The sequence below is a fragment of the Peromyscus maniculatus genome, chromosome 4 (assembly GCF_049852395.1).
Source record: "Peromyscus maniculatus bairdii isolate BWxNUB_F1_BW_parent chromosome 4, HU_Pman_BW_mat_3.1, whole genome shotgun sequence".
In the NCBI taxonomy this organism is placed as follows: domain Eukaryota; kingdom Metazoa; phylum Chordata; class Mammalia; order Rodentia; family Cricetidae; genus Peromyscus; species Peromyscus maniculatus.
Window position 1 is genome coordinate 133,580,995 of NC_134855.1, and position 58,003 is coordinate 133,638,997.

Genomic DNA, 58,003 nt, shown 5'->3' on the forward strand with positions numbered 1-58,003 from the left:
TCATATAGTTGTTCCATTGTCAGACTGCCTAAAATTTCAAACAAAACCCAATTTTCTTCCAATGTACACAGGAAACCCATTTTTTTTAAATGTGGAAAAAATTTGTCTTTTAAATAGTTTCCTTTATGACTTACCAAATCTGCGCAGAACAGTAGAAATCCGAGCGAATTTCAAAAGAGCCACCTAGTGTCCTAGGTGTGAATCCAGAGAGAAAGAGAGAGAGACAGAAACAGAGAGACAGAGAGAAAGCAAAAGCGAAAGTGAAAGTGAAAGCGAAAGCATAGCTGGCTAAAGCTTAAATCCAGCCACTTGTTCCCTCTTGAGCCGAGTTAAGGCTTGGCTTTACAGGCAGGGGCCCTGTTTAGCAGGGCAGGCCTGAGTTGTTTGTAGCACTGGCTTTAAGCAAGCAGCTCACAGTCTGGCCTGAGCCCAAGCAGACCTGGGCCAGGGCTAGGGAGTCGGCTTCTCCGGCTAGGGATCCGGCTGCTCGGGCTAGGGAGCCAGTCCCAAGCAGTTTTTAATGGATTCTTGTCACGTTGGGCGCCAGATGTAGATGTAACCAATCGTCTTTTTAAAATAAGAAACACAGAGCCAATGTAAAAGAGAAAGCCGAGAGGTCAGAGCTCAGAGATAAAATCTTACCTCCTGCAGTGCTCCTAGCTTCCCCGAGAGAGAGCTACTTCCTGTTTGTCTGTGTTTAAATACTCTTTCTGTTCTGCCTTCTTATTGGTTGTAAACCCAACCACATGACTGCCTCATCACTGCCTGTAAGTACCGCCCTCCAGGTCTTAAAGGCGTATGTCTCCAATACTGGCTGTATCCCTGAACACACAGAAATCTACCTAGCTCTTCTAACCACCACGCTCTTGCTATGGCTCTAATAGCTCTGACCCCAGGGCAACTTTATTTATTAACATAAAATTAAAATCACATTTCAGTACAAATAAAATATCACCATAAACTTCCAAATGGAAATGTCTAGAAGCCCAACATTCTCTTGGGATCAGACTGGTGCTGCCAGGAGCAATTGTGTCTCAGGTCAACAAAATTCTAAGATATCAAAGCATTTAAATGCCATATTCTCTAGGTCTATGAGGTGTTTCAAGATTAACTATCCATCTGACACATGTTTCTGTAAATCTGGAAAACCTAACTATTATAACTATAGAAATGACAGCATGGGTGACATTAATCTGTAAATCTTCTCTATTTAAATAACCTAAGGACTAAGGCTTCACATTAACAAGGTAAACAGTCTGTAAGCAGATGTACTGAATAAGGACAATGACCTCAAAATTGTGATAATACACAAAATATCTTCAACAAAGGTAGAAATGTATAATGCAAGATGACAACAATATCTTTAACATGTATCGATATACAAAATATCCTAAACAGAGGTAGAACATACATACAGTATGACAAATATAATTTTACATTTCTATCAACACACAAAATATTTCAAACAGGAGTAGAAATATATGTACAATACAACAAACATAGTTTTTGTATTTGTATTAATATACAAATTATCTTAAATATGAATATAAGAATAGTTTACATTTGTATCAAATATACAAGAATCCATATCAGTGCAAATTATCCAAGGCTGATAGTTTCCTAAATCAGTTCGCTAGTTGATACAATAATATACCTTAATATACTATACCTATCCATTCCCCTTTTTCTTTTCTAAAGAAGAATACTGAGTCTAAACTTTAGTGTTCCACCCCCAACCCTATAACCATCCATCCATAACCCTGAGAAAAATGAAACCTGTGGGAGAGGGGGCGTCATTTTCTTAGAATTGCTTCCTGCTGTTTGGGGGCAATGGTTTCCCTGTGGGGTCCTGTAAGAAAGCCTAGATAGTTAGGTCTCAATAGGGCTAGCTGTAGAGTCTGCAGCCAGTCTTAGAGTAATGGGTAAGGTTGTCTGAGATTCTAGCCAGAAGTGTAATATGATGGGCCATCTCATCATGGAACTGGCCTGGGGAGTTTTCAGTCCAAAGCTGATCATAAAAAGCAACTGAAAACAAATGCTGACAAGGCTGTGGAGAATGAGGAACCCTCACCCACTGTTGGTGGAAATGCAAAGTGCCGTGGCCACTGCAGAAATCAGTATGGAGAACCTCAAAACACTTCTTAAAAATATCTACCACATGACCCAGTGCAGCACGAATCTTAAAGGTTCTTATCAATAAAAACAAACTCAGGGCCTGGTACTGGGGTGAACACTGGAAGATCAGAGAAGCAGAACAAGCCACAGTCACCTCACCTTGCCAAACCCTCAGGTGGTCCTGTTTCCTCAGACTGGATGCCTCTCAGCTGAACTGTGCTGCTCAAAAGTCTAAAAACTTAACCAGGCTATAGTTCCTCGTCCTCATGCCTTAAATAACTTTCTGCCTCCTGCCATTACTTCCTAGGATTAAAGGCGTGAGTCACCAGGCTTGGCTGTTTCCAGTGTGGCCTTGAACTCACAGAGATCCAGGTGGATCTCTGCCTCTGGAATGCTAGGATTAAAGGCGTGTGCTACCATTGTCTAACCTCTATGCTTAATATTGTGGCTGTTCTGTTCTCTGACCCCAGATAAGTTTATTAGGGTGCACAATGTTTTGGGGAACACAATATCACCACAACCCAGCTATACCACTCCTTGTCACATGCCCAAAGGACTCAACAACCTACTCCATAGACACTTCCTCAGCATTTTCCTTGCCATTCTATTCATAACAGCCAGGAAATGGAAACAACCTAAATGTCCTTCTACAGATGAATGGATAATGAAAATTCAGTACCTATACACAATGGAATATTATTCATCTATAAAGAAAATGAAAATATGAAATTAGCAGATAAATGGGTGAACCTAGAGAAGTTTGTATTGAATGAGGTAAAAGGAGACCCAGGAAGACAAATGCTGTGTGTTCTCTTTCGTCTGTGGTTCCTAGCTCCATCCTCAGATGCAAGTACAGAGCATGGAGTAACCACAAAGACCAGGCAATTATAAAGAGACCATGGGCTGCAATGGTGGGCATCTGGGGGTGGGATAGCAGAGTAAGGTGGTATGAAGTGGGAAACAGTAACAGGAAGGGGGCTTCAACTAGAGAGGAGAGCAGGAAGAGGAAGAATGGGAGACAAGGTTGTTTGATAAAACCTGAAGGGATCACATAGCTTTATAGTTACCTAAAATTATACACAATACATATAAATATACACATAGATCTTACAAATATTTACTACATAAAATATGTACGAAGTTATAAAATATACACATATATCTTAAAGTTAAACTACTTGGGCTGGAGAGCACTCCTCACAAGAACCATAAAGTAATTCTCAGCAATCTTGAGTTGCCTGTACTTCTTGGTCTATGGGTGGGGCACCGTGTTACCATGTCTATGGGTGGTGTGCCTGTTCAGGTCTTCCTTAGACAGCCATATTGCTGAGGTATCATGAGTGAAGCTTCTCTGTCATTTCCAGGGGACATACTCTCACAGAATATTTCCTGGCCCTCTGGTATTTAAAATCTTTCTGGCCTCTGTTCCACAAAGTTCCCTGAGCATTAGCTGCAGGAGTTGTGTTGTAGATGGATTCACTGGGGCTGAGCACTCTGCAATCAGTGCGTTTTGACCAGTTGTGGTCTTCCATAATGATCTCTGTCTTTTGCATAGGACAGTTTCTGCCTGCAGAACACAAGCTAAACTGGAAGAATTTAAAATGCAGGCTAGCATATGTTTCCCAGACCTGCTCGCCTTTCATCAGTTGTCGGGGGACTCTGAGAGGATGTACACGTGGTGGGAAGTTACTAATGAATCCCTATCGGTCTCCTGGTGGCTACAAAGGTTTCAATAGTCATAGAGGACCCTCTTCAGCTTCCAATGGGAATTACAGCCAACTGCAGCTGCAAGCTAGAGAATATCCTGGAACACCTTATACTCAAAGGGATAATTCCCAGCAATGTTAGGGACATCTAGTGGTCTTCAGGCAAATTCAAGAGCAGGGTGGAAGACTCCTCTCAGGTGAGCAGCCCAGAGAGAGACAGCGAGACTTTTAACAGTGGAGATTCTGGGCAAGGAGAATCCCGGAGCATGACCCCTGTGGATGTGCCAGCAACGAGCCCCGCAGCTGCCATCCTTCCAGTACACGTCTACCCTCTGCCTCAGCAAATGAGAGTTGAACATCCAATCTGGCTCCTGGAACTTTAGACCAACCTATTGTGTTTGATCTTCTCCTGAACAACTTGGGAGAATCGTTTGATCTTCAGCTTGGTAGATTCAATTGCCCAGTGAATGGCATGTATGTATTCATTTTCCACTTGCTAAAACTGGCTGTGAATGTACCACTGTATTCAGCCTCATGAAGAATGAGGTCTTAGTGTCAGCCTATGTCAATGATGGTGCTCCAGACCATGAGATGGCTAGCAACCATGCCATTCTCCAGCTCCTCCAAGGAGACCAGATGTGGTTGCACTTACACAGGGGAGCAATTTATGGAAGCAGCTTGAAATACTCTACATTTTTCAGGCTATCTTCTTTATTGAAATTCAGCTCAGAATAAAATAATAAAGTCCTTACTAGTGGATCTAAGGAAAAGTAGTCCTTACCCGGATGGGGAAAATATTTTGTTCCTATAGGAAGAAGAAGGTACTTACTTTTTTTTCTCTTTATGTAAAAACTTTGAAGTGGAATGACAATTAGCACTAATCTGACACTTTATAAATTGTGATATAGCCTTTCTAGTCACACAGTGAATGTGTATTGTTTGCACTTAACCCTCAACTGTGTTAAGGGTCAGCTTCCTGAACTGACTGCCTCAACTTCAGACAAGTTACAATGCCTTGTTGTGCCTAAATAAAAAACTCAGACTGTAAAAAAAATGCAGGCTAGCACCCACTCTTTATAGTGAGGAATCTTGAGGGTTTATGGGCTGATGAGTGTAAGATCTAAGCACTCGGCAGTTCTTGGCCCCGCATGTACCTTTGACATCTTGAACAGCAGATGAGGAGAACAGAAGCTTTTCTTCAAAATCAGTTTCCCTGTTAGTGCATTTAGGAAAGGGAAAAAGATCCCAGCTGTCCCTCCTTCAACTCTGAAATTCCATTAGAAGGAGGAAGAAGGTGTCACAATTACAAGAACATTTAAAAACTATGCTGACTGACTACAGATTAGACAAAAGAAAAGGTAGTGGACGTTAACAGGGCTGTGTTGATGCCCAGCAAGGGAAGGCTGCTTCTTACTGGGAAAGCTGGCTAGTGTACCTTTTCTTTCGTTTTGTTTTAATTTTTTTTTAATCTTCTCTGTCAATTATTTTGTTTCTTAAAAGAACTAGATCTGAATTACATGTTAGGGGCTACATGGAGACAAGTCTTTCTGAACTGCCAGAATACTCAGAGTTACTCTCTAGCAGGAGAAGGCTTTCTACTAAAGAACAGAGACACACATTGTCCCACCCTTTCAAAGTTCATTCAAATGGGCCTGCCAATTCCTTGAACAAGAACATACTACTATGTTCAGGACAGCTACTATGTTCTGGAGACTTTAGGAACTAGGACAAAGTTTACTTCAACTTTGTGTAGGTCAGCACAGTGGTCTCTCTCTGCCCATTGTCCACTCTCACCCCTCAAGAATATCTTCCTCCACAATGGTCCCCTCAGCCATTGCTCTCTCTCTCACCCTTGAGAGAGCCTCATCCTATTCTGTAATGAATTCTGTTTATCTTGACATTATGTTCTGCATGCCTCATTATTTGACAGAGATGGTACACCAGGAAGCCAAGGTGAGACCAGTCAGGACCCTAGGAGCACACTCTCCACAATAAGTAGGGCAAGAACACAAAAGACAAAAAAGGAAACAGAATGAGTGCTTAACTACCTCAAGAAGCCAGTGAGATCTGTCAAGAGGCTTCACTCAAAGACAAAAGAACGGGTATTCCTTCAGAAGAATGGGAGGCTTCTTCCAGGAGAGGCTATTGATAAGGCCACAGATGAAAAACCAATTAAATGTCGGGTTCTAACAAGTGATCTTCTCAAACCACCATGGGACAAAGTCAGGAAAAAGTCAAAGGCAAAGAGCACTCACCTCTGATCCCAGCACTCAGGAGGCAGAGGCAAGGGGAGCTCTGTGAGTTTGGGGCCAGCCTGATCTACACACTAAGTTTCAGGCCATCTATGAGCTACATACTGAGACCCTGCCTGGGGAAAAAAAAATGAAAGTAAAATAGTTCCATAGTCATTGAAACTACATAATACAGTCTAAAAAAGTTAATGACCTATTATGAGAGAGTTCACAGAGTACTGGACATGGGTTAGAAGCCTGACCCACTACAGAATATCCACAGTGCATTGGAAGGAAGCTGGGTACCAGACCTACCACAGACAATTCAGAGTGTGCTGAGTAAAGGCTTGGGTGCCTAAGCCAACATTAGAGACCCCCCACCACCACCAGAGAGTGCTCAGCAGAGTCAGGCCTAGTGCCTATGGGTCCAAACTTCCTGCCTCTAATGTACAAATAGTACCCAACAAAATGTGTGCATAGTTAAAAACCAAAACATTCCCAACACCCAGCAGGCTGTGCCCATGGAGCCCCATGGGTCTCATAGTGCAGATCCACTTCTTAGGAGTCTACTTGAAAACTGTCGCCCAGGTTAACCCACATGCTGCACTCTAGGACAGACCCTTTACCTGATAAGCTACCTGAACATCAATATCAGTTCAGGTCTAGTATAGGGCACAGCAAGAATGCTACTCCAATGGCAGACTTGGTAACTAAGGGAATGACAAATCACTACCCACAGGGAAGGCTTTTGAACGAAGGGAACCAACCACACACTGATTTCAAGGAAGACCCAGTGCTCAAGAGACTACACAAGCTGCCCACAGGGCAGGCCCTATTCCTAGAGGGCAGCTCCAACACAAGAGCCAGGGCAGACCCAGTGCTTAAGGGACCACCCACATAATTCCCACAAGGTCAACCCAGTATCCTTTGAGCTCACAGCCTTCCATTCTCCAATATTGGATTGGTACCCAGGAAGCCAACTGCATGATTGCCTCAGGGCAAGAACAGCATACCAAAGCCTACTTGAGTACCGATACCCTTGCAGCACTGGAACCAAATGAAACCCACAATGCCCCTAGGGTAAGCTTAATGTCATCTACATACTTCACTCAGTACAGGCCCAGTACCTAGGAAGCTGTCTCCATGATGACCTCAGGGAAGAAGCAATATCTTTTAGCCTAGTCACATTGACCCCTGACGGGCTCAATATCCACAGGAATGCCTACAGGCTGAATTCACTGTAGACTCAGTGCTCAGTAATCCAATTGTAGGCTGTTCCTAGGACCAGTAAGTACTCAGGGGACCGATTGCATGCTGACATCAGAGAAGACCCAGTACCCATGTGTCCACACTCAGGCTTCTCAGAGTGAAGGGCCAGTATCCAGTTAATCTTCCACATGATGCCCCTAGGTATCCAATATACAGAAGGCTGCCCGAAACTATTTTCAAGGCAATTCCAGTACCCACAGTGCCACTCTCATGCTTCCAACAGAAGAAAATCTCACTGGAGCTGCCCATATGCTGCCCTCCGGTGCAGGCCCAATACCCAGAGGTTCTTCCCGGAAGTCAGCATGTGGCCATCTCCTTTTGGCACACTTGCCCAGTGCCCCACAGAAGCCAGGAGGGCACCACATGCTGATCTTGGTGCAGGAGCTGCCTCGTGGCAGGCAGTAGGGGGAAGGGGCTTATGGTGGAAACTACAGGATGCTCACTTACAGCACAGTGAGGCTGATGTTGAAAGAAAGATTCAAACTGGCCAGATAAGAGGAGAGACAGAGCTACGAAGCAGTAATGGTACGCCGGCTGCCCCTCCCAAATCCCCAAGGAACGTACCTGAGGCACAGCTGTCCTTTCGGGGCTTTTAAATTGCTGATCGTAACAGACGATGTGAAGACAGCTTCTATAAAATCCTCCACCCATTTGAAGACAGAGACCCCCGTTAGTGCCATAGATATTAATTAAAACGACTGCCACTACTTTTTGGTGGACACCAGTAACAAAGAGTGCTTACTCTAAGGTTGGCTCAAGGGACATGAGTAGAGCATGTGCGCCCTCTGCTGGCTGGGCCCATGATAGCATGGAGAACTAAACTATCATAACAATTATCACATTCAGCCTTGGTCTAGTTTCTGCTATGCAGCACACACACACACACACACACACACACACACACACACACACACACACACACACACACACGAAGAAAGTTCAAAAAAAGAGCCTTTTCCTATCTCAGAAACCCTTCCCACTCTCTGGAGTTTCTCACTTTTCTGTAATTCTCCTTGAATAAATACTGCTTCCAATTTGCTTACTCCCACGATGTACCTATCTTTAATCTTGACTGGCACAAGATATGAACTTGAAGGCCCTGTCCAAGGACTGCACTTAAGGGTCCTTGGGTCAAGCACAACTGGACTAAGAAAAGTCTCATCACACTCAAACCAGCTATCAACCTCAGAGATGGATCTGTATGTATACCAAGGGCCATTTGCAACCCTTGGAGGTCCAGGACTCAGAAGACCACCTGCATGTTGACCTAAGTGCAGCGATTTACCCAGAAAGGGCCACTCTTGGAGCCTTCAGAGCTGTCCCAGTACCTAGAAGACCGCCCATCCAATAAACCCAAGCAGGACAAGCCCAGTATCCAAAGTGCCATGTCTATATTGCCATCAGAGTAGGCTTAGCACTAAGGGCACACACCATTCTGACCTCATTTAATCCAAGTATTCAAGGGATAGCTGAACACTGCCCTCCATGAATTCGTACTATTTAGAATGCAGCTGTAATATGGTCCCTGGGACAATGCCCGTACTGAAGGAGATAGCCTCTTACTGCCTAAAGGATAGACTCGGTTCTAATAGGACAGACAGTGTACTGAAAACAAGGCAGGTCCAGGACCCATAGGGAAACCCACACATTGACTCAGTGTAGACCTGGAATCCAGGGGTTGACTTCCAACTTATCTCAAGGGAGACTGACTAAACCCTGCACTTTAATTTGGTTCCAGCATCCAGAAGATAACCCCACAGTTGGCCCAGGGTGAGACCATAACATGGAGGACCACTTGCACACTACCCCTAATTCAGGTCTAGTACCCAGGGAGCACCCTTCTATTGACCCAGATCCAGTCAGGTGACCACATGCAGACCACAAAGCAGGGTTTATGCAATACCATGCGGATGCCCAAACACTGACTTCAGTGTAGACCCAGTACCCAGATGGCCCTCATCATGCTGTCCCTACTGTAGGTCTGGTATACAGGCTCTTGCTTCCACAACAATCCTAGGGCATTCTCAGTATCCAGGGGCAGCTTGAATGCTGACCCCTACCCTAAGGCTCATCAATGAGGCAGCCTGATGTTGTGGAATGGCGTGAGAGAGGCCTTGGCAGGTTTGAGCTGAGGAGACACATCATGTGGGTGTCAGCCAAGGGGGCACTGTGGAAAGTTACTCACACCATGCAGGCACAGCATCCATGTGGAAAGTTTTATTGGGAGGAAGGGAGAAGGGAAAGGAAGGGAGGGAGGGAGGAGTGTACATCTCATGGGAATAGAGGGGAATAGAAAAGAGGGGGAGAAGGAGTTTTCTCTTAAAGGGGATGACACAGTCAGGATGCTAGGCAGGTCCCCAAGGCGCAGGTCTGAATGCCAACATTCCCTAATGTTCCTCCCTTTTTGATTATTATAAAAAGGTGAGTTGTGGATAGCAAGTGGAGGGGGGCGGGGATGAGGGTGCCAGATTCTCAAGACTGCTTCCTGCTGATCTGGGGGCAAAGTGGGGAGGGGGAAGTGGGGAGTTTGGTCATGCACAGAGGGAGGTGTGGGTGAAGAAGCATTCGGTTAGCTGTCATCCTGGAGACCTCTTGAGAGAGCTGAGAAGGCAGGTTGCTAGGGAAAAAATAGATTGTTATCATTGGCCTCGTGAACAGGGCTAGCCATGGGGAGAGTGATAACTTCCAGAAAGAATGGAACAGAGAGGTGCCCTGGCTGTAGAGAAGAGGCAAGGATAAATGAGTGAGACACAACAGCAGATGTTCCCTTTATTGGGATATCTTGGAAAACCAGGTTCTGGTTGCTGGATAGGTTCCGCCTGAGACTGGAGAGATGGTACCAGCAGTGAATTGAGGGATGGTGTGTTCTTTAGGAGTATATGAGCCATCATATCTGCTGTTTCTCTGGAGGCGAGAAATAACTTTATCCATCATAGAAAAGTGTCAACAAATTAGGAGATAACAGAGTTTTTATGAGTGAGTATATGGGTGAAGTTAACCTGCCAGTGTTTGCCCAGTTGGTGTCTTCAGTTGGTGAAGCAGCTGTTAGTGTATCTGGAGGGTCTTTGGGGGTTTGGCCTTGGCAGTCTGAGTCTGGCAGGAGGGGTAGATCTGTGCAGGGACCTGTAAGTGTCTGTAAAACAACTGGAACAGATTTATATCTTGGTGTCACAGCAAAAGGGCTCTGACTTTGGGTTAAAAGGCATGAACATTTTCAGAAGACAACCAGAGGAAATTCAAAACTCTGAACCTCTGGAGTTACATCTGAAGCCTGTTAATCCCGGACTATGAAGCCTGTGGATGATGCATATCTGTCTGTACTTTTAACAGAAAACTAACTAATGAGTTACCAGGGTGCTTGTAGCCTTGGGGCTCGGGAGAACTGTAAAACTGGCAAGTCTATTAATATCTGGTAATCAAACACCATGAGATCTGAGAAGGATAAGAAAATAAGCAGAAGTGAGACAGTTTTCCAGCTACCTAGGCAGCAATCCCAAGTCTCTCCATCATTGTTAGGGGACACAAGCTCCAGAGGCAGAGTTGCCTTTAGCTAGCTGCCAAGGCCAGAAGATCTGACAGATTTTTTTTTTCTGTGGAGTAGAAATTTGGGGGAGTCATCCTACCTATCTTGGCAGGGAGGACAATTGAGCCTTGTTGCTCCTCTTACTCACAGTCTGGACAGGATCTCAGCAGCAGTGTAAGGCAGCTTTTCACTGCATGGCCAGACTTGCCATAAGCCTCTAGGAGGAAATTCTTCTGTGGCCATCCATCTTCTTGGAGAAGATACAGGATGCTGCCAGGAGCTGACATGTCTCTCTATCATAAAAAAGCTTTTATATTAAATGCCATATTCTCAGATTTCTAAGAGTGTTTGAGGACTGGGGGACTAAATCTGTTAGGTATATCTAAATTAGAGAAATGTTTAGTCTTAACTTTGAGAGCATATATAAGTTAAATCTGGATATATAGTTTCCCAATTAGTTACAGCTTAATAAAGTTAGCAAGGATAAGGAGGCTAGACATACATTCTCATACTGTCATTTTTAAGGCCCTGTAGTTCTGATCTTTGAGTATAGCCAAATTATAATCCTGAATGATTTAATAGAAATAATAATTTCTAAGCTGGGCAGTGGTGGTGCACGCCTTTAATCCCAGCACTCAGGAAGCAGAGGCAGGAGGATCTCTGTGAGTTTGAGGCCAACCTGGGCAACAGAGTAAGTTCCAGGAAAGGCTCCAAAGCTGTACAGAGAAACCCTTTCTCAAAAAAACAAAGGAAAAAAGAAAGAAAGAAAGAAAGAAAGAAAGAAAGAAAGAAAGAAAGAAAGAAAGAAAGAAAGAAAGAAAGAGAGAGAGAGAGAGAGAGAGAGGGAGGGAGGGAGGGAGGGAGGGAGGGAGGGAGGGAGGGAGGGAGGAAGGAAGGAAGAAAGAAAGAAAAGAAGGAAGGAAGGAAGGAAGGAAGGAAGGAAGGAAGGAAGGAAGGAAGGAAGGAAGGAAGGAAGGGAGAAAGGGAGAGAGGAAGAGAGAGGAAGAGAGAGGAAGGAAGGAAGAAAGGAAGGAAAAAAGGAAGAAAAGAAGAAAGGAAATAATTGCTTAAGGCCCTATAATACCTCTTTTGTTTTGTATAAAGATGGTCAAGTGTATTATCTTATTGTAGAACCATTTTAGTCAATAAATCTATTAATTGACAACTCTGGGCCCAGTTTCCTAGTATGTAGCCATTTTTGTCCCCTATGCCAGTGAGTTTTTCTTTTACTTAGCCTGTTTCAAGGGCAAGGATGATGTACTCTCTTCTATAGTTGCTTCAAGCTGAAACGGGGCATAGATCATCAGTACCCAACAAAGCTGAGAGGCTAGTCAAAGGTAAGAAGGGAATTTAGGCAATGGGGCATTTATCAGAAGCATCTGATTATCTGACCCAGCTGTGGAGACAGGGAAAAATCATGTTGGCTGGGTTGGTTCACATCAGCCTCTAGCAAGTCCAGAGCTTGCGGTTGTTGGGAGCAGATTGCAGTCAGCAATTGGTGCTTGGATATGTCTGCCAGCTAAGTGGAAATCTGTTGAGACAAGTTCAAACTAAGAACAGAAGTTAAAATTTATTAACTTATTTGGAGCTTTTAGGCCCACAGGCTTAGTAATTGGACAGGTGGGGAAAACTCAAACTGTACTGCTGTACTTATCTGGAGTTCTTTTGACCTCTGTGAAATGGATCAAAGTTTCATGATTTCTTTTGATCCTCTGCAGCTTTTATGAATTTTTTATTTTATAAAAAGACATAAAAGTTTAGATATATTAGTATTATCAATCAATATCGAAATCTAAATCATAGAAAAGCAGGTAATGGGTATCTAGGCTCATACCTTTGAGTCCTAGCAAAATTATAGATTTAGGTTAAAAGGTATGTACAATTTTTGTTTAGAGAGAGCCAGGTATAGATTGGACAGAGATGCCTTTGGCCTGATGAGAACTTTAAGTTTATATTTAGATGACCAAAGAAAATCTAAAATCCTGAGCTTGTGACCCAAATAGTACCAGAATTAATTACTAAATTATTATTAAATTTTGAACTTTTGCAATCTTAAAATAACAATATCATAAAAGGGGAAAGAAACAATATCAGCATTCTATTCATGTTAAAATCTGAACTTTTGAAATCTTAATATAACAATATCATAGAAGGGGAAAGTAATCTAAAGCATTTAAATCATTTATTTATATCTTTGTGACTGGTATTTATATCTTAAATCATTTTTTGGGACCCTCAAAGCATGCATGGACTTTTATATTTTAGAACATTTTTTTATCAAGAGACTCAAGTGCCAGGTGCCCCACCCATGCTTAAGCCATGGACAGGAAGTGACTTTCTGCTGCCCTTAGTAAAGATGGTGATGAGGCCATATGACCTACTGTCTTTGACCTTAGTCAAGATGGTGCCTGATCACATGGTCATATGTTTTTTGTGGGTTTTTTTTTTTCATAAAACAAACACAACAGACATGGAACACATAATCTCAAGTGTTCAAAATGAGTCAGAAACACAGTCACATGGCCACCTCAGTCACACATTTCCATTCCCACATACAAAAGAAGCTTTTAACAAAATGAACCAGAGTGAGAGGGTGTGGGCCATGTGAGGGGGAGGTGATAGGGGCAGAACAGGAGAATGGGACATTTTAAGGAAAAGCATGAGGTGCCAGCAGGCACAGAAACAGAGAGCAGGCGATACAGGGGTATTCAGTGGGTTAGAGCTGGGAAAGGAGTGGACAGATGAACAAAATAGAAAAGGGGGAAGGGTAGACGTTCCCAAGGCTGTGGGAGACTGATGGATAAAGGGGTGGGGAACCAAGTCTGAATGTGGTGGTAGGCAAATTTTCCATAAATGAAGCAGAGAAATACAAGATCCAATGGTTTTTTGATCTCCAGCATCCCAGTGATTAAATGAGGATTGATTGAAATGGTGCGAATTGTTCAAAGTCCATCAAACAGAGAGTAGGGGCTGGGGCTAAGCCCGAGAGACATGTGGTTGGCGGGGAACCAGGGCTTATGACCATGGCCAAAAGGCGAGAAGCTATGGTCAAGACACAAATCCTCACTGGTGGAAAATGGCCAGAATGGAGGTGCTTACCAATAGCATGAAGGGTCTCAGTGATCCTCCAGTTGGAAAAGTGATGGTGTTGGGAGGTACAGGGTCCCAGCATTTCTGACTGCCAGTGGGTAGGAGAAAGCACCATGGAGGCCTGCTGAGTCTCACAGCACCAATGTTGTAGAACGGCATGCAAGAGGCCTTGGTGGGTTTGCGCCAAGGAGACACGCCATGTGGGTAGCAGCCAAGGGGGCACAGTGGAAAGTTACTCACATCATAAAGGCATGGCACCCACATGGAAAGTTTTATTGAGGGAAAGGGAGAAGGGAAGGGAGGGAGAAGAGTGAGTGAGAGGAGGTACACACCTCATGGGAATTGAGAGAGAGGAGTAGGAGAGGCATCTCTTAAAGAAGATGGCATGGTCAAGACGCTGGGCAGGTCTCCCAGGGGCTGGTCTGAATGCCAACATCCCCTAACACCTGCCATATGTCCTCAGTTTAAATGAAATACCTAGGGTCTGCTGGAATGATGACCCTAGGGCAGACCCAGTACCAGGGGAGCCAACTGCATACTACTCCTTGTCCATGCCCTATACCCAAGGGAGTGTCTCCATGCTGACACTGTTGGCAGTATTAGTACCCTGTGTCCAAACACTTGCTGATCTCAAAGCAGGTCAATATTGGAAGTACCTCCCACACCCCAGGGCAGGCCCAATTCCTAAGGCCAGACTACACATAGTAGATAGGGTAGGCCAAGAGCTTAAAAGGCCATCTTCACAATGCCCTTGGGGCTGCCCCAGTTCCTAAGAATGCACAGAAAGTGTACTTTGCACACCTCTGAACCTCTGTTGACCTGGAGCGGCAAATCATTCATTCGTCAGTGACAGGTCCTGAGGAAGGGGACCAGAGGATGAGAAATTTTTTTAAAAAAATGGAAAGCTGGTATCAGAAGATCTTGAACAAGCTATATCTTGTGCTAAGCAAGTTTATTAAGAAGTATAGCATCTTATACACAATTTGTAAGGGGGGAAGTGAGACAGATTCAGCAGAAAGTGATATACAATGGAAGAAAGTCAGCAGGAAGCTAATCAAGCACACAACAGTCTTGGGATTGATAACCATAACCCCTTAGGGGAGAAAGGGTCGAGTTGCCTGAGGATATTAGTGATCTGGCCGAGTATTTTCTTGGTTTTAGAAAAGGAACTACAATCTGTTTCCATACATCAGGACCTCAGGGAAAGCTCTGCATTGGCTTGGCTCCCAACATCTCATTAAAAGTATGTTATCAGGAGAGGTACTCAAATTGGTGTCTACCCTAATTGTCATCATAGAACCTATATCCAGTAACTGATTGAAGCAGATGCAGAGACCCACAGTCAAGCACTTGGCCAAGATCCTGGAGTTCAGTTGAAGAGAGGGAAGAAGAATTATAGGGGCAAGAGAGGTCAGGATCATAATGGGAAAAGCCACAGACACAGCTGACTCAAGCTAGTGAGAGCTCATGGACTCTGGACTGACAGCTGGGGAGCCTGCATGGGACCACACTAGGCCCTCTGAATGTGGGTGAAAGTTGTGTAGCTTGATGTGCTTGGGGGTCACCTGGCAATGAACCAGGACTTATCCCAGGTACTCAAACTGGATTTTACAGCCCATTCTGTATGCTGAGATGCCTTACTCAGCCTTAATGCAGGGAGGAGGGGCTAGGTCCAGCCCCAACTTGGTATGCCAGCCAGTGTTGACTCCCCAATGGAGGCCTTATCCCTTTTGAGGAGGGGATGAGGGAAGGTGGGTGGGAAGATGGAAGAAGGGGAGGGAAGGGGAAGAGGAGTTGATATGTAAAAGGAAAGAAAAAATTTTTAAATGAAAAACATATTTAAAAAAAAAAGTTCAGAGACATAAAGAACCCAGGAAAAGACCCTGTGACCTGGGACTCCCAAAGATCACAACTGATCACACCACGGACACAATAACACAAAAGGCCCAACTCAGTCTCTACTTGCAAGAGACCAAATGTAGACCAGCACATGAGAAGACAGAAGTGTAAGCCTGTCCACCAGTATGTGCACTGTGTGTGATCAAAGACACAGCTGTCAAAGGTGGAAATCAAATGCCTGTGTCAACAGGGCACCTTTGGCTCAACATGTCCCACTGTCACCTCTTCACACAAAGGCCATTAAGAGTTGGCACCTACCTTACTTATCACAGGCAACTGTGATCTCATGTCAGCCCTGGAGAGCCCTGAAAGCTCTCCCTTCAAAGGCACGTCGGCAGGTAAAACCACTTAGTGTCTGAGACAAGCTGGCCTTTCTCATCCCTTTGTCCCCAGTTGGGAAACCTACCCTGCATGACATACTCCATGCATCCTGGATTAGCAGAATTCAATGGCTGCCCCACCTCCTAAGAACCAGGAGGGCCAGGGGCCACACAGACTGCCTCCTGATGTGCCCACTCCCCACCTCTGCCATAAGTTGTTTGGCTCCAAAACAACAACTGGGGACATTAAATCAAGAGGTCTAATCACTGAGAGGTGACAAGATGAGAAAAGACGCAGAAAGGAGTCAGGCTTCCCTCCAGACAAAAACAGGGTTCAATTTCCCTCAAGTGAAAAAAAAAAATAAGACCCAGAACACTTAGGTTCTGTCTTCTACTAAGCATCATGGGTAACACTCTAAGTTCTCCCCTGTAAGAAAAGGTCAGCTGCCAACTGTTCTTTGCATCTGACATTTCACCAAGACCAACAACACTAGGGCCTTTGGAGGGGGAGCAGCAGCTGAGATTCAGAGCAAGGACCAGTGTGGCTGGGGAAAGCCCTGCAATGGATGGGCATGCAGAGGCTGTTCAAAGGGCCAAGCAGGATGATAGGAAGACCGCTCTATGCCCAGACTGTGGGGAGCCGGAACAGGCATGAGTGACCTCCAGTCAAATAACCCCATCCTTCTTTGGACCTGTGATCGCACCAGACCCTGTGACATCATGGACAGGGGATTAACCCCATCCTTCCATCCTTCTTTGGACCTGTGATCACACCAGACCCTGTGACATCATGAACAGGGGATTAACCCCGTCCTTGTTGGACCTGTGATCGCACCAGACCCTGTGACATCATGGACAGGGGATTAACCCCATCCTTGTTGGACCTGTGATCGCACCAGACCCTGTGACATCATGGACAAGGGATTAACCCCATCCTTGTTAGACCTGTGATCGCACCAGACCCTGTGACATCATGGACAAGGGATTAACCCCATCCTTGTTGGACCTGTGATCGCACCAGACCCTGTGACATCATGGACAGGGGATTAACCCCATCCTTCCATCCTTCTTTGGACCTGTGATCGCACCAGACCCTGTGACATCATGGACAGGGGGAAAATGGCAGACCCTGCAGGGATGGAAGCCCCACAGCCTTCTTTGGAAGTGGAAGGGAAACCTCATGCCCAGGAAACAGGCATGGAAGCTTGAGAACCACAAGATGAGAGATGAGGCAGAAAGGAGTCAGGCTTCCCTCCAGACAGGGACTTATTAAGTACAACCAGACCATGAGAGACCACTGACACCATTCATGCCTCATTCTGTTACTGAACTCAGGGTCACACCCTGTGCCCCATCCAACATCCAACAAACCAGGTTTGGATGCCTGTTCTCAATAAGACAATTAAAAGCCAGATGAATGTGAAAAGCACAAAAAAGGAGACTTAATCATTATATCTACTGTGGAAGCAGGACAAAGGGATCCAGTGACACACCATCTCCCCCATCAAGACCCTTTTTAGGGTCCTGGCATGAGGTTCAGACTAGGTAGAGGCCAGAGTTCTATACAGCTAAGCAGTCTCAGCCAGGATATGCTTGCTCCATCACTGTCCCCCTGAGGTCTCTGTTGCAGGGGGTCTGATGAGCCCACAGCTGTGAAATCCCTTCCAGGACACACCCCACCTCTGGCAGGCACGAAGCTCCAGCCCTTCTGTTCCCAAACTGGGATTCCAGGAGTCATTTATAACTCACAACAGTTCCGTGTCTCTATCTGCTAACCAAAGGAACAAATAAGTACTTTTTTATGATCCTCATCCTTCTTTCTGCTCCACAGGTCAGACAGGCCCCATCCTTCCCTGCCCCCTAGGCTGCATGTCCCACCAGGACCTCAACTCCAGTGCTGCCATAGCATTTGACTTCACATCCAGCTTCTCCAGATCCCCACTCTCCTGCCCTGCTGCCCGACTCCTCCAGCATCCTGCATCCCTGGGCCGATAGGTAGGCCCGCTCCCCCCCCCCCCATAGGCCACCCAGCTCCTGTGGGAATCTCACTAGACTTCACGCACAGCCCCACTGCTGTAACCCTCACTACCGGGGACACAAAGGGCAAAAATGTCTCAGCCCTCTCTGAACATCGAACATCCGCCACCGAAAGAAAACAGTTAAACAAAAAGAGAATAACTAAATCGACAAACTACTTCAAATGCGCAAGAAACAAAAAACACACACAAAAAAAAAACCACACACACACACACAAAAAAAAAATAAATAAATAAATAAATAAAACAGAAACATGCCCCTTCCCAAAACATTTTAACTACATGGTAATGATCCCAAGTAAGAATGACCCAGAAGAACTTCCAAATAATTACAACCATGCTGAAACAAGTCAAAGAAGCTATGAATATACCCCAAGAGAATGAAAACAAAGAGCTGAATGAAAGGAGGAAGTCAATCCAAGATATGAAAATAGAATTCACAAAGAATGAAATGCTGAAATAAACCCAAACCGAATCCTTAATGGAAATCCACACTATCTAGAATAGACCATGCAGAAAACAGAATGTCAGAACTGGAAGAAAAAAATAAGGAAGTGGATTATTCATTAAAGGTCAATAATAAACTTCTAAAAGTCTACAAATGGAACATAGGAAAGCTTTGGGACACCACAAAAAGACCTAACCTTTACATATAGACATGAAAAAGAAGAATAACATGCTGAAGGCATGGATAATACTTTCAATTTTCATGAAGATTTATTTTGTGGGTTTTTTTTAATTATGCATGTGTCCCTGTGTGTATGTAGGTATGCATGCATGAGGAAGCCTGAGAAAGCCCAAAGAGGGCAAGAGATCCCCTGGAACTGACTCACAAGATGGTTGTAAGATGCCTGATGTGGGTGCTGGAGAACAAAATTCATGTCTTCCGCAAAAGCAACAAGTGCTCTTAAACATTTAGCCATCTCTCCAGCCACAGCATGGAGCATATTTTCAATAAAACCATTGAAGAAGGCCAGGTGGTAGTGGTCCTGCACACCTTCAATCCCAGTACTCGGGAGGCAGAGGCAGGCAGATCTCTGTGAGTTCAAGGCCAGTCTGGGCTACAGAGTGAGTTCCAGGACAGGCACCAAAACTACAACAGAGAAACCCTGTGACTCACTAATTAAGACAATGTCTTACAACCAGATCATATGGAGGAATTCTCACAATTGAGGCCCCCTCCTCTCTGGTGGCTACTCTAGGCTGGGTCAAGTTAACATTAAACTAGACAGTACAGGTACCTGCCCTAACTAGATGATAAACCCTATTACAAAATCATCACTAACTAAAGATGCAGGACACAGAGAAATCAACCTCCATTGACCAGAAAACTATCTCCCTGCTGGGTAGCTTATATAGTGCCAGAAGGTGCTACACACGCTTCTGGGGGGTTGGGGGAGACATCAATAGTCTACCCACCACTGGATGCTGCATGCTATAATACTGATCTGCACAAGATGTGCCCATGGTGCAGTATTAGATGATGATTATGGGGATAACCAAGTGCTTTCTGACTGAATATGAGGCCTGCTTCACAGAGGGATTTCATATCTGCTATTGTAAACTACTTAAAAGCAAGTGACTAAGGAGATCATAGGACTGAGAGAGGGAATCTACCCTTGTTTGCTACTGTACATGCTGTCAAACCACTTTCTAATACTTATGTATACACATAGAGACTTTTGTTGCTTTGACTTTAGTCAAACACACTTCTTTTTGCAGTGGGCAGTAGTTAATACAGCCGCAGAAGTGGTCCATGTGTAAAGTGTAAGTAACTGTGCTTTCACCTGTGGACAAGTAATCTACAACCACCTGCCAGCACACAAGGCCCAGGAAACATGAAAGAAAGGGCAGACAAAAGATGTTCAGAGATGGGGAGAATCGTGGACTGCTAACTTCTGGACAGGGCATGACTGTTGGACACATCAACTCCTACCAGCCGTGTTCATGTGCAAAGTCCAGTGGATCAAACCAGTGAAGAGTCCATTTATGGATGCAGCAGGGCCAAACAAACATCTACCCCAGTGGAAGAGCTATGGCAGTTGTTGATGGTGGTGGGCAAGTTGCCCTCCTTTGTGAATGCTACAGGTACATTGCCTACACAACAGTGGAGAGTCCTAATTGGACCTGGGGCATATAAATAACCAAAAGAAGGAAAATGTGAAGCTATAAGGGAAAGGAAGCACGGGTTCCAGGGTTAGTTAGAAGGAGGTAGTGGTAAATGAATATCATCAAAATACATTGCATAAATGTGCAATATTTTCAAAGAATAAATACTGCTGAAAATATAAATGCACACACAATATCCACATCCCTGCCAGGCCTGTTATAATTTCACAACAAGAATAAGTAATAGGGGTCTCACACAATTATATAATTCCTCTGCTTAACACATCCTAGACACTGATATGCTGCGATCAGTTCACTCTGTCACTAGAATCCATCCATGCCTGCACGCCCCTTACTCATGAGTGGGTTTTGATATGGGAGGATACTTCACATAAGTCATACATGAGGCAAAGTATTTGGCCATCACTAAAATCAATGACCAAAGGAACATCATACCTGTATCATGGATGACTGCTCTTATGCTGATCATTAGGTGCTGTGTATACATAGGGCATTATGTAATACCATAAAAGGATTCACAGGACTGCTGACTGTCTGCCTTGGGCCTCTATTCCTCTTGACATTGCATGCGGTTACCCAAAACATAATGACTACAAGACAGCAAGACAGAAGAGAGCTTGTAAGGATGTAAAATAAGAAGGGGACAGATAAACCACCTTACAATACATGGCATTAAAAACACTATTGAAAACAATTCATTGGCTTCAACCCAACCCAATGTTGAATACAGAATACAAAACCACCAGGCCCCTAGGGTCAATACACTCTGTGTGGTGTGCCTGCCTCTGCCATCCCAAGACCAGCTCTGACAGGCATAGGGACATGCCAACAAAAGCAAGGACAAACAGCAGCTGCTGATTTTGGAAAGAATACTGCATCACACCTGTCTTATCAGCACATCTAGATCATGCTCCTTCCTCTATGGTGACCTTTCTAGGAGATAGTGAATGCCTATAAAAATGGGGTGCCCCTTTGGGGCAGACAGTCAGAGGCAGGAGCAGGAGGAGAAGCAGCTTCTGAAGACGTTGACCCTTCAGAGGGGAAAGGTAAGGACTGCCCAGAAGGATGCACTAAGAATGGCAGGCCAGATAGGAACGACTATGGGACAGGTCACCTCTAGACAGATGACTAGGGCTTACTCACCAACAATCTAGAATGTTCCTCTGCTACTGAAATGCAGGACACTGGGCCTAAAGTGAGCTGGTGGGTGACAACGGCCCATTAGGAGACTGTTTTCTGAAGAACACAGGAAACTGATTGCTGGAACTCTCACAGAGATCCATTAAGGCAGCATAGCCATGAACTCATTAACAGGCACACATGCCTCGCTTTTCCAGAAAGGGTGTTTAGATGAATGGCATGTGGATTAGATTTCCCAGAGGTCAGAGAGGAAAGGGAGTAGTTGGCAGAAATATGGTGCAATTTAATTTTCAAAAGGCAGTTTATTCAAGGCAAGGAATTGTCACCGACTCTTATTTACTGGAACTACTTTCTGATGGTAACGGCAGCAGAGAGCTTGCTTTTGCTAGTGAGCATACATGATGCCAACCGAAACCATCACACCCACCCTCCAAGATTCACCAACTTTTCAGACACAGGCTAGCTCAGCTCTGAGAAGGCAAACTTCCTGTAGACTACTGGAGTATGCAAAGAGGACAGGGCATGGCCAGGTTCAAAAGATGAAAGGAAAGGGATTATGGATGATATTTTTAAAATGAGATCAAGTAATTACCAGGGTAGTACCAGTCATGGGTGGAGTAGTCACTTGCTGGACGGGTATGTGACAGGAGCCTCTCTGTGTCAGGCTGCAGTAGTGTTTCTGGATATTAAGGGTTATAGCTGGAGTCTTGATGAATGATCCTTGTTATTGGGAACACATGTGCAGGGTGCCCTCTATCACAAACAAAATATTCATTGTGGGGTCACAATTTGAAAGAAGTGACCCCCATGACGATTCTGACAGTGTTCTGAAAGGTGGGAGCAAAGACCCACACCCCCAATTTTACAAAGCTGGCAGGTGAAGGAGGACAAGTGGGAAGAAATGCCACAGTGCAACTCATATCTTAGGGGGAAATGTCATGGGCACATGCCTAAGGACCATTCTAAATGTTAGAAAGAGGACAGGTAAATCAGTCAGCGGGTAAAGGTACCTGCCACCAAGCCTGATGAACTCAGTTTGGTCCCTAGAACCCACACAACAGAAGGAAAGAACAAACTCCATCAATTTCTCCTATGACTTGCATTCCCATGACTTAGAACCATCAATGAAAAGCAATGAATAAATGTAAATAAATGTAATTCCAAGACTTAAAGACAGGCCAGGCAGGGTGGTGCACAGCTTTAATCCCAACACTGGAGGGACAGAGGCAACAGTTCTCTGTGATTTCAAGGCCAGCCTGAACTAGAAAGCAAGCTTCAGAAAAGTAAAGGAAAACCCTGTCCCAAAAATAAATAAGCAAATAAATCAAAGTAAATGTCAGAGAAAAAACACTCAGAGAATAAGCATAAGCAAGGAATCTGAGAAGGTGAGATGGGAAATAATATCCAGAAGTCACCAGGACAGCTCAGATCCACCATAAATGAGGTCCACCACCCAAGACAAGGGAAACCAGGATAGGAATGAGACCGAATGCCTAGCTTTGCTCACACAATTCTATAAGATGCCTCAAGAAAAGTCAAATACTAACTACTCACTAAGAAGATACTTAGGGGAAGAGACCTGAGATTGTAGCTAAGGACTCAAATGGACATGTTCACAGACAAGAACTGGGACATTGCCAGGGCCCTAAGGATATTGTTCAGTGCTTCAGCAATGGTGTAACATGGGCAAGTCTTGTGTACAATCTCAGCACTGAAAAAGAAACGAGGGTTCAATACTTATATCTGGGATAATACCAAGAATTATGGTATATATCTTGTGGCTGCACAAGATAGCAGGAGAATATATATATATATACCCATGGAGTCAGACCTCAGGACAAGGCTCACCTTCATTGACATGCTACAGCCAATCCTGACAGTACAATTACCCATGGCAGAAACAGGAAGAGCAAAGAGTTGCTCCACAAGATGTTAACTAGCATGCATCAGAACATATTCCCACAAACAGAGGAGAAACTGGGGTGTCAATAATGTGAAAAACATGCTCTTACCAGAGCCAGGGAACCATCTACACAAAGTAACATGACAGCTCTTAGGCCCGTGGTGAACATGATGAGTGACCCATTTCTCCTCTGCAGGTTTCACCCACAATGATGTGGGCTCTCTCAGCCGTGGTCATCATGTTGAGCATCCAAGCAGGAACACTTGACCTGGTGGAAACACCCCCAGGGGTGAGCAGTCTCCCTGTTGCTGTGCCCAGTGTGAGCACTCTCCCTCTTATCATACCAAGCCACCCACACCTCAAAGGTTCCTCCAACAGCCAAGGCTTGCCTCCCAGAAAGCATCCAGCAACCCCCAAAGGAGGCAAGTGTGCACCTGCAGCCAGATACTTCCTCGCCAGCGGCAAACTCCACGACTGTAAGTAAGACTCACATTTTGGGTCCTGTCCACACCTTCCATAGTCTGCTCATTTCTAGCTCAGAGAAGGTTCAGTCAACCTTCTCAGCAAGTGAATTTCAAACATGATGACCCTGTGGCATCTGCTTGGTGCCTAGAGAGAGAAGGGAACTTGGGTCATGCCTAGAAATTCTGGCATAGCAAGGGCTGAATCCAGCTCATCCTACAGCTCTGGGAGATGGTAAAGCTGAGTGTAAGGTAACTATTCTTAGTCCGGGACTGACTTATGCTACCCTGGACAAAGGAAATGTCTGACCCCAAAGCTGTTCTCTATTTGCCTTCCAGTGGATTCTTACCACTTAGAGACTGTGCCATGCCACAGGGTTTCTCCTTGCTGTGCCCCAAGACTGGCTACACTCTCACAGTTGATTAACCCTCAGCCTAGTTTTCAGAACAGAAAGCAGAACATTCACAATCGGCCTGCAAGCCCTTGATCACACGTGCTCTCCTGAGACACCCACTTCAGCCTCTCCCTGACATACACTTTGGTCCAGGAGATGAGAAATTCTTCTCCCTAAGATTCTCAAAGGCTGAGAATACAGGAACCTGGGTAGCTAAAAGCATGACAAAGAGATGATTCTGCTTCAGAAACAGGGACTGGTTGTCTTTCATGGGCTAAAAAAGAACAACAGGAAACACTTTGTAGTTCCCTGGAGGTTCTGTGCAGCAACACTCCAGTAAAGACCTGCATCAGAGAGAGCATGATGGGATGAAGATGGAGGCCATAACCCACTCACCTGTCATAGTGGCCAAGTAACACCCCTCATGAGTCCAAGATTCTAGACACAGAACTCTGGGCAAAGAAGGGGCGGCTAGGATGTAAGACATGCTTCCGTGGACTGCCTCAACCATAACTCTGCTGAGCCAGAAATGCCCTTTGGACCAATCGGCCACAGCTCTGCAATAGACAAGGCTGACAACAAACAACACTTCACTGACATTTTTTTCTATGCAGTTCCTATTAGAGCCAGACAGACAGGCAAGTGAAGGTAGCATTAGAGTGTTTTGACTGTTTCTCATGCCACAGGATGACTCTCAGCCTCTTCTCTAGTATCCTAGAATTCCATCTTTCCTTTCTTACTTACACCACATGGAGGAAAATACATGTTAGGCCCCTGCCTGCCTATCAGTGCTTAAGCCTTGGGCAAATGCAAAGGCTACCCAACATAGCATATCCAAGTAAAAATCATCTATAAAGACTAATGATATGAAAATGAGTCAAAAGAGCAGAGGAGACTTGGACGGAAGGGCCTAGAAAGAAAGAATAACTATGTTTGTCTATTCACTACCCTCCTGCTTCTGCAGTCCCTCTACCTTACAGTAGATATCCACAATCATAACCTTTATACTTCATCTGGAAGCCATGCACCACATCCAATTATAAGACTCCAACAAACACAGAGGATGGAGATCAGAATACCAATGAGGACCCTGAGGACTAGAGCTGATACTGAGCACCAGACACCAGGAGAAAAACAAAAATTAATTAAATAAAGCTGGCCAGATGGCTCATGCCCTAACAGGACCAGTCAAGAATGCACAACGTGTGTGTGTGTGTGTGTGTGTGTGTGTGTGTGTGTGTGTGTGTGTGTGTGTGAGAGAGAGAGAGAGAGAGACAGAGACAGAGACAGAGACAGAGACAGAGACACAGAGAGAGAGAGACAGAGAGTGAGATTTGTCACTAGAAGGAAAGAAAGAGGCAAGACAAATGAGGACAAGAAAAATGACACACACAAATGAGGTTCCTCCTCACTCCACACCCAAGTATCTTTGAAGCTAACAGTCTCATCACAAGTTAGCATCAGTGTAGGACCAGCAGCAGCTGTGGACAACAGGGAAGGGGGATCTCTCAGACAGAAGGTCATTCTTAAGTAGGGCAGGAGAAGCACTAGAACTTGGAAGGGAGAATTCAGGTCCTATGTACCCCATATTTCAAGATGTCATCTTCCAAAAGGAGGGAGCTAGGGATGAACTGAATAGAAAACCCACAGCGGGACTGTCTCTTGATCTTTTTCAGATCTCATGGACACTCTGCCCCCACAGATCGAGGAACTTGTGAAGTGTAATGGCGTTGGCATGGGAGGTGTGCTTGGGACAGTGATGTCCACACTGGACAACCTTGACCTGCTCTCACTCTTAGATCCCACCTCCCTCCTAGAAGGGGCAGGAGGTCTTGGCCTAGATGGTCTCCTAGGCCCAAAAGGGGATGAGGAGTCCTCAAAGTCCTCTTCAGGGTCCAAGGCCACTGGAGGACTCAACAACCTACTCCCAGGGGGCAAGGGTGGCCTGGGCAGCTTACTGAACCTCGGTGGAGACAAGGGCTCTGGCAACGGTCTCCTGAAGGGAGAGGGACTGTCCAACATCAAGAAGACCCTGGGTGGCGCGGTGGAAGACGTAGAACATCTGAAAGAATCTGTTGAGGCCAAGGTGAAGGATATCCTCCCAGAAGACATCAAAGACACATTTTCAGATCTGCTCAAGATAAACCTCCAAGAGCTTGTGCTCGAGTAAGTGCTTCCTTGACAATTCTCTGGGCTTCTGGACAAACCCATTGCTCACTGGGAACACTGACCCTCAGTCTACAGCAAGCCCGGTGACATCCACCCTTTCATAGAGAGAGACTGACTCCCACTGGAGCTCTGCAAAATAGGACCAGGAGTTCTTGAGTTTAAACCAGGGGGTGGAAAGGGCAGCTCAGGGATCACAGAACTAGCAGCCCTTAGCTGGTGAGGAACTGGTGCCTCAGACCTATTTCTCAGGAGGGCCAGGCTGTTCCTATGAAGCAGAACTGAGTCTCTGTCATCACTCTGCAGGTTCAAGGTCGACGAGGTGAGAGAGGAGAGCACGGACATCACCATGGAAGCTGATGAGATCCAAGTCCACTCCACAGTCACTGCCATCTTAAGTGGAAAAGGGTGAGCCTGTTTCCACCATGACTGCGGGGACACTGGGGATTAGGATATGTGTACCCTATCCTAGAGCCAGATGACAAGGTCACAGAGACAGAGAAAGGAGGATCAGCTATTTCAGGCAAGCCTGGCTTACAGAGTGAGACCTTGACTCAGAAAACAAAAAATTAGATAGATGGATAGATACATACATACATATAAACATACATAAATTCATAGATACATACATAGACATTTTCACAGATAGAAACACACATAGATACATAGAAAAACTGACAGATAGACAGACAGACAGATGATAGATAACCTGCCTTGTCCTAAGCTTCTTCTGTTAAGAAGCCAAGCATTTCTCCTGATTGACTTCTTTTACGTATTTCCACAAAAACTCAAAAGGCCTAAGTGCTAGACTTAGAAGTGAACTTATGGCTGGTAGCTTGTGCCACCAACGACAGGTGACCTCCTCAAGGCTGGGTAAGACAGTTATTTGTCAAAAAGTAACTGACTACCACAATAACCACCCTCTTCATTCTCTGGCATGGGACTGAGGCAGTAGGAGCATGTGGAGTAGGAAACAAGTCCTCCCCTCAAGAGGATGACCTTCACCACAGCATCAGCCTGATTCCCAAATGCCTAGCCCTCTGCTGGAGGCTCATGTCTCAGGCAGTATTCATTCACATTCCTCTCCACAGCGTACTTGGACCTGTCATCACCCTACTGAAATTTGAATCTAACTTGGATGTGACAATGAAAATTGCTGTTTCCTCCAACAACACAAAATGTGTCAACCTTGACGTCCAAGACACCCATATCAAGGTCAACGAAATGAAAATACAGTTAATAGAGACGTACGTAACAGCTTCTATCCTTCTACTGAATCAATCCAAAAGTGTGTCAAAAGGCCCTGCTGCTGGGCCAGAGGAGAGCTGGTCCACCATAGTCCTCTAGACAATCAGGAAATGCTAGGAGAGCTATCAACATTCCTCTGTGTTCAACAACAGTCTTCTCACATCTACCTTCCAGCTTTCCTACTGATTCTATTTAAGGGACTCCTCCTATGTTTTCCCTAAAAGAAACCATGAGGCCACACGGTGAAAATCTCTCTGACACTTTTGTGGGCAAGCTACCTACCTCTCCTCTCCTGGGCCAACCAGAGATTCCAAGCCCTTCTGACTAGGTTAATAGTAGCCATTCTGACTAGGTAATAGTAGCCATTCTGACTAGGTTAATAGTAGCCATTCTGACTAGGTTCACACTAGGAAGCTAGAAATGCTTCTCCCCATACATACCCGCTTTGACATTCGTTCCCTCCCTCTGTTATGCCCTACGCAGGAGTCACTGTAATTTCTCTAACTAGAGCTTAGCAAGTTCTGAATTCAGATCCACAGCTACACCAAGACCACAGACAGGTCTATGGACAAATGTCTTCTGGTGTCTGAAGGATGGATCCATCCAAGGAGACCTCTGGGCCAGGGGTCCTGTGCTTTGGCCAGGAACCTTTGCATCTTCCTTAAAGACTAAAGACCAAGGCAGGAGCTCAGGACTCACCCACACATTGAGAACCGAAACATCATCCTGACTCCTTCATCAGTGAGTCGGTCTGTCTAAGACATGCACAAATCTAGAAACATGACGATCACTCATTTCAACACATATGTCTTTCACAGTGTCACAGGAACTGTGCCTCTCCCCGTGCCTCTGCCCTTGAATAATATCGTCCCAATACTGCTGACAGCAGAAATGAATGAGAATGTAAGTCCAGGGAAGTGGGAGGTTCCCTCAGAGACCTGAATCACTGGGGGACTAGGAAAGAATCATGCAGCTTTGTAAATGACCAGCTGCTGGGACAGATTTAGGAACAAGGGACCCCTGGAGCCCAAAGGCCAATGTGGCCAGGAAGCTCCTCTGAGCATATGTCCAGCAGCAGAATTAGAAGACACAAGATTTGGGAATAGTGGATGACTTCTGCCCATAAGAGGTCAGGAAACTGGGCTCGTTGCATGAGTTAGCTGTTTGAAACCTAGGACTTATGCAGGGATGCTTGGCTCAGTCTGGGAGGAGGGGACTGGACCTGCCTGGACTGAGTCTATCAGGTCGATCCCAGTCCTCGGGGGAGACCTTGATCTGGAGGAGGTGGGAATGGGAGGTGTGCTAGGGGGAAAGGGAGGGGGGTGGGAGAGGAGAGAACAGGGGAATCTGTGGCTATTATGTGGAACTGAATAGTACTGTAAAATAAATAATAATAACAATAATAATAATAATAATAATAATAATAATAATAATAATAATAATAAAGAGGTCAGGAAACTAGCTCAGGAAAGGGGGAAGACAGGAGGAGAAGAGGAGGAGGTTGACTGATAAGACAGACTACAGATGCTCCCTCAGCTAAGCTAACCTGTGGTGACTTCACAGCTACAGAAATCCAACTCCTGTGCCATCGTCCTCAAGGACTTCAATGACTGCAAGAATGGTGAGTACTTCCTGGGTGTCCTTTGTCAACAGTCTCAAGTTGCCCGGGGACCTTGGGAAACTTTATAGGGGACATACCACAGAGATTGGGCCACTGAACGTCTACCTAGACAGTCTTTCCTTCTCCAAGCGGGTTTTGACACCTCAGATTAAAAAAAAAAAAAATCTACATCCTTGTGTGTAAACCCAAAGCTCACGGCATCCTTTGAGATGTGGAAGCATTCAGGGCCGCACCTTGTGTCTGGCAGACAGACAGAAGCAGCTGTCTATACTGGTATATCGGGCAGACCAGTTGGAGGCACAACAGTCATCAATGCCTGTCCGGGCTCTCCCCATTCCTCCCTCCCTCTCCTCCACAGCTACCGGCTTATTCAAGTACCAGGTTCAGAGTACCAGGATCTCTTCCAAAGGACTTTCCATTTTCTACTGTGTAAGTACTCATGGCATTGCGTCAACACCTGGCTGAAGGCTGGAAGCACACCGGAGCCCAAACAGAGATCAGAGAGTCAGGACAGTGAGATGATCTGCTCAGTTCTCACCCTCATCTGTCCTGGGGTCAGTCTCCTGAGTGCCCATCAGGACATGGTCAGCTAGTGCTCTTCTCCATTCCAACCCACAGGACAATGGCCTGTGATGAGCTCCCACAGAGAGAACCATAACTTGTCTCATCTCAGCTCTCCATTCTCAGTGGACTGTATACAACACATCAGATAGAGTCATCTCCTCCAACCACCCACTACCCAAAGTCGGGGAGGCAAAACCAGGCTGGGACAAGCTTGAAGAGAGGGGACATAGTGAGCTCAGCTTCTCTTCTGGAAATCCATCAAAAAAGCTGCATTCAGATGCTGAAGCACAAATCTATACACATTCAGGATGCTGTTCCTCAACAACCTACAACACACACCAAGGACATCAGCTGAGGGTCAGACCCTCCTACACACGTCACATGTGGAAACGGAGCCATGCTTCCCAGAGAGTATGAATCGCTCTAAAGTCAAGTAAAAACTAAAGGAGCAGTGCACGGGACACGAGGAAACCCCAGGGGTGTTAGGCCTAAGTCTCCCTCCTCTGTTCCTGTCTGAATCTTCCAGCATCCTCCAAAAGGATTATAGCTCAGAAATATGAGGGTGGAATGCATAAAAATAGAAAGAATGAAACGGACAGATAGACAGACAAGCAGACAGACAGAAAAATTATTCAAGAATAGCCTTAACATCTACGAACTTATTCCTCCATGTGATGGTTTATGAAACAAAGGAGGGAGGGAGATAGGGAGAGAAAATGAGGATGGAGACACAGGGGGAGACTGGCCCTCAGTTCTGCAGAACTGGGACAAGGAGAGGAAGCAATATTAAACACACATCTTCATGAAGTCCATCATAAATGACCGACTCACCTGCAGGTGAGGATTCCTGGCCTCTGGGGAAAGCCTGGCTGCCCTGAGCCCTGCTGCACTGCCCTGCACAGTGAAGCCAGGCCACAAGGCCTTCCCTCTCCTTCCAGTCTCCTGATCTTACACAGCTGTCTCCTGCTTCCCCTCCTTAGGTTGAATTCAATTTGGGAAAAAAACCAGTGCCTGTGCCTGGAGGTCGGCTGCCTCCAGATCCCAAAAATGCCACCATTTCTGTAACTATGTCCACCTCGATGTTGAAGATGCTTTTAATATATGTAGCCAAGCAGAGCTCTGTCAAGGTGAGTGTCCTCCATCAGCCTCAGGTCTACACTACTCTGGACGACAGCTGAGACTGTCAATTCTGAGGGAAAAGGTAGAGATATAAATGAGATGTGAAGGTTGTTTCATTTTTTTTTAAGTTTCTTGAGACAAGGTTTCCTTGTGTAATCCTAGCTGTCCTGAAACTACCTCTGTAGACTAGACTGGCCTTGAACTCACATAGATCTGCCTGCCTCTGCCTGCCAAGTTCTAGGATTAAAGGTGTGTACCCACTGCCCAGCAAGCTCTGAAGGTTCTTGCAGAGATGGATAAGACCAATGCCACAGGACACACATCATTCTTAGTGATCAGGAAGGAGCCTTGATGTCATCAGTGGGGCTCAGAAGCAGGCAAGGGGTGGGGAGGGTAAATATTATGAGTGTGTCGCCCACATGCCAAGCACACGGCCATGTGTCCTTAAATGATCAGTGCAAGTAATCCTCAAAACACAGCTCAATGTAAGAACACGTCTTCATTTTACCGATGCCCTCAAAGGCTCAGTGAGTGGCCAAGTCACAGTAGCAGCAAGGGTACCAGGCTTATCTACCCAAGAGATACTTTAATATGACCCCCACTAAAGATGGAAGAACTCTCTCCAGTGAGAGGAGCTCCCATGCTCTAGGTACCATGATCAGGTGACTCAGCCTATGAGGAATCTTCACCACAGAATCCATAAGAGTTCAGCAGAGAGTGTCCAAGACACAAGAGCTGAGAAACACACTTCTACTTTGAAAGGCTTGATAGAAAGCAACATTTCACAAGGTCTCTGCCCCAACCTCCATCCACTCAATTCAACAGAGGCATGGGGTGAGGATGCACATGTCATTTCTTTTTCTCAGCTGCACCAGCACCCAGCTGGGTGACCAAGCCTACAGAAGCAAAGTCAGTATCTCAACCAAGCCTGAAGGACACATGCCTGACTCATGGTACGGCACCTCCCATCCTCTTCCTCTCACTGACTGAAGTCTTCTTCACAACAGATGAATGACCTGGGTGCCAACATCACCAAAATAGCCTATGCCTTCCAGAAAGACAAACTCCTCGGAGTCACTTATGAGGTTGAAATAACAAAGGGCGGTGAGGACTTTGCCACTGGGAAAACGGTGAGTACAGAGAAATGAAGGTCCCCTGAGTTAGAAGAAGAGCAAGGACTTGGATGCATGAGATAAGCTGTCCCCAAAAGCCTGAGGCCCAATATACCTTGGAGTCCCCATAGCAGAGGAAAGGCCACACCCCCATGTTTCATTCAAACTCTCTTGTGTCATTTCAGAAATTGATCATCACTCATAACAGCAAGATTTCAAAAACCAAATTGATACCAGATATCAAAGTCAAGAGGTACTGCAAGATATAACTGCACCATCCTCCCGAGGACGTAAAGACCCTGTCAAACACATATGCATGATGGGTTCTGGGAAAATATTTCAATAATTACAGGAAATGGGGGATTTAGGCCTACATGCTCTCATTCATGTGTCCATTCTGCTCAGGAGCTCCTAGTCTACAGCTGATTCATTCCAAATCAACTGAGATAAGACTTGAACTCTAAACACCAGTGGTACTGTTCTCATGAACCTAACATTTCTCTGTTTTTGTTGCTGACAGGTCTGAGAACACAGTGGAGCCCCCTGAGGCTGTAAGTTGGTGTGCCCTTGTATACTGACTCATGATAGGTGGGAAATCAGTCAATGCCAGACACTCTGACTCAGGAATGGGGGAAAGAGAGGCCCATGGGTAATAGAGCACACACCTACTGTGGAACAGAACTTCAAGTTCCTACTGGTCTCTGGAGAACTCTTAAACCATAGCTGCCCATGCTCACACTCACATCTGCATTGGGGGTTACACGGAGCAAACATACAAACACATACATAGGAGACAGAAGATACTGAAAGTCTGGTGCCACATGCTGGAGAGAGGCCCACAGTGGGGCCCAGAGAAGGGCTTAGCAAATGTGTCCCTTTAGCATCCTGAGATACTGAGAGCCAATGAAGCAGCAGACTCAGGGAACATTCAGGTTAGCAAACCTTCCATCTCTACTTAGCAGGGAAGAGACAGGATGTTCCTGGCTCTGAACTAAGTGATAAAGACTGTGTAGGATTGACCCCTGACCTCATACAAATTTTGACAGCCAAACACAGTAGTTTATGCCAAGATCTGTCCCTGGATGTTAGAGAGCAAAGTTTAAGGAGTGTCCTCTCTGTGCACACAGTGGGGTGTGGTTACAGTGGCACCCTAACCCAGTTCACAGAAGCCTGGCTTCCCACAAAGAGGGATGAGCATTGAGAAGGAAAAGGAGGTGTAGAAGCAACACCATATGCTCTCAGAGGAGGGTCACATGAGAAGAAGGGAGCATCATAACATGGAGGGACCCAGACCTATGTCCTCAAACCATATCACAGGAGGCAGCAGAGACCACCAAGTGCAAGGCTCCCAACCTTTGACCTCCTAGTCGCTCCTGAAGTCCCAAAGCCACCTGCTGGAACTGTAGCAAGGTGGCAGTAAACAGGACAATGCCTCTGCTCATGGAGCCACAAGGGCAACAAACCCCAATAGGAACCCCAAAACTCCCAGAGACGGGAGCCCTAAGGATACAGGGAGATCCATCTCTATATTCGACCTTGACATGTGACAGACCTGTCCAATAGAGAAAGCCCACAGAAACCTGCAGCCTGAGCTAATCCTCCTGGGTCTTGCGGACAATTGGAGGGCTGCAAGGCTCTACTGAAAATGTCCTCCTGTGTCCTGCAGAAGGAAGAGGTGGAAGTCATTATAATTGAAGTCATGAAGAAGGTCTGGTCTTCCTTCAATGGTATGTGGAATTAATGATGCTGACAGCTGGCACAGTGAGTGCCCATGAGACGTGCTGGGCATGACACATGTGGGACACTAAACCCTAAGCACAAGGCCACCCTGTCACCTGCTGGGTTGTCCATCACCTTCTCTATCAGAAATGACACCATCATGGTGGTATAAAGGGAACACAGATCAAATTGCCTCCTCTGGAGCTCCCAGGAAGTCCTGTCCGCAGGTACCTGGGACCAAGACCACCAGGGCATACACTTGGACAGTGGACCTGGGTCACCCACCCCTAAAGACATTAGGGTTGTGACACTTGAAGGTGATATCATAACCTCTTTGGACAACAACGATGATGGTGCCACAGACCAGGAATACACGTTCCTGGTTGGTTCTACTGTGCTTGTCAATAGCATTCTGATCTTCAAATGTTTGTGTCACCCCCAGTCAGGTCCTGCTGTGAGGCAGTGTGTCATTTCTCATCAATGGTAGGAGACCACCAGGTCCCCACCTGCTTTGGGGCCTTCCTTCCCCTACACCGTATCTTGCCTCCATCCTACAGGCTGGGATGGACAGCATTCATGACACCGTATTGAATGTGTGTGGCAGTGACTCCTCCTAGGGCCACATACAGGTCAGAGATGCCAAGTGTGGCTGTGGTCACACAAGCCACCCAGGTTCTCATGTCCCTTAACTGCTGTCACAAGATGGTACTTCCTTATTTCAGAAATGTTTAAACAAATGAATGTTCCGGAAGGAGTGACTACATTTGCCCTAAAGGATGCCAATGTCAGACCGCTGAAATCGGTAAGAAACCGAAATACAACTCTTCCTTGCTCGTTTGTCTTCCTTCGCTTTGCCTCAAATACAGGAGCTCGCACAGATTCCCAATCCTGCCTGTACTTATGACCAGTGTGAAATTAACCCAGAGAACAGCAGCTTCTCTCACAGGACTCACACCTTAGGCTGTGCCTGGCCCCACACTTCCCTGCATCCGGGCCCTCATCAATTCCTAGAGGGTCCGAATGACAGAAAGCAGCACTTGCTTAGGCTGGCTGTTCATGTTCTCATTCTTTCCTGCCCACCCTATCAGGGCCAGGGAACCTGCACAAGCCAGCCTTGATCAGGGCACCGATCAGATGGATGACATCTGATCGACAGCCACAGTGACAAGAATCACATCCCGCAGCAGTTCTGGATAATAGTGAAAGTGTAGCTACTGACGGGCAGCACTGTGCAGGGCCAGCAGGTGGTTCACCCAGGATCCCGTGACCCCAGAGTTGGTGCCTGCTGTCTCTGGGTGGACCCCGACTGCATCCACACGGATCCCCTCCTGCCAGAGGCTTCCCCTTCAAGCTCCTTCTCTCCTAACCTAAGCTCTCCAGGGTGCTCTCCAGATGCTCTCTCCCCACCCCTGAAGCAGTGCTATGTGATCTGCTGGGCTGTGGGTTAGCGCTTACCATGCCTGCAGTCAGCTTCTGAGGTTAAAGCAGTAATCACTGTCTTTCTCTCTCCATAGAACCACCTTCAGGCAGCAAACTGAAGCCAGCGCTACTGAAGCTAGGCAAAGTACTGCGAGTCAGTGACACCCCCTGTGAATCTTTTCCATGCAACCTTGAAGCCCCATCCTTCTGATTAAGGAAACAATAGCAGTAGTCCCCTCAGCATGCTCAGGATCCTCTGCCTTGATTGACAAGGGAAAGAAGAACAGTTCGAGGTCACGGGCATTGTTGTAATAGCTCCTTAATAAACAGTCTCTGCACGCAAAAGTAAAAGATGACTCATGTCTCAACTCTGGTACATGTTCGTGAGCATGCAAAGTATTTCTTATTTGGGGCTGAACAATAATATGAGACAACAAAATCCAGTGTTCTCTGGTGCCCTGGAGGACAATCATGACAATGATTAAACCTTCCTCCCCTCACTTACTTGGATCTGGAGTGCCTCTCAAAGGCTCAGGTGGTACAGCCTTACTCCCCACCTGGTGCTATTGGGAGGTGGTAACTTTAAGAAGTGGTGCCTAAAAGGGGTTCTTCGGGTCTCTGGGGTGTGCCATTCAAGCAGATGGGGAACCCTGTCTCTCTGTTCTGGCTTTTGCTTCCTAGCAGTCTCGGGAACACTTTGCTTCTCATAACCGTGTACTGCTAACCACAGACTCAAAGACCAGGAGAGAACTTAGGACACAGACTGGGTCCTCTAAGCCTGAGCTTACACAACCTCTTCCCCACTTAAGATGCTTACCTGGTTACACTGATGGAGCTAACACACTCTCCAACTCTAAATGCTTTCTTGTGACTCGAAACCAAACAGAGCCTGGAACCCAAATCCTCCATGTTGGAAATGGAGGAGCACAGTTGAAACACAAACTGTGAGATGGTTCAGAGCAGGGAGAATCCTGATACCACTACACATCATGCATAAAAGGCTTCATGTGTCTTGGGTCATAACTGTAGTCCTAGCCATGTGGCCCTAAATGAAAAGCCAAGTCAGTATTGGCCTGGAGGATATTGTAATTACTGAAATGCCTTATTGCAGGAGGTGTGTGGGGGGGGGTTAGCTAGATGACAGAATCTTATCCCAAGGCTGTGGAGACAGTCATTTGGAGCACTAACGATTTCTAAGTGGCCAGCCTAGTGTACTTACTGTGTTCCAGGCCAATGAGAGACTTTCTCTTTTTTTTTTTTTTTTTTTGGTTTTTCAAGACAAGGTTTCTCTGTGTAGATTTGTGCCTTTTTGGAAATCGCTATGGAGACCAGGCTGGCCCCAAACTCACAGAGATCTGCCTGCCTCTGCCTCCAGAGTGCTGGGATTAAAGGCGTGCGCCACCACCGCCTGGTAAGAGACTTTCTCAAAAGAAAAAATTAATATGCATGAACCGTACCTCAGGAATCACACTCAAGGTTCTCCTCAAACCTAAACACACATGCACACAGTTTATAAGCACCTCATACACACATGCACCTGTACATATATGAACATTCAAACATATATGCACATAAACAAACAAACAGAAAAGAAAAGAAAGCAAGTCAATAAAGGTAGACCAGAAACATGGACAAGATGGCCACTTGTAATCTAACTGTCATGTCTACACCAGGCATACCTTTCTACCCTATGCTCAGTGCCTGGGTACCAGGTCTGCTATGAGACCAGATAGAGTAAGTAGAGCTTGGGATTACTTTCAACTAAGGGGTTGAACCCCAGAAAACTGAGGCTTGATTACCTGATTGACCTCAGATCTTTGTCCACATCTAAAGTCTTGATTTCTCCACAGGCCAGTGCCTTTTCTAGCCAATCCCTCTGAGGCAATGAGTTTCATAACCCACCTTCTTTTACTTCAAGATTCCCAGAAACATTCTCCTTGATGTTTGCTGAGTTTTTCTGCTTGTTTTCTTGTAACATATTTACTCTATCATCCTGTGTCTTAGTTACGGTTATCACTGTTGTAATGAGACACCATGGCCAAAAGCAACTTGAAGGAGGGTATTTCATTTACACTTCCAGGTAACACTCCCATCACTGAGGGAAGTCAGGACAGGAACTCAAACAGGGCAGTTACCTGGAGTCAGGAGTCAGGCCATGGAGGGGTGCTGCCTACTGGCTTGCTTCCCCTTACTTGCTCAGCCTGCTTTTTTATAAAAACCAGGACCATCAGCATACAATAGACCAGGCCTTTCCCCATCTATCACTAATTAAGAAAATGCCCTACTTGCTTGCATGCATAGTGATTAATGGATGCATTTTCTCAATGGAGGCTCCCTCATTTCTGATGATTCTAGGTTGTGTCAAGTTGACATAAAATTGACCAGCACACCCTGGCTGGCCTCAAATTGATGATCTTCCTGCATCAGCATCCCAAGTGCTGGAATCACAGGAATGTGCCACCAGGCCCAACCTGAAACCGTCCCTAATTCCTCCCTTCCTCTCAGCAACGCTAGCCCTCCCTGCTGCTTCCACCTCCAGGGCATCCACCATCTGTTTCCTTTGCTATCCTAGTTGTCAGAGACCTGTTTCAGCAGGGGGGGAGGGGTTGTTCAGGTCCCAAAGAGGATGTGTAGAGTCGATGGGGGGGGGGGGGGGAGAGAGGAGATGGACGCGATCTGAGGATGAACTGGGAAGGCTGCCAGCAGCCTTTAACTGAAAAAAAGACACCTTTTATACTGTACAGTTGTACTTAGGATCAAATGGGAGACAAGGGGGCATGTGAGCTGGGGTGTGGCTGAGACCGGGGATTGAGGAATCTAGCTTTGACCTGACAATAAGCACCAGTCATATCTTAATGGAAGGGCCATAATTTCCTCTTGCCAGAGATAAAAATGACTGCTTATGAAAGAGATATCTTGATAGAGGGAGACAATATGGGGTTAGAAAGAAACCTGGTGCTAGAGAAATTCCTAGGAATCCACAAGGATGACCCCAGTTTAGACTACTAGCAATAGTGGAGAGGGTACCTGAACTGGCCTACCCTGGCAATCAGATTGGTGACTACCCTAACTGTCATCATAGAGCTTTTATCCAGTAACTGATGGAAGCAGATGCAGAGATCCACAACCAACCAGCAGGCCGAGCTCTGGGAGTCCAGTCAAAGAGAGAGAAGAGGAATTATATGAGCAAGGGGGAGGCCAAACTTGATGGGGAAGTCTAGAGAACTGAACCAAGCTTGTGCTCCCAAACTTCAGATGATAGCTGTGGAACCTACACAAGACCAGACTAGGCCCTCTGCATATGGGAGAGGTCTGTTTGAGGGGCCCCTGGCGGTGGGATTAGAATCTATTCCTGGTGCATGAGCTGGCTTTCTGGAGCCCATTACCTGTGGTGGGATGCCTTGCTCAGCCTTGATGCAGTGGGGAGGGGCTTGGTCCTGCCTCAACTGAATGTACCAGGCTTTGCTGACTCCCCATGGGAGCCCTTACCCTTTTGGAGAACAGAATGGAGTGTGGGTTGGGAGGAATGGGGGGAGTAGAAGGAGAGATGGGAGGGGGGTCTGTGGTTGATATGTAGAATGAGTGGAAAATTTTCTTAAACAAAAAAAAGAAAGAGAAAGAAAGAAAGGAAGGGAGGGAAGGAGGGAGGGAGGGAGGGAGGGAGGAAGGAAGGAAGGAAGGAAGGAAGGAAGGAAGGAAGGAAGGAAGGAAGGAAGGAAGGAAGGAAGGAAGGAAGGAAGGAAGGAAGACAGACTACTTTATCAAGCAGGAATTTTCCTCAAGCTCCCAAGGGAATGGAGACCTTTATCCAAATGCCTGACCTATGGAAAGGACTTCTGGGGAGCAGGCAGTATACTACAGTTTCTTAGTCTTACTGTATGAGCCTGTTCCCCTCATAAGGATCCCAAAAGGGAAGGTTCTGAGGTCTTACTCTTTCCATTATACTATAGCATTCTGATTTCTCTACATTTATTAACTGAACTCTTGCCCTTAATGGTCTCAGGCTCAGGATCTGAATTGTAGATATTTCCTGTTCTTGGTGTAATTAGGAGGGCACAATGGAATTCCTGGTTCTATGGTGGCGGGGATTTATTTTTCCAAAGAATTATTTGATTTAGAGAGTCTACCACTGTACACATTTTTATCCTTTACCAAAGCCCACACAAAATTTCCCAAAGGGAAAGGCATTAATATCGAGAATCATTAAAATTGAAAATAAAAAGGGTGCTGGAGAAGTGTGGTCTGCAATGTCGAAACGCTGGAACATGGTCAATAGTCACCATGCGGTCCACACCACCTAGTCGTCGATGCGACCTCCCATCATCAAGGACCACAGAAAAACTGGCCTCACTGCTGCTGTTCCTGCTCCAGCTGCCTACAGTCAACCCCACCCCTAAGCCTGACAGACAGCCTGCTCTTCATAAAACACCTATTCTTCATGCCGGGCGGTGGTGGCACCCGCCTTTAATCCCAGCGTTTGGGAGGCAGAGGCAGGCAGATCTCTGTGAGTTCGAGGCCAGCCTGGTCTACAGAGCGAGATCCAGGACAGGCTCCAAAGCTACACAGAGAAAACCTGTCTGGAAAAAAAAAAAAGTATTACTCAGCTGTTTTAAAAAAAAAAAATAACATCATGAGATTTGCAGGTAAATGGATGGAATTAGAAAAAACAAAGAAAATATCCTAAGTAAGTCACCCAGACCCAGAAAGACAACATGGTATGTACTTACTTATAAGTGGATATTAGCTGTTAAGTAGTCTACAGCCATACCACCCTGAACACGCCCAATCTCATCTAATCTCGGAAGCTGTTAAGTAAATGATAATCATGCTACAATCCGAAGACCCAGAGAGGCTAGGTAACAAGGAGGGCCCAAGGGTGGACACATAGTTCTTCCCTGGGAAGGGGGAATAAATTTCATGAGTGGACTGGAGGCAGGTGGGGATGGGAACAGGAGGGACAAGGTGGGTGGGGTGGGGGAGAAACGACTGGAATTGGGGGGCATTTCAGGGGTGAGATAGAAACCTAGTGCAGTGGAAACTCCCAGGAATCTACAAGGGTGCCCCCATTGAAAACTCCTAGTAATGGGGGATATGGAATCTGAACTAGCCAGCTTCTGTAACCAGGCAAGGCTTCCACTGGAGGGACTGGGACACCAACCCAGCCACAAAACCTTCAACTTACAATTTGTCCTGCCTGCAAGATGTGCTGCAGTTAAGCTGACCCAGACCTTGTGGGAGTGGCCAACCAACAACTGGTCCAACTTGAGACCCATGCCACAGAGGGAGCCCAGGCCTGACATTGTCTGAAGGACCAGGACCCAGAAACCTAAGATAGAACCAAATAACCATTCTCCCACCCTCAAAGTCAGTGAGTGTGGCGGTGGTGCACACGCCTTTAATCTTAGCACTCAGGAGGCAGAGACAGGCTATCTGAGTCCAAGGCCAGCCTGGTCTACAAAGTCCAAGACACCCTGGGCTGTTAAACAGAGAAACCATGTCTTGAAAAAAATAAATTAATGAAATGGTTCCTGATGATTCTATGCTATATTTGCTTTTAGGACCCTTTTCCTAATTGCCTCATCCAACCTTAATATGAGGGTGTGCCTAGTCTTACTCCAACATGATATGCCATGTTTAGTTGATATCCCAGGGAGGCCTGCCCTTTCCTGAAGGGAAATGGAGGAGTGGATCTGGGGGAGAGAGAAGGTGGGGAAGGAACTGGGAGGAGAAGGGGGTGGGGAACACGACACTGCAGTCTGGGTGTAACATATGAGAGAACAAAAAAAATGTAAAATAAAGTAAAAAAAAGAAAATGATTCTTGTCGATAAAGTGTTACTTGAGTGACTGCAGAACAAAACAAGACAAAACCTTCTAACCATTGAAAGATACGGTTTTTAAAAAAAGAAAAGAAAGACACTTTAAGCATTGCTGATGACAATATAAAAAGAAAACACTTCCATCACTTTTGGATAGTAGATTGGCTATTCCTCAAAAATTAAACAAAGAGATAGCATACTGCCACCAGTTCCACTCCTAGTTACACTTAAAGACTGATAAGCAAATACTCAAGTAAACTCTGAACGTAGATCATTCATAGCAGCTATATGAACAGTATCAAAATGTGTAAAATACTCAAATGTTCATTTCTGGATGTAAAGCAGATGTGTTGTCTACATGCAATGGGATATTATTTAACCATGAAATGTAACTGATAAATGCTGCAATGTGGATGAGCCTCAAAAAACACTCCACTAGCTGGGTGGTGGTGAAAAAAAAACAAAACAAAAAAACACTACACTAAGTGAACAATGTAAAACTTTAAAAAGCCACTTCTTTCTCATTCTTTGAGACGGGATGTCAAAACTGGTCTCAAACTTACTAGTAATCCAGGCTGCTGCTTACACCCTGCTTCCTGAGTACTAGGAATATAAGCATGTGCCACTGTGCCCGATTTAAGGCCACACATATTTTTTGTTTATCTGAAGTGTTCAGATAAGCAATCTATACAGGCACAAAGTGTCTAATGCAGTTAACCAGGGTGTTGGGTGACAAGGTTTCTCTCTGGAGTCTAGAAAATGTTCTCAATGAAAAATGGAGATGGCTGAAGCTTTTTGTGACATGTGCTACAAACACTGAATTGTATACATCAAAATGATGGACTCACAAAGTTGTCCTCAGACCTCCAGATGCCTTCTATAACACACAAACATAAATGTGTGAGCAACACACTGACATGCACACATGTGCACACAGTACCCTTTTTCAGAGAGAAAAGAGGAAGGGAGCTAAGGGTGTATCTTTTTATTATTATTTAACTTTTTTAAGACACGGTTTCTCTGTGTAGTCTTGGACGTCCTGGAACTCGTTCTGTAGACCAGACTGGCCTCGAACTCACAGAGATCCACCTGCCTCTGCCTCCCAGGTGCTGGGATTAAAGGTGTGTGCCACCACCACCTGGCTAAGGGTATATCTTGATGACACTGTGGTTAGCACACATGAGGCCCTGGGTTCAATCTCCAGCACCAAAAAAGACAGAAAAAAAAAAGATGAAAAGAAGAAGGGGAGAAGCAAGAGGAGAGAGGCTATCTAGCTACACAGATAACATCCATTTCATAGATTTCAAAACAAACATTATTCAGGACAAAGAAAGTCATTCTAAAATGGTAATGATAATAGTCAACGAACAAGGGAACATACAAAATCTGTTCATTCACCTAGGCAGAAAGCTTCAAAGTACTTGAGACAAAACATGGTAGCAACTGCGTCAGAAAATGCAACAAACCCATATTGGATTCAATAACTCTCAGCCAATAGAGCAACTTGGGGAATAAAAAGGACATGGACATTAGAGCTTTGGACAACCGCTTGAATTAACTGACATTTATGAAATTCTTGTCTTGGTTATTGTTCCTGTTGCTGTGCAGAAGTGTGGTGATATTTTGTTTGTGCTCTCACAGATAAAGCTTGCCTGGAGATCAGAGTGTATGCAGAGTTAGCCACTAGAGGCCAGGCAGTGATGGCACACACCTTTAATCCCAGCACTTGGGAAGAGGAAACAGGAAATGATATGGCTGGGTGAAGAGAAGAGCTCCGCCCTTCCAGACTGAGGATTCCGTAGAGGTAAGAAGTCTCTGTAGTAGCTGGCTCCTTTACTGATCTTTCAGCATTTACCCCAATATCTGTCTCTGGGTTTTTATTATTAAGACCAATTAGAATCTGTGCTACAAAGAAGTCCTTGAATAAAAGCAATTTAAGGGAGAAGGGGTTTACTTTGCTCACTGTTCATGGTGGGGATGTCACAGCAGTTGGGGGGTGGGCATTGACACAGGTAGAGGACTAACGCTAGTGCTCAACTAGCTTTCCACTTTTATACAGCCCAAGGTGCTATCACTTTATATGTGTGTGTGTGTGTGTGTGTGTGTGTGTGTGTGTGTGTGTGTGTGTGTGTGCGCGCGCGCGCCCGCGTTGGTGTTTTGCCTGCATGTATATCTATATGAGGGTGTTAGATCCCCTAGAGCTGGAGTTACAGACAGTTGTGAGATGCCATGTGGGTGCTGGGAATTGAACCCCAGTCCTCTGGGAGAGCAGCCAGTGCTCATAGATGCTGAACCATCTCTCTAGCCCCAGTGCTACCACTTTTTGGGTGGGGTTTCCACCTAAATAACCCAGTCTAGGTAATCTTCACAAGTGTGTCCAGAAGCTTGTCTCCCAGGTGATTCTCCATCTTGTCAAGTTGCTAATCAATGTTAACCATCACAAGTCTTTACCCAGTAACAGAATACATATTCTTGTCAAGTGTGCAACAAAAATGTACCAAGGCACATTTTATTTGGATTCACTAAACAAGTCTCAACAAAGGCAAAATTAAACCATAAAATATATATTCTCTGATTAAAATGGAATTAAATTGGGAATCAGGAATACAACTCAGAAAAAAAAATCCTCAAATATATCAAAATTAGAAACCTAGTATTGAGCTAGGCAGTGGTGTGCATGCCTTTAATCTCAGCACTCAGGAGGCAGAGGCAGATAGAGCTCCAAGTTCAAGCGCAGCCTGGTCTACAGAGCAAGTTTCAGCACAGCCAGAGCTACACAGAGAAACTCTATCTAAGGAGAAAAGAAAAAAGGAAAGGAAGAAACCTAGTATCAACTAACCCTTAGGGCAAAGGAGAAATAAAAAGGGAAGTTAAAAGGTACTTTGAGCTGAAATTGATGACACATCTGTCAGAATTGTACAGCCCTTCCTCAGCTTCCCAACTAACAGCATTACAGGTTTGGGCCACCATGCCCTGCTTCTCCTGACGTTTTTTGGAAGCACAGGGAATTTGTAATCAGATTCTGCCCGATAAGTCCTTAAAAGCTGATTTAATATTTATGCCTCATTCTTGGGCAGCTCCGCCCCATCGTTACTGGGAAGAAACGGTGTTTCTCACCAGCTAGGTAAGTTTCATTTCCTGCCTTCCTTCGGTCCTGCTGGCTTCCCAGAAAGGAAGTTTCTCTGGCTGCCACATGGTCTTGTTAAGGCATATAGGTTTTCATTTTATGTTTCTGTGCTTATGATATTTAGCATGTACCTATTCCATTACAAAAAAAGTTACCAAAGTGAGATGCATGCATGAGGTAGAATACTATTTTAAGGTGTGTTACTTTTGTTTATGTTACATTTGTTTAATTCTGTGAAGCTGTGTTACTGTGCCTGTCTAAAACATCTGATGGTCTAATAAAGAACTGAACAGCCACATAGCAAGGCAGGAGAAAAAAATAAGTGGGGCTGGCAGGCAGAGAGAATAGATGGAAGGAGAAATTTGGGAGGAAAAAAAGAAGGATCAAGAGAAGGAAGAGGATGCAAGGGGCAGCTACCCAGCCAGCCACGAGTAAGAAAAAAGTAAGAGAACAGTAAAAGCCCAGAGGCAAAAGATAGACAGGATAATTCAAAGTTAAGGAAAGCTTGCGAGCAACAAGCCAAGCTAAGGCTGGGCATTCATAATTAAGAATAAGCCCCCATGTGTGATTTATTTGGGAGCTGGATGGTGGGCCCCCCCCAAAAGAGCAAAACCAAACAATAACACATATAACTTTGAAATAAAACAGAAATCACAAGATTGAAGATTTGGCTCAAAGATGGAGTGCTTGCCTAACAAGTTAGCATAAAGCCCTAGGTTTGATCCCTACCCTTAAAACAACACAACAGAAAACAGGAACAAAACAGGGAAATTCAGCCGGGCAGTGGTGGCGCATTCCTTTAATCCCAGCATTCCAGAGGCAGAGGCAGGAGGATCTCTGTGAGTTCAAAGCCAGCTTGGTCCACAGAGCTAGTTTCAGGACAGTCAGGGCTACACAAAGGAACCCTGTCTCAAAAACCAAAAAAAAAAAAAAAAAAAAAAAAAAAGAAGAAGATTCTATATGGGACACTATTTGGTACCTGACGGAATGCCTCTTCCAACTGTTACTAGTATCTGTAAGTGGGCCACTTGTTGGAACAGAATGTCACACCACTTGTTCTGACTCTGGTGCTGCAGGAACATAGAACTGTGGTACCAACCTCACTCCTGGGGATGCACATAGTTCAGTCATAGGCTTGCTCTCCCTCCACCCCTGCACAACCAGACCTGTGGAGCCATCTCCGGGAGATCTCTTGGACCAAAGACATCAGATTGTCTCTACAGATCAATCTGGCAGCTGCTTTCCTGGGCTGAGAGTGTGATTCTCAGTAAAAACGTAAGTATCTAGGTCAGGTCCAAGTCATCCTTATTTTCATTCCTATGTCAGCAGTTTTCTTATAAAAGATGCATGGTGGATTAAACAAAAAACCTGATTCCCCCCCCCCCATATCTGTAAATATGCTAGTGGTGTGCAGCCTCTGACAAGGGCCTGAGCTACAGCCAATGTCATGCTCTGAGCCGTGCTCACTGTCGCAGCCCTCCCATAGGACACCCAGGGAAGGTGCACATAAACTCACTGGCCATGTCTTCCCTCTGCAGTTAAAGAGCTGCACCGGCAGGAGGGATGCAGGTGGGGGGGGGGGCAGCTGCCTGACCCACGGCCCTGCACTCTACTTTCACATGTGTTCCTGGAAGGCCTCGCCTGGGAAGCTTTAAGACTGTCCAGACAGCAACTTCCTCGTGGGAGCAGCCATACAGCCAAGTGACCATAAAGCCCTGTTGACAGGGCTTGGAGGTTATGTCCTCATGGTTTGGAATACCATCAGAGGACATTAATTTTGAACACTGAAGATTTAAGGTTTTCTTCGATTTGCAGTGAGCAGTGATTGGTCTTCAATAACCCTCTCATTCAGGAGCATCCCTGAAGCTTCTCTCTCCTCAGTAAGAGCTTTTCGGTTTGCTCCTTCACCACACCCCTTCCAACAGGATGCTGCAGCATTACTGTGAATCTTTGTATTACGTGCGCGCGTGTGTGTGTGTGTGTGTGTGTGTGTGTGTGTGTGTGTGTGTGTATTTGGAGCTCATATTGCAAATCATAAAATGCTGTTTAATAGATGGACAGTGGTGGCCCACACCTTTACTCCCAGCACTCAGGAAGGCAGAGGCAGGCGGATCTCTGTGAGATAGAGACAAGCCTGGTCTACTAAGCGAGTTCCAAGACAGCCAGGACCACACAGAGAAATCTTGTCTCAAAAAACAAAATAAAACAAAAATGTTGTTTAATAAATTGTTTGGGGGAGCAAACTAAAAAGAGTTGTCAGAGAAAATCCATGAGAGAGACTGCAAAGGAGCACAAAAAACACCAGACTGGTGGACACAGTCACTGTTTGACTTGGAAAGAATCACAGACACACATGCGAAAGGGCTAGAGAGCTGGCTGAATGGCTGAGAGCATTTGCCCTCTTGCAGAGGACCTATGTTCAACCCATAGTGTGTGCATAGTGACTCACAGCCATCTGTAACTTCAGTTCCATGGAATCTGTTACAGCTAATCTTGGTCGTCAGATCGACTGGATCTGAAATCAATTAAAACATAAGCTACTGAGTGTAAAGTTTAAATCCTCCAGGTGTGAATAATGCTGCCACCGCCGCCTATGTAATAAGTCAGTCAGATAAGGCTGAATTAGTAAATCTAGGTTTAATCTAAGCAGAGCATTCCTGGGTGGTCCCAAGGAAAGAGAAGCCCTGAGGGAGAACAATGAGGGGAAGTCTTGGGCCGGACCTTAAATATCCCCTGGGTATAGATCAGCTGTGTGGCATGCTTTCTCATATCGAGGACTATGGGAGTCTAGCCCCTCGACAGTCCCCTCCCAGGGTCCGGGAAGAATCTACAACCAGCTGATAATTAATCTTTGAAGAAAAGAAATGAATCTGTGTACACGAAACTCCTTAGTCCACACACTTTATTATTCTGTGTGAGTTCTCTCTCTACAGCTTCTATTCTGCTCTCATGCCTAGCTCCTTCCTTGCCTGATTTCTCAATATTTATCTACTGTCCCCTCTAGGTTCTATATTAATTCCTTTATCTAGTTCTGTCCCTTCTAGGTTTCATCTATCTAGTTCTTTCCCCTATCAGCTCCTCTCCCGTCTCCTTCTCTCTCATCTGGCTCTTCCTCATCTTGTTCTTCCCCATCTGGCTCTTCCTCATCTTCCATCTCGCTCCTCTTGTCCTCTCTTCTAGCCCTTCAATCTAGTTCTTCCCCATCTCAGTTCGTTCCTCTCAAGTTCTTACCCATCTAGTTCTTCCATTCTCTTCTCTCTTTCTCTATCCTCTGCTTTACAGTTATATATCTCCACAAAATTACAGTCCTCCCCTCCACCCAGGACACTCAGTCTGAACTTCCTCAGGCAGTGATTGTCCGCTATCAGGATCAAATGGAGGGTTGATAAGAATTACAAAGAGGGGCACTAGTTGTTAATTACCATTTGTGACCCCAAGGGGAATGACTAATGAATTAACTAAAGGCTAAATTCAGGTAATATCTAAGAAGAGGGCTCTTATGTGCTCAACTATAATCTTAAATGTGTTTGGTAAAAGATGTTAAAAATCTGTAAGTTGCTAGGTCAATGGGAGAAAATAAAACTGTCTTCTTTTTTCCTGTGGTTATCTGTCCAAGCTGTCTGCCGTTTTTCTGCAGGGTGGGGGAAAGTGTGCTAGGCAACCTGTGTACAGGTAGATGCCTCTGGTGATAGTTAAAGGGAGATCTGGAACTGGAGGTAAGATTTGGGAAAGGAGGAAGTTAAGCTTAATTAGCACATCCACCAGGCCTTCTCAAACAGGTAGCCTGGATGCTTAAGTCTGTTCTCAGAGAGTACAGAGGTATCTCTGATAAGGTACTTTCCTCCATCCGGTGATGGACCTGGCCAGATGCTACCAATAATGATAATTACAGGGAGGCTTGAACTGGGAGTTCTGGCTGAGCATAGCTGTTAGCACAGAAGGTTATCTAAATATTCCTAGAAGTGGTTAGGTAAGTAGTTAGAGGTCTATAAAGTTAGTAAGGCTGTAAGAAAGGAGGGGTCTGAGCTAAATTGTGTAAAGCTATTACTTAATGTCTACCTGACCTAGGCGGTGTCCCCTTGTGGAATTTACCTTAAGTCAGGAGACTCGCCTGTGGGTTGTTATCACTGTTAATCCTCGGAAACTGGGTGACCACCTGGGTGATGTCTCCTTTAGTCCTTGAAAGTGGCTAGGGGAGATATCTGATTCCAGAGAAAGCCTTTCCTGAGGCTGTTCTCCAAATGCTTGGAATGTGTATGTCTAGAGAGTGATCAGTCCACACTGTTAGCCCTTCTTAGGGAAAAATCAATTGGGAAAACTAGGAAGGCACACATGATTTTCATAACAGAAGACAGCTGATATATAACAAGCCAAGTAACACCAAAAACTCCTTGGGATTTGGCTTCCTCTGGAGGAATTCCCTGAAACTTCCAGGTAGTGACTTTGCCATAACCAGCTGAGTTCTTAGGATATTCCTGAGGCCCACAGCATTCTCAGGCCTGGGGTTTGGAGAGAGCCGCTCCAGGAGATATCCCCAACACTGAGTATTCCTGTGAGGCCTTTTCTTAGTCAGATTATTTGAAGTAGGATGATCCACTCTAAACGTGGGCAGCACCTTCTAGTGGAAGCTCAGATTTGAAAAAAGACCTGGGAGAAGGAAGCATTGGCTTTGCCTGCTTGCCCTCATTCTCATTGGCAAGTTCATTTATCCCGTCACTGTGGTATTCCTTCCCTAGCATTAGAACCTACTTCTTTGGGCTTCCAATATATATTGAAGATCGGCAGCTATCCAGGAATCCTCCAGGCCTTCAACGTCAGACTGGGACTACTGTGACACCCAGCTTCGAGGACTGAGCCACTACAGGATAATTGGACTCTCCAGTTCATTATGGACCCACTCTCTGGAACTGTAGGCCAAAATGAACTCTTCCGTAAGCTGCTTTTGGTCATGGAACTTTATCACAGCAACAAAAAGTAACTTAAACAGAAGTTGGCAACAGAAAGTGGGGTACTGCTGTGAAGAACATGACCATGTTTTTTGTGGCAGGCTTTTTCTTTTAGGCCACCAACCAGCTCCCAAATTATGACACAGAGACTTATTAGTTATGCATGCTCAGCCTTGGCTTAGCTCTTATTTTAATCACTGCTTCTCTTGTCTGGCTTCTGGCCCCAGGTGTGTGCCTCTCTTACTCCCTCTTCTCTCCTCCTTCTCTCTCAAGCCTAGATGTCTCCTCCCACTTATTCTCTCTGCCCACCAGCCCTCGTCTCCTGCCTAGCTATTGGCCGTTCAGCTTTTTATTAGGCCAATCAGGTGTCTTAGGCAGACAAGGTGAAACAAATGCAACACATCTTTACATAATTAAACAAATGCAGCATGAACAAATGTAGTACATCTTTACCTCATTAACAAAGGCAGCAGAACAATGTAATGCACTTTCACATAGTTAAAGTAATATTCTCCAGCACAAACAAATGTAACACATTTTTGTCTGGTTAAAATAATATTCTACAACAATGTTTTTTGGAGGAATGTGGATGAGTTTGGAACTTTGGACTAGAAAAGCAGTTAAACGCTGTAAGCAGAGTTTAATGGGCCATTCTAGTACAAGCCTGAAAGACTGTTGTGCTGAGAGTCATGCAGACTATAGAAGCCCAGCTCATAAGGTTTCAGAGAGAAGCAAAGACTGAGTTAGCCACTGGGACAGAAGCCATTTCTGTGGTATTTTGGAAAAAATCTAGCTATTTTCCACTCATATCTTGAGAGTACATGAGGCTAAATTTAAAAATAATGGGCTGATTTCCTTGGCAGAGTAAATTTTGAGCTATATAAAACTGAGTCTATGGAATGGTCATAACTGATAAATCTTATGCCCGCCTACAATGAAAAAGAGTAAATGGGGCAGAAAGAAATAAAAAATGTAGTTCGAAAAGGAAAAGAAGGCACTAGGAAGCTTAATGCTACTGCCAAGGCATAGGCTGAAAAGGACTAATTGTTGAGATTAGCACCATGAAGAGGAAAGCCTCTTTCTCTGCATTGGAATAGGAAGGGGACCCCCATACACACAGCGAGACACCATCCCTCTAAGGCTTAGAGTCTAAGCTTCTATGTTGTTAAAGAGAGCTAAGGGGTCTTCTGCTCCTGGAGAGAAACTGCATACCAAAGCTACTGCTATGTAACTCAAGGGGGGCAGGGTCCGTCCCAAGCTGGCAGTCAAACTTGGCAGTATAGTCCCCATGGTCCTCCCTTTGGAGACATGAAAAGATGCAGGAGTGGGGGGATTATGGATACCTCTTCCACTGAGGCCAGGCAACATGCTGCAGTGCTGGAATCACTGCAAGAATGCCCTGAGAGGCTGTCTTAGCAGGGTTTTTATTGCTATGGACCACGGCAACTCTTATAAGGAAAACATTTAATTGGGATGGCTCGCTTACAGTTTCAGAGGTTCAGTCCATTATCCTCATGGCAGGAGCATAGCAGCATGCAGGCAGATGTGGTGCTGAAGGAATAGCTGAGAGCCCTACATCTTGCAGGCAACAGGAAGTTAGCTCTCTGTCACAATGTGAGAACCTGGATCAAAAGAGACCTCAAAGCCCACCCCCACAGTGACACACTTCCTCCAACAAGACCACACCTATTCCAACAAGGCCACATTTCCTAATAGTACCACTCCCTATGAGATTATGGGGGCCAATTATATTCAAACTACCACAGTGACCATTGTGAGAGGATGCGAAAGTGAAGCCTGAGCTGCAGTGGATATACTAAGATGCTGGAGATACCAGAGGCATGAGACATCTGCCGAGGAGAGTTATAGACAGCGAGAAGAACCAGCCTGAGAGAGTGGCAGCAAAGCAGGAAGGATAAGGCAATCTAAGCCCTTGAAAATGTCCCAGACACTGGACATGGAGCTACAGGATTTGGTATTTGCCCAGCTGGGTTTTGGTTTTGCTTTAATCCAATATTTCCTCACTGTACCCCCATTTTTCACCTTTGAAATGGAAATACATGATCTGTGCCATTATATGTTGAAAGTACATAACTTGTTTTTTTATTGTTATTACTATTTTGTAAAAGGTCACAGTTAAGAGATTGCCTTGAATTCAAAAGATATTTCTTGACTTTGGATTTTTGAACAGCATTGAAACTATTAAAGACTATGGAGACTTTTAAAGTTGAGCTAAATGCATTTCGCATCATGAAACTGTCATTAGTCCATGGGAGCCAAAGAGTGGAATGCATGGCTTAAATGAAAAATGTCCTTCATAGGCTTATGTGTTTTAACTCTTGGTCGGAGTTGGTACTATTTGTTGAGGCCAAGACATAAAGCCTGGGTCACATTTTGAAAGTTTGTAGCTTCATCCAATTCCAGTTCACTCTCTTGGTTTCCTATGTGTTGTGGGAATCTAACAGTCACTGGGTTCAAGGGTAAACATTAGAACAGAATAGTTGTTTTCTAGAAGTACTTTTTTTTTAAAGATTTATTTATTATATATACAGTGTTCTGCCTACATGTACGCCTGCAGGCCAGAAGAAGGCACCAGATCTCATTGTAGATGGCTGTGAGCCACCATGTGGGTGTTGGGAATTGAACTCAGGACTTCTGGAAGAGCAGCCAGTGCTCTTAACTGCTGAGCCATCTCTCCAGCCCCTTCTAGAAGTACTTTAACCTTGAAGAAAATTTTGGTAGAAATCAATGAGTGTTTTCTGTGATTTATAGAGTTGTGTTTCAGAAGCAGCTTTACAGCCTTTGCATAACTTTAGTCACAAAACTATCCTGGCACATCTGGAATGCTCAGATTACTGGGTACTGCAAACAGTACACAATAAAGACTAAAGTGGTGGAGTGTGGTGCTTTCCTTCAGAAAAACATAGAGTAGATCAGAGACTTTGGTGTGAAGAACTTGTTTACCCAAAAGACAACTTTACATAATAATCAATAAATATGCCTTTATAAGCTGTTCAAGGTTCAGTCAATCAGAGGCTGGACCTTCCTGGTACCACACAGGCCTAAAAATTTCTTCTTAAACTAGGTAGTGGTGGTGCACACCTTTAATCCCAGCACTCAGGAGGCAGATGCAGGTGGATCTCTGTGAGTTTGAGACCACCTGGTCTACAGAGTGAAATCCAGGACAGGCTCCAAAGCTATACAGAGAAACCCTGTCTCGAAAAACTTTTTTTTAAAATTCATCTTAGCGTGACCTCTTTCTTTGACCAACTCACAACAGAACACCCAACACCGATGTTCTGTGACCTCTCCGTTTCCTGTTCTAGCTGCCTGCTGCCATGCCTCCTCTATCATTAGGGACTCTCCTTCTGGAAACATAAGCCAGTATAAACTCTTCTATAAGTTGCTTTGGATATTTTATCACTGTTGTGTGATATTTTGTTTGTTCTGACAAATAAAGATTGCCTGGAGATCAGAGAGCAGAGCTAGTCACTAGTTAACCATAGAGGTCTGGAGGTCTATACAGACAGGAGACAAGGAGTGATAAGGCTGGGCAGAGAGAGGAAGGCAGGGCAGAGACAGGATCTCAGCCCTTTTGGTCAGAGGATTTGGAGAGGTAAGAAGTCACTGGTGGCTGCTGCTCTGCTTCTCTGATCTTTCAGCTTTACCCCAGTATCTGACTCCTGGTTTTTATTGATAAGACTAATAAGGATCATGCTTCATCTGGCATCCAATTTGGGGGGCACAATTTCATGAAAAAGCTCTTACCTAAAAGATGATCTATTATAGTTATCAATTTAAAAGGTTATTTCTTCACTATATCTTTACAAGAAAAGGATAGAGAAAAGTTTGCCTTTACAGTGCCTACTTAAAATAATTCTCATCTTGTTAAAAAGATACCAATGGAAGGTTCTCCCACAAAGGATGTTAAACAGCCCCACCCTGTGCCAATACTTTGTATGACGTCCATTAGAAATTATTTAGTTTCCTCATCTATAATTTACCATTATATGGATGATATATTACTAGCTAATTCAAATGTAGAAACTTTAGAAAAAATATTTGAAGAGGTAAAGAAAACTTTGCCTTGTTGAGGATTACAAGTTGCTCCTAAAGAAAAATACAAAGAGGAGATTCTATTAATTGCCTAGGATATAAAATAGGCTTACAAAAATTCAACCCCAAAATTGATCAGGATAGATCAACTGCAAACTTTTAATGGCTTTCAAAAATTGCTGGGAGACATTAACTAGCTATGGCCCACAATTGGATTAACAACACAAGAACTGAGTAATTTGTTTCAGTCTTTACAAGGTGATAAGGACTTAAACAGTCCAAGAAAACTATCAGCTGAGGCTGAGAAAGAATGGCTTTGGTAGAAAATAAATTACAAGATGCACATATGGATCATTTGGATCCAGAGTTTGATTGCATTCTGGTTATTTAACCCTCTATGCATTACCCTACATGAATTTTAATGTAGAGAGAAGATAATATCTTTGAATGAATATTTTTACCTCACAGAGTAAAAAATTAAAGACCTATGTAGAAAAGGTTTCTGAGTTGATTCTAAAAGGAAAACTGAGACTTCATTATTAGAAGGAATAGATCCAACAGAAATTGTAGCACCTTTTACTAATGATGAAATTTCCTCTTTATGGGCAGAAAATGAACATTGGCAAAGAGCTTGCAGTAATTTTTGGGAGAGATTAACAAATATCCCAAAAGCAAGAGAATTCAATTTATAAAGAGAACTAACTGTATGCTTCCTCACATTGTACAGGGACCACCAATTTCTGGTACCTCTACATTCTATAATGATACAAATCAGGAAAGGCAGGTTATAAATCAGGAAATTTGAATAAAGTGGCTCAAAGCCCTTATGGCTCTGTTCAAAAGTCAGAATTATATGTTATTCTTATGGTATTATTAGATTTTCCAGAACCTCTTAATATAGGTACTGACTCTCAATATGCAGAAAAGGTTGTTTCACTTATTGAAACTGATTAATTTATTCTAGATGATACAGAATTGACTTTGTTATTTATTTAGTTACAAGATATAATCAGAAATAGAAATCATCCCTTATATATAACACAGATTAGATCCCATACAGGTCTACCAGGCCCTCTAGCATAATGATGAAATTGATCAACTATTGGTAGGAAATGTGCTAGAAGCCTCAGAATTTCATTAAAAAAAAAACTTGTCAATAGCAAGGGTATAACACAAATTGCTAAACAGTCTTATTAATAAAAAACACAGATCCAGGTATTGGGGTAAAAGCTTAAAGATCAGAATAATAAGACAAGCCAGCCACAAGTTCTTACAGACAGGAAATCCTCAGCCTGAGAGAGCTACTTCCTGTGTACTCACACCTTATATACCTTTCTGTGCCCTGCCATCTTTCTTCTCATCACTACTACATCACTTCCTCTTTCTGCCCAGCTCTATCACTTCCTGTCTGTACAGACCTCCAGATTTCTATGGTTAACTAGTTCTGGGATTAAAGGCATGTGCTACCACACCACACCTGGCTCTGTTCCCAGTGTGGCCTTGAACTCACCAGATCAGGATGGATCTCTGCCTCCTGAATGCTAGGATTAAAGGCATGTGCTACCACTGCCTGACCTCTATGTTTAATATAGTGGCTGCTCTGTCTTCTGATCCCAAGGCAAACTTTGTTTGTTAGAACACAAATGAAATATCACCACAAAGGGTTTGAAAAAAGATTTTTCCATCACTTGGCAACAAGCCAAGGAAATTATTTTTTAAAAATGTCCTACTTGAGCCTTGTATAACTAAACTCCACTACCTGCAGGAAATAACCCTAAGGGTACTCAAAGAAATGAAATTTGGCAAATGGATGTGTTTTATTTTGCAGAGTTTGGGAAATTAAAATATGTACGTCATACCATAGATACATATTCAGGATTTCAATGGGCAACTGCTTTGAGTTCTGAAAAGGTTGATTCTACTCACACATTTGTTCAAAGTTATGGCCATCATTGGAATACCTGTACAAATTAAGACTAATAATGCTCCAGCATATGTCTCTAGTAAAATGAAATCTTTTTTTTTTTCAGATTAAAACATAAAGCATATTACAGGTATACCACACAATCCTACAGAGCAAGCAGTTATAGAAAGATCTATTTGAACTCTAAAAGATATGCTTAATAACCAGAAAGGGGAGCCGGGCGGTGGTGGCGCACGCCTTTAATCCCAGCACTTGGGAGGCAGAGCCAGGCGGATCTCTGTGAGTTCGAGGCCAGCCTGGGCTACCAAGTGAGCTCCAGGAGAGGCGCAAAGCTACACAGAGAAACCCTGTCTCGAAAAACCAAAAAAAAAAAAAAAAAAAAACCAGAAAGGGAAATAAAGACACCCAGAGATAGATTGCATAATGCTTTTTTTTTTTTTTTTTTTTTTTGGTTTTTCGAGACAGGGTTTCTCTGCGTAGCTTTGCACCTTTCCTGGAGTTCACTTGGTAGCCCAGGCTGGCCTTGAACTCACAGAGATCGGCTTGGCTCTGCCTCCCGAGTGCTGGGATTAAAGGCGTGCGCCACTACCACCCAGGTGCATAATGCTTTATTAACTTTAAATTTTCTAAATGCTAATGAGAAAGTAACAACAGATGCAAACAGACATTGAATAATAGAAAAAAACTACAGAATTAAATCAACCTGTATACTTTAAAGATGTGTTGACCTCAGAATGGAAGCCAGGATATGTATTACATTGGGGAAGAGGTTTTGCTTTTGTTTCCACAAAAGAAGAAAAGCTATGGATACAATCAAAATTGATAAAGGTTTGATTTGAACAAGAGAGATCTCTTGGTTAGAAAAGATGATAGTTCATCAACCAGCATGACTTTTCAATCTAAACTAACTTGTAAGACTAACAAATGCTTTTCATTTGATCAGCTATAAGTTGCCAAAGGGGAAACTTCCCAAAGTTAGGGTTGGAGCAGGGTTCTGTTTATGTCTTTCCAAGAAAATGAAGGTAACCAGCTAAGAAATCTGAAGACCACTGAACAAATGAGACATCTGAGGAAAAGGATGAGTCATCTAGGGAAAATGTTCCAAGAAAAAAGGAGTAAATTAGCCTATTGGTATATCGTATTTCCAACAGTATAAAATTTAATGTATGTTCCCAAATGTTTGTTTCTGCTATTTGCTACAAACATATAATGCAAATGGCCTTTTTGTAGTCCCAGTCCAATTAAAAATTAAAGCTGGCTTTGGAGTTGGAGAATGACTCTCTCCTCTAAACATAAGCACGTTTGTTAAAAGGAAATCCAAAATCTCTGTCTCATGTAAGAAGAGCCACCTGATGTGGGACAGAAGAAAAACCAAAATAAAGGTACTATTCTATTGCCACTAATCTCATAATCCTTTGGTTTTATTTTGACTCTTTAAAACTTTTCTTAAGGTATAAACATTATCTCAAAATTTATATAATTTATATTATATATATATTAAACTTTTTGTTATGATATTAATGGTTATATAGAGTACTAATTCTTGAAAAAGCCTTCATCTAATTTCCTGTACATGATTTTGGGTTTGAGTCTCTATCAGATAACTAGGTATTAAGTTTTTGTACTCTGGATGTACATAGCAAATTATGGTCATTTAACCTCTTTGAGATCTGCTATATATGATGTTTAAAATGTTTTAAGTTTTCTGCAATAAACCATGACCATACCTAACAGTGACCTTTGAAATCTCCAAAAGAATGATGAAGCCCACAATGAGGATTCCACCAGGGCTATAACTCCATTAAGCTGACAAATACCACCTAAAGACCAGCTTCGGACTACAAACTGCTCAGGACAATTTCAAGAGTCCCCTAAAGATGCCGTCATCCCCAGACAGCAGGAAGAAATTTTAAGAATACAACACCCATATTCCCAAGAGTTGGCTGGGTAGTTTTTTGTCATTCATTGGGTTATGGATATTTGTCATCATTTGGGGAGGGTTGGTTACAAGTTGTTATTGGTAATGGTCAGGAAAAATAGCTGAACCAAGGAGATTAGATTCAGGGATCTAATTCTAAAAAGAAAAAGGGAGGATACAGAAATAGGATAAAAGGGTAGATGATTGAATCTGCTTTTAAACCAAAAAGCAACTACTAGTTTTAAATATTTTACATTGGCTTGGATTTTTGTGTTTGATATAAAATTTAAGGTTATTTTTGTTAGAACATACTGTACATACATTTCTACTCTTGTTCAAGGTATCATACCTATACAGCTCATCTAACAATATAATGTAAATTTCTAGTCCTTGAAAGTTATTATTACAAACTATTTAGGAAAATAAAGAAATGCAGGTTAGTAGTCATCTATTACAATCAAACTTGTAGTCATGTTAAGTATGTTTTCAAGGTCAAACAGATATTTCAGATAGGGGAGTGGTCTTCAAGCACTTCAGAGATCTACAGAAAATGGCATTTAAGATGTTTTAATAACATAAGGGTTTTTTATGACAATAAGACTGCTTATGTCTGCTCCTGGCAGCACCAATCTACTTCAAAGAAGATGATGGGCATCAAAGAAACTCCATATGCAATTTACTTTCTTTGTGGCAAAAGTTAGCCACTGGGCAAGAAACTGCACTAGCCTCGACTGCTGACAGTATGTTGTCAAAATTGGACAAGCAGGACAAAAAAGAAAGTGACTGCTGAACTTTGCCAAGACAAGGCAGGACAGTCTTCCAAAAATCCTGCTTCATGGAAAAGTCTGTCAGATATTCTAAGCCTTCAGGCCAAAGATGGATGCCCTAAGGTTGCAGAAGAACCTTGGGTGACTGTCCAGGCAGCCAGATGTTTCTGTCATTTTTTAATTTTGGAAATTGTTTGCTCTGCACTTCCTGTTTACTCAGGTAATATTACATCATCCTCAGGTCTCTAATGGAGTTGAAGAC

General features: G+C 44.4%; 1 protein-coding gene and 1 pseudogene across 1 annotated transcript; both read left to right on the plus strand.

Annotated features, from left to right (window-relative positions):
• The first annotated feature begins 3,013 nt into the window (after positions 1–3,013).
• LOC143272658 (caprin-2 pseudogene) lies at positions 3,014–4,539 on the plus strand (annotated as a pseudogene).
• A 16,769-nt stretch (positions 4,540–21,308) lies between these two features.
• Positions 21,309–35,535, plus strand: LOC102919577 (vomeromodulin-like). The gene is made up of 15 exons (XM_076570925.1): positions 21,309–21,365; positions 23,559–23,838; positions 25,895–26,384; positions 26,691–26,792; positions 27,476–27,631; positions 28,451–28,535; positions 29,196–29,253; positions 29,612–29,682; positions 30,798–30,944; positions 31,944–32,066; positions 32,234–32,301; positions 32,569–32,599; positions 33,715–33,775; positions 34,490–34,569; positions 35,282–35,535. The coding sequence occupies exons 2-15, from the start codon at positions 23,571–23,573 to the stop codon at positions 35,303–35,305; spliced, it is 1,764 nt and encodes a 587-aa protein (XP_076427040.1). The 5' UTR covers positions 21,309–21,365; positions 23,559–23,570; the 3' UTR covers positions 35,306–35,535.
• The last annotated feature ends 22,468 nt before the right edge of the window (positions 35,536–58,003 follow it).

Coding starts and splice junctions, on each gene's coding strand:
- LOC102919577 (XM_076570925.1), top strand. CDS start 23,571: ATGATGTGGGCTCTCTCAGCCGTGGTCATCATGTTGAGCATCCAAGCA. Junction 28,536..29,195: donor CAGCAGAAATGAATGAGAAT/GTAAGTCCAGGG, acceptor GTGACTTCACAG/CTACAGAAATCCAACTCCTG. Junction 33,776..34,489: donor GGTCTGGTCTTCCTTCAATG/GTATGTGGAATT, acceptor TCCTTATTTCAG/AAATGTTTAAACAAATGAAT.